This window comes from Bos indicus x Bos taurus, chromosome 10 (genome assembly GCF_003369695.1).
Source record: "Bos indicus x Bos taurus breed Angus x Brahman F1 hybrid chromosome 10, Bos_hybrid_MaternalHap_v2.0, whole genome shotgun sequence".
Classification (NCBI taxonomy): Eukaryota; Metazoa; Chordata; class Mammalia; order Artiodactyla; family Bovidae; genus Bos; species Bos indicus x Bos taurus.
This window is the reverse complement of record NC_040085.1, coordinates 20,007,248-20,078,966: the sequence shown is the minus strand read 5'-3', so window position 1 is coordinate 20,078,966 and position 71,719 is coordinate 20,007,248. Positions and strand designations below refer to the sequence as shown.

The window sequence follows — 71,719 nt, the reverse complement described above, 5'->3', positions numbered from 1 at the left end:
GAGGCTCGATCCCGCCTTTGCATATGCCGAGCCTCCTTCCTCATGACCTTTGTCACGAGTGGAATGCCTCACCGGCTCCCCACAAAGAATGGTTCAAGGACCCTCATGGTCCTTGAACAAACCATTTTGCAGTATCTATTAGGGTCTTACCTTTCAAACCATTTAACTATATGAGGCAGGATTCTCTTTACATAATTTAGCAAACTATCATAGTACAATGGATGAATGCAAAAGCAGATATAGAATCCAATTGTCAACACAGAGTCAGCCAGTAAAGAAAATGTGAAACAACGGTATTCTGCTTATAAACTCTTTTTTTGTTTTAGAAAATAGGCTTTTAAAAAAAATACATGATATATATCAACATTTAATGATTCACTATTGCTATTATTAAATGAATTTTGAGTTAATGGTTAAGCATTCTAAAATTTCTTGGTCCTAATTTATAATAAAGTACATATAGAGAGATATAATCAAATAAACAAAAGCTCTTTGCTGTTCTCAATAACTTTTATTTCTTTTTTTAAATATTTATTTACTTAGGCTGCACTGGGTCTTATTTGCACATGGGATCTTCCCTCTTTAGTTGCAGCAGATCTTTAGTGTAGCATGCAAACTTTTAATCAGAGCATGTGGGATCTAGCTCCCTGACCAGGGATCAAACCCAGGCCCCCTGCAGTGGGAGCACAGAGTCTTGACAACTGAGCCACCAGGGAAGTTCCTTCAATAACTTTTAGTGATACTGAGAGCAAACATTCTGAGTCCTGCTGTTATGGAATACTGGGCAGAGGTTGGGGTGTGTGGTCGAGGTGAGGTTGTCCCATTCTGAAACTTGGGTTCATAGCCACATTGCTGCTCTCCCATAACATTTTGTGAGGCCAGAAATCCAACTGTGGTTTTTCTGGTATCAAGCTATTATTCTAGGCAGTGGGAGGTGGGTATTGGTTGTAGGTGATCTATCAAAACAAACAGTAGTGTTTGGTCAGTCATCATGAATTCCACAGGGTCTTAAAATGGGGACTGTTTTACTGAGAGGTCAAATGAGGTTGAATTCTGTGGGCACTTTCCATGGTCTTTATTAAGATGCCTTAGAAGAAACTATGGCACTGTGGTGATCACCAATACCTAGTCTTTGTGTTCCACTCAGTCACAAAGTGAATCTTGCCTATGCCTTTGTTGCATTTGGAAAACGACAGAATTCAGGAGCTCAGCAGTCAGCACTTCCAAATCTTCCTTCAGGTGATTCCGTCATCACCTGTTCCCACCCTGGCATTTGGGACTCACTTTAGCTGACTCTGACTTCATAAGCCTATGATGGAATTCGATAGTGTCTCGATATTGGGGCTATTCCAAGGTGAGAGGAAGTGGAGGTACCATTTGCCTTGGGAGCCCAAGACAACTCCAGCTACAAGTACTTCTAATCAGGGGTCTGCATCTTAGCATAAGCCTGTGTTCACCTGACCCCATCACCACCTGAGTGCACACGATTAACCTACTGTCATTTTGACATTTTCCCATTGAATAAAGGGAGAAATGATCAAAGGTTTTGGCTGAGACCCACCACGTGAAATAGAAGGCCTCGGTTCATCGTACTTGTGTCTCAAACAGTCAGATGCTTAAGTAAATTTTTTGAATGAAAATAAATATAAATATAATTCATAAATATGAATATAAATATATTCCTATAAATACCTTTTATTAAGGAAACAACATTTTTACCTTGGAAACAAAACCCTGATAAAGCAGGTATTTCAGCCTGGATGATACGCCCTCCTTAGACAAAAGACTCAGAGGCAACCTACACGGATGACACTTACCTTAAACCTACTGTGCATCCTGCCTCCCTCTAAGGAGCAGCCACAATGAAGGAGAACATCAAGCTCTGTTTCTACCTGCTATTATGTCACTCTCAGGGCCTCAGTATAATCTCTAAAATGGGGATAATTATACCTGCCTGATGGAATATTGTGAGGGTTGATTTAAATTTTAAAATTCTTTTACAAATGAGAACAATCAATATGCTCTTAAATATGTTCAGTGTGAATAGAAAATAAGTTATCTATCCTGGTATCTTAGTTTGTGCTTAGTCGCTCAGTCGTGTCCGACTCCTTGGAACCACACGGACTGGGGCCTGCCAGGCTCCTCTGTCCATGGGGATTCTCCAGGCAAGAATACTGGAGTGGGTTGCCATGCCCTCCCTCCAGGGGATCTTCCCAACCAAGAGATTGAACCTAGGTCTCCCACATTGCAGGTGGATTCTTTACCATCTGAGCCACCAGGGAAGCCCAGTATCTTAGCTTATCCTCCATATATAAACATGGTTATTATTTTAACGCTCTCCAGTATTAAACGCACTTTCTAAGTGCAGTGGGCAGCGCGTCAGTCTCATAAAAGACCAAAGTTTGACCCAATTGATACTGACTCCTCAGATTCCTGTTACAAGAAAAACCAACTGAATTGTGCCAAAAATATTCACTTTTCCCAGGCTTCACTAGGTTCAGCAACACCATGTGTATTTGGAAGGGTTTTCTGTTGTCAAGCCACAGCATCTCCCACCCTACACCCACATAGGAGCTTCAGAACATAAGGCCCTAGGAAAACCCATAGTACCAGAGGTAACCCGCCAATAGCAGGGCACTATAAATAAACACATGATGCTTAATACTGCTGCTTTTGTTCCAGTATATTCATTCCAATTTGTTTATACTAGTAAAACTTTGAAAATAAACAGAATATCCTGAACATGGGGCTGTATAAAATACAATAGTATATCCCTACATACCGGGGTCCAGCCCCGGTTGGATCCAGGGATTCCCTCGGGAGGACGGCGTTGGTGAAAAGGATAGCAAAGCAGAGAGATTAGAGGCTCATTATAACTGGTTTACGCGGAAAGTCAATAAAACCCGTGACATCAGGTTTGCTCTGACCACGGAGGCCGCAGGCGCCCTCTCGAATCGCTGAAGGTGCCCCACCTTAGGCACCTTCTCGAGTGGGTCTTAGAAGCCCAGGCAAGTAAGTGGTCCCAGAGGACCCCCACACTCCAATTATATGTCCTGAAGGAAGAACAGAAAAGAAAAGGAGAGAAAAGGAAGCAAGAAAGAACGACACGGGGAGACCAAGCTTTGAGCAAGGCCCGTAGCTTTATTTTCAAAGGGAGCTTATATACCTTAAGTTGTGCATAGAGGATAACAGGGGGTGTAAAGTCATGCAAAGTCAGCAGTCTTTGATCCTTATTGAGAACAGGCTTTCTTTTCTGCAAACTTAACGTATACAAATGGTTTAGGTGATTTACACCATCTTTTGGCCAGAAGACCTGTTAACGTTTTATGATTCTGATAAAGGTTTGTCAGCCATAGACTTATTTTCTCTAAGAGTAATTATTTTAAAGTTTGGCGCCATCCTCCGAAGGTGTTAGATAAAGTTGCATTCCTTTAGGGCAAAGGTGCAGTGGGCTTACAACAAAGGAAAGAATGTATTACCTTAAGGGTCTAAAGTTGTTAACACCAAGGCCACTACTTATTTTTTCTATATACCAACTATATTAATTAATACACTTCCAAGGATACAATACAGGGGATGTGGAAACTTGGCAGCAAGCATTGGCTCAATAATGAAATCTTCTACTATTTCTAGTCTGACAATTTCTAACTCTCCGAGAGGCTCTATACTATTTGAATATCTTAAGCTTCCCGTGCCTCTCGGTTGGGAGACTGTAAACAATCGTATGCTGTAGGACTCTGGGTAAACCTGTCAGGCAAATTAGAGAGCCGTCTGAGGGGTTTAGATTGAAACACTCCTATTATGCACAGGAGGCTAATTAACTAGAGCTCCAAATTTATTTCCTTCAGAGAAAGGTGGTCGGGGATAGCCCCGCATTAATGTCAAAGGAGTTGGTGAAAGTCGTAAAATAGTAAAACAGACAGATTCTGGTTTTGGGGTAGACGCTCAGGCAGGTCCACGGCAGGGGAGCCCCTCGAGTCCTGACTCGCCTTTGCATATCAGGCCTCTCCACATGACTTTGTCATGGGTGGAAACTCCCATGCTGGCTCCCGGCCCTTACAAAGGAATACTATTCAGCCATTAAATAGAAGGGGCTTCCCAGATGGCACTAGTGGTAAGGAACCCACCTGCCAATGCAGGAGACTTAAGAGATGCGGGTTTGATCACTGGGTTGGAAAGATCCCCTGGAAAAGAGCATGGCAAACCATCCCAGTGTTCTTGCCTCGAGAATCCCATGGACAGAGGAGCCTGGGGGGGCTACAGTACATAGGGTCTCAAAGAGTTGGACACAACTGAAGCAACCAGTACATTAAATAGAATGAGGAACACTCTTGCCACTGGCATGGAATATGTCCAAAATATATTGTCAGTGGGAAAGAGATATTCAATGTAGAACACTGAATATAAAATGTTACTACTTATGGGGGGGAGGTGGGGAAGAGGCATCTATCCACATGTCAACAAACTTATAAATGCCTGTAACATGTAGATGATATAAAGACTGTAAAAGTATACCCAAAAAACTGAAAAATTATTGCATCTGGAAAATAAAATTTGGACCAAGAACCAAGAGGACAACATTCTTTTTACTAGGTTTGCTCTCTTAGTATGTTTGAATTTACATCTGTCATTTACACGCATCTGTGTGTTTTTAAAGGAAAAAGTCAAATAGACTACTTCACTATAGTCCCTTCTCAGTCGAGGGACCCAAGGAAGAGTCCCTGGTAATAGAAAACTCAAACAAACTTTTCTATTTGTTTTGAAATCGAAAGCTCAAACAAAGCTATTTGCTTTCAAAGCTCATAACTCATATTTATGACATAAAACATAAACTACCATGGTGATGCAGCACAGAGCTGACCTCGGAAAACCCAGCTGGGAAGCTGCAGATATTCCCTCCTTCCTCCACCTGCCTCCTTCAGCACATCAGCCTCCTTCGTGATGGAGAGTTCCTGGTACACAGTAGGCGCTCATAATCTGAAACCTACTTGCTTACTATCCTGAGATTTTCCTCAGTGATTAAAAGAGCCTTTTGAAAGTTCGAAGCCAGGTCGAAGAACCAGAAAGTCATTAAAAGTTTCCGGTCCTGCTCGGCCCGCGAGTTCCAGGCGGCGCAGCGCCCCCTGCCGACCGAGGAGGCGGCCGTGGGAACCCTCCCCCGAGCGCAAAGGCGCTGAGCCTGTATGTGGGGTCTCCGCAGCTCCAGGCCCCCTCCTCTTCTAGCAGGGCTTCCTCCTCAGGCTGTGCTTGCAAGTCTAGGGTTTGTTTCTAAGAAGGAAGCGGAGGCCCTATGGGTAGAGCATCGAAACCCCTGTCAGGAGTCCTTGATCTGCGCCTCAGTGGCGGAAGCTCTGCGGGTGAAGAGACCCGAAGAAAAACGCTGTGGGTCCGGCCACCCGGGCCTTGGGTCAGCGCCATCGGAGTTCTATTCGAGCTGCCGTGGGCCGATCGATCAGTGAGCCCAGAGAACATCATCCCAGGGAGGGAACATGACTTTCCCGTATAGATGCCCACCATCCTATCAGCACATACGCGCGCACGCAAGAACTTGCTGACTCTCCGGGCCCCTGTGTCCTTCAATCCCGCCCAGGAAGAGGGCGAGGAATTCGAGGAACAGGGGAGAACCAGCCAAGAAAACAGGCCAGACTGGAACGAGGCGCAAGCCCAGCACAGAATTTCGCAGCAGCTCCTGCCCTCTGCTGGCGGAAGGCTGATTTACGTTGTGAGAGAGGCAGCTGCGTGGGGTCAGCGAGGGGTGCGGATTTGGGAGCCAGAAGCATTAGAACGGACTGAGGGTCCCCATAGATAAGAAGGGGCTTGTATCGCAGCACATGTCCTACTAGGAAAGGGGGAGTCTATACCAGACCCCATTTGACCTCGTGGGTAACCGGCATGGAGCTTTAGTTGCACAATAGATGGTAAAGGCTGGCATGGAGCCGCTATCCATCAGTGACCTTGGCATCTTAAGAATGTTGTGTAGTGGCAACTGATTTGAGGAGCCTTATTCGGCAAACATTTCTTGAATACCTATGTGTGAGACGCTGTTAGAGGTATGTGGGAGTCATCAGAGAATACAGCGGACAAAAAGAGAGAGAGAGACAATAAACATAATAAAGTATGCAAGCTGTATAGACGGGATGATGAGCTCTGTGGGGAAAATACAGCAAGAAGGACAATGAGGCGCAGCTACCAGTAGCATTTTAAACTAAGGGGCATGAGAGAGCCAGGAGACAGTGGTGTCCCAGACCCAACATGCCGATTGACAGGTCTGTCTGTCTTGAGGGCACCCGGACTGATCTTAAAGGCTTTTCACGCTTGTTTCTGTCACAAGAAGCCCCACTGCCAGGTCAGAATCATCAAGGAGGAGGGAGTGATTGGCCATACTTGATGCTGCTGAGCCTGGAGAATCAACTCGGCTGGGGTGGGGAGGTCTCATTTCAAGTGCAAGGAGTGCCCCCTAACTTCTACTTATGGAACTGAGGAGACTGACAAAGTTCTTGGCCTAGAAGAAGACTGTCTTATCTAGGTGTGAGTCGGAAAAGGATCTGAGTCGTGTTCTCTGTCCTAGAGGAGGGAATGAAGAGACAGAGAGGAGGGGATCTCTATCTCACTTCCCCCAAATTACCAGTCCTTCTTGCCTCAGACCGCAGATCTTCAGCACTCTCCCCTTCTCTTTCTCCTCCCTTGTCTGAGTACTCACGTGATAGGCTCACTTTGTCTTCTCTTCCTTTGTCTTGAGCATCCAGTTCAAGCTCCTCCCTCTTCTTTTCCCTCCATCCCACTACCCTGGCTCTGCACATTCTTCTAGAGATCTCTACAGGTAGCACACCGATCCACCTCATTTCTAAATAACCACATGGTACTAATGGAATCCTTGTATCAAGGAGCCATGTGTTTGAAAGTCAAAATTAGTCACTCAGTCGTGTCCAACTTTTTGTAACCCCATGGACTGTAGCCCCCCAGGCTCCTCTGTCCATGGAATTCTTCAGGCAAGAATACTGAAGTGGGTTGCCATTTCCTTCTCCAGGGGATCTTTCCGACCCAGGGATCAAACCTGGGTCTCCTGCATTGCAAGCAGATGCTTTACCAACTGAGCCACTAGGGAAGCCATGTGTTTAATTCCCACTTTTATCTCTACTTTTCTGTGTCAGCTAGATAAATCACTCCAGGATTCTAGTTCTCAGATGTTAATTGAAGGATTTGGAACAAAACAAGTTCTCTTGTAATTCTCTGAATTCCTGATAAAGGAGTAAAGGTGTATATGTGGAGAGGAATGTCTACAGAAAGTGCAATCTTCATTTCTGAAGTTTTCTACTATGTAAAGCTTATTTTCTTAAAAGATTATGCCGAAATCCATAGGAAATAGGTCAATTACCTGAAATAAAATAATCGTAATATATATACATACATGTGTGTATATGTGATGGTCAATTTTCTGTCAACTTGACTGGCCCATGGGGGGCCCAGATGTTCAGTCAAACCTTATCCTGTGTATTTCTGTGACAGTGGTTTTGGATGAGATTAATATTTAAACTGGTAGACTAGGGGGACTTCCCTGGTGGTCCAGTGGCTAAGACTTTGTGCTCCCAGTGCAGAGGGCCCAGAATTGATCACTGGTCAGGGAACTAGATCCCACATGCTTCAACTAAGAGTCTACATGCTTCACCTAAAGAGCCATCATGCCATAACAAAGATTGACAATCCCATGTGCCCCAACTATGACCTGGCATGGCCATATAAATAAAAATAAATATTAAAAAAATTAAAAATTGGTAGACTGAGTAAAACAGATTCCTCACCCTAACGTGGGTGGCCCTCATCCAGTCAACTGAAGGCCTGAATAGTTTGCTGTCAGTCAGCATACATTAGCAGAGTAGTTCCATTCTTCGCTGTCTCCAGCGAGGTTCAAGAGTCTCTGGTCGACTAGGAAAGCAAAAGGCCTGGAACTCATTAAACCAAACAGGAAGCTTTGATGGGTGCTATGCAGCGAAGAATTGATGCTTTTGAACTGTGGTGTTGGAGAGTCCCTTGGACTGCAAGGAGATCCAACCAGTCCATCCTAAAGGAGATCAGTCCTGGGTGTTCTTTGGAAGGAATGATGCTAAAGCTGAAACTCCAGTACTTTGGCCACCTCATGCGAAGAGTTGACTCATTGGAAAAGACTCTGATGCTGGGAGGGATTGCGGTCAGGAGGAGAAGGGGACGACAGAGGATGAGATGGCTGGATGGCATCACCAACTCAATGGACATGAGTTTGGGTAAACTCCAGGAGTTGGTGACGGACAGGGAAGCCTGGCGTGCTGCGATTCATGGGGTCGCAAAGAGTCGGACACGACTGAGCAACTGAACTGAACTGAACTGAACTGATGCAGTGTAAAATATCTGTGCATCATTCACAATTTTTATGACTCTTGGTGTGCTGAAAATAAAGGCAAAATATGTTGAAAATAATAAGAAAGCCACCACCTCTTTGATGCACCCATTTCATACATGGCAGTTGGAATTAAGCCTCCCAATAAGGCTGCCCAATAGGTAACACTCCCTACACTTTCTAGTGTTTTCTCACCTGTACTCAAGACCCAGCATGACCCACTAGTAGACCTAGGATGTCTGTGGACAGTATGCAGGAGGAATTTTACTCTTTCTCTGGGATAAGGGAAGGTAAGCTCCTTGGCTGAGGTCTCATGGTTGGTGAGGGGCAGAGCTGTGAGTCAAACTTTGTTCTCTGTTTTTAAAAAGCCATGCACTTTAACAGACAAACAAGCTTGTTCCTCTCACGTTAGACCAAGAGGAATCATGGGATAATACCCCACACAGGAAAATATCCTGGCTTTGGAGGAAGAACATACGTTAACAATTAAGAGCCCCCAAATTCCTCTAAATGGCATCAAAGGGAAAGCCTTACTGCTAGAAATTATCAGCAGTAATGTCTATTATTGAGAAACAAGTGGAATAGCTCAAACTGAGAAGCCAATTAGGGCATAGACCCAGGTAAGCCTGACTTTATCTCAAGCTTTCCCAGACATCAGATATCCTGCATGATAGCTCCATTCCAACTGTATTATTCATTAACATTTCCCTTTTATCAACTCAGTTTTTACACAATTTTGTTCTAAGGCATAATACATATGAAAACACAGATTTGACACACTGATTATTCCTCACATTAAAATAAATCCCTAACAATTAACACCTTAAATATTTATCTGTGTACTCCTTGACATCAGTGAGCTCACTTCTCGCCAATTGTACACATTTCATGTTTTTACAAACAGCTGTACCTACAGAAAAATAAAAAACCCAAAAACCCAAGCACAGTGGGAAAAAATGAACCCAAAAATCAAAGATTTGGTCATATGTAACCAATTCTGTTCAAAAGAAAAGCTACTCCAAGCAGTGTTCATAATTATAAAATGTTATTACCACAGTCCTTCTTTCCTTGCCGGCAAGCAGTGTTCATTGTTGCCCCTGTAACAGCCACTGCATTAGGAAAGCTGTGTCCAGGAACGTATTAACAGTTGGCAACTCCCTATCAGCAGATTAAGGGCACACGTTGCAAGAGCTCCTTAGGGCTGAAGAAATTTCAAGTACCGAACATCAAGATGGCTTTGAGAAACCCTGTGGCCAAAGCCCTCAACAGTTATTTTTCAGTTCAGTTCAGTTCAGTCTCTCAGTCGTGTCCGACTCTTTGCGACCCCATGAATCACAGCACGCCAGGCCTCCTTGTCCATCACCAAGTCCCGGAGTTCACTCAGACTCATGTCCATCGAGTCAGTGATGCCATCCAGCCAATTCATCCTCTGTCGTCCCCTTCTCCTCCTGCCCCCAATCCCTCCCAGCATCAGAGTCTTTTCCAATGAGTCAACTCTTCGCATGAGGTGGCCAAAGTACTGGAGTTTCAACTTTAGCATCATTTTTTACCACAATGCAAAAGACCTTTTTCCCAAGACTATACCTTACAATGTCCCTCAATTACAAATAATAGCATAATGACATTGGCTGCTAATTCAGTGGCTGTTGTAACACAGATGGGGCGATTAAGCTAATGAAATAATAGAATGAGCTCACATTTAGCAGTCTTTTGATACTAAAGAAAAATCATGCTGAGAATTCCAGTTTAATTATGGGTTTGTATTAATCCCTTTTCAAATAAACAAATCCTCAGCCCAAGATCTTTCTTGTCAACTGAATCATTTGGGTTTGATTGGAAGGAAATAGAGGACAGTTAAAAATGTGCAGAGAAAATCTATAGATGAAACTATCAGAAATTATGTTTGGGGATGTTCTCTGAACACAATCTAAAGAAGAATGGTCAAGGATCAGGCAGAGTATCAGCCAGACTCCTCTTGGGACACTTAACAAGTCTGACGGCTCATGAACCCAAATGTGTGCAGGAGTCGGATAGGTATCATCCCTGAGTGAACAGACAGGATGCGAGTCAGGAGGGAGGAATGGAGCAGGGAAGACTTCTTGAGCTTTTTAGAAGTGGCCTATTCTACTTAGCTCTGGCTGATGGTTACATGGCCACACTTTGAGGCTATTTTAAGGCAAGCCAAGGATCATATTTTCTATATGAAAATCCCTCTTTGGAAAGGTTATCATGGACTCCAAAAATTAGTTTAAACATTAAAAAATAACATCATCAACAAAACCCACTGACTAAGCCAATCAGATCGGCTTTTGAACCAGACAGACCCCTATAACTGGAGTATATGGGTTTGCCTCATATTATAGATGCTTGAGTACCCTTGTGGTTCAGCTGGTAAAGGATCTGCCTGCAATGCGGGAGACCTGGGTTCAATCCCTGGGTTAGGAAGATCCCCTGGAGAAGGGAAAGACTACCCATTCCAGTATTCTTGCCTGGAGAATTCCATGGACTTCCATGGAAGAGTCATGACTCTTTGCAACACGACTGAGCGACTTTCACGTTCTACAGCCTTGCTGCCCACTGAGACTCTAAATCATTGCAGAAGGGCTACATTATTCTTAATTCACTTTTATACCCTTTTCATGTATAAAAGCTGGTTTTAGAAAAGGCAGAGGAACCAGAGATCAAATTGCCGACATCCTCTGGATCATCAAAAAAGCAAGACAGTTTCAGAAAAACATCTATTTCTGCTTTATTGACTATGCCAAAGCCTTTGACTGGGTGGATCACAATAAACTGTGGGAAATTCTGAAAGAGATGGGAATACCAGACCACCTGACTGGCCTCTTGAGAAATCTGTATGCAGGTCACGAAGCAACTAGAACTTAGAAAAAGTTAGAACTGGACATGGAACAACAGACTGGTTCCAAATAGGAAAAGGAGTACATCAAGGCTTTATATTGTCACCCTGCTTATTTAACTTATACACAGAGTACATCATGAGAAACACTGGGCTGGAGGAAGCACAAGCCGGAATCAAGATTGCAGGGAGAAATATCAATAACCTCAGATATGCAGATGACATCACCCTTATGGCAGGAAGTGAAGAAGAACTAAAGAGCCTCTTGATGAAAGTGAAAAATGAGAGTGAAAAAGCTAGCTTAAAGCTCAATATTCAGAAACTAAGATCATGGCATCCAATCCCATCACTTCATGGCAAATAGATGGGGAAACAGTGGAAACAGTGGCTGACTTTATTTGGGGGGGGGGCTCCAAAATCACTGCAGATGACGACTGAAGCCATGAAATTAAAAGACATTTACTCCTTAGAAGGAAAGTTATGACCAACCTAGACAGCATATTCAAAAGCAGAGACATTACTTTGTCAACAAAGATCCATCTAGTCAAGGCTATGGTTTTTCCAGTAGTCATGTATGGATGTGAGATTTGGACTATAAAGAAAGCTGAGTGCTGAAGAATTGATGCTTTTGAACTGTAGTGTTGGGGAAGACTCTTGAGAGTCCCTTGGACTGCAAGGAGATCCAACCAGTCCATCCTAAAGGAGATCAGTCCTGGGTGTTCATTGGAGGGACTGGTGCTGAAGCTGAAACTCCAATACTTTGGCTACCTGATTCGAAGAGCTGACTCATTTGAAAAGACCCTGATGCTGGGCAAGATTGAAGGCAGGAGGAGAAGGAGACGACAGAGGATGGGATGGTTGGATGGCATCACCAACTCAATGGACATGAGTTTGGGTAAACTCCAGGAGTTGGTGATGGACAGAGAGGCCTGGCGTGCTGCCTTCCATAGGGTTGCAAAGAGTCAGACACGACTGAGCAACTGAACTGAGCTGAACACCTATAAAAAGGGCTTTCCAGGTGGTGCTAGTGGTAAAGAACCTGCCTTCCAATGGAAGTAGACATAAGAGACACAGGTTCAATCCCTAGGTCGAGAAGATCCCCTGGAGGAGAGCATGGCAATGCACCCCAGTATTCTCACCTGGAGAATCTCAAGGACAGTGGAGACTGCGGGCTATGGTCCATAGGGTCACAAAGAGTCAGACGTGACTGACACAACTCAGCACACATGCACGCACCTATAAAAATATTTCACACCCAGTATATATACAAAAAGCTACTTGATACTCAAAATAATTAAGGAGTTCCACAAAACAAGATGACACAGCACAGTGCTAATAGCTCAGCCTTCAGTCCTATCCAGGTCAACATTTGTGTCCAGATTTTAGAAGGACATCAGTGGTAACATGATCACATTTGCAGATAAGAATACAGAAAGGGAGTGAAAAACTACATGAATTCATTTTGTTGAAAGATGATATTATGCCAATTTAAGAGTCTGATCCCAATTTTTCTCACCTAGAAGCTGGACCAGTGACTTGATGTCTGGCCTTCCCTGCCTTTGTGCACTGTTGCACATCAATTCCTTTGTCCAGAATGCTCATCCTTACCCTAATGCCCAGCAAACTCCTGCTCATCCTCATGACCCAGCACAGAAGAGGCTTCCAGCCTCCTCCTAGAAGCCTTCCTGGACCCATCAAGGAAAGTGACTTCCTCCACCTCCTGAACTCCCATTAAATCATGCTTACACCAGTGATATTATTGTCCTTCTATCACAAATTCAGTTTCTCTACTTCCCATAGGTTACTTGGGAATCTAGACTCCATTTCATGTATCTTGATATACCCTGTGATTAACACGGTTTCAGGAAGAGTGCACTGTCCTTAAATGACTGATTTACAAAAAGAAAATTCCCAATTTACATAATGAAATATAAGCACTGGGCATGTACATGAGAGTTGTGTAGAAAACAGCCTGTGCGTGCATGCTCAGTCACTTCAGTCATGTCTGACTCTTGGCGACCCTATAGACTGTAGCCCACCAGGATCCTCTGTCCATGTGATTCTCCAGGCAAGGATATTAGAGAGGGTAGCCATGCCCTCTTCCAGAGGATCTTCTCAACCCAGGGATCAAACCTGCATCTCTTGCACTGCAGGTGGATTATTTACCGCTGAGCCACTGGGGAAGACCAGAAAACAGCACAAATGTGAATCAATGCAAGATCCTCGAAACCGAGATTGTATTCTTTTACAGAAAGTCTTCTGTGTTTTTTCAGATTGTTGGCTGACATAGAGTAGGAGCAATAATCAGGTTCAGACTGAAAATTAATAAATCCAATACAAATGAAACAGAGGGAAGAGCTCAAGAAGCACTTAACAAACTGTACTAACCTCTGCACAATTTTGAACAGCAAGAAGTTCAAAGGCTTAAGTTTCTAGCATCAGGAAATGATGAGATGGAGAAAGCTTATGTGAATTAAAAACAAGGAACATTACTAAAAATAAAAAGGAACCTGGGTTCCTCCTTTGCAAACAGCCTTCCCTGGCTCTATTTCTCCTGAGTATTAGGTTTTTTATTTTTTATTTTTGGTGGGGGGAACACATTTGTGGGATCTTAACCCACTCCAGTGTTCTTGCCTGGAGAATCCCAGGGACAGGGGAGCCTGGTGGGCTGCCGTCTATGGGGTCGCACAGAGTCGGACATGACTGAAGTGACTTAGCAGCAGCAGCAGTGGGATCTTAGTTCCCTGACCAGGGATTGAACCAGGGGCCTCAGCAGTGGAAGTGCTGAATCCTAACCAGTGGACCAGGGAATTCTCTCTTTTTATATGACATGGCCCCTTTAGTGGGCTGAAGTAGGATTAAAAAGGAGATTTTACTGATATCTGATTCCATAGTACTTTCAGAGCTTGAATTGAGGCACCTCGGTGAGTTCAAAATACAAATTTGGAACAAGATTGTACAAGAAAAAGAAGACAGCACCTCCCATAACATATTCCACTCCTCGCCTGGTTTTCACCCTTAACACAAGGCTTGGCACATTTAATGCAGTCAGTAAAGGATTCCACTAATTCAGAAATGAAAACTAATTCTCATATCATAAATAAATATCTTTTCTCATTATACACCTTTCTCTCTCTATTTTTTCTCTTTTTTATTCCTTTTCTTCACACATTTCTTCTTCATTTTCTGGACAACCTCCTGGGCTATGAGGCTATGGGCTGGATAGCTATGTTTGCCAAGCTGGCTTCTAGTAATTCTCAAAAACACTTATGGGTCCTTCCAGAAAGTTCTCTCTTAAGTTAGTTCCTGTTGCAGGGCAGTATATTAGAGACAATATTTCTAGAAGGCAAGTTTCCTTCCTGGAATTCCTCTCCTGAATCTGGAATGGAAACTGCTAAATAAGTTGTTGAACAAAGGAGGCCCCTGACCCAGATGACTACATTTGGAATAATTTTAAGATTTCCTTCAAAGAGTCATGAACTGATAGAAGGAAGACTTCTACATCCCCTCACTGCCATGGCCACTCTCATGCCCATGTCAAAGTCCCAGGCTCTCAGAAGAGAAATGGGATACTCCGGGTGGGGGTCCAATCCTTTTCACCTCTAGAGAAGCTCCTGTATATATAAGATTCATGTTCTGTGGATGTCAGAGATCCATTCAAGCCATCTATGCAGAGCTGAGTACTGCTCTGTGATGCTACATGGACTGGAGGTCCCTTTGCTCCCTTGTATCACATCTGTAGAGATACTTGGCAATGTCTACCCAGCCAGATTTTTTAAAATATATATTCCTCTGAAACCAGCTTGCTCTCTTTAACAAAAGTTTTTGCCAAAGAAGATACCCTAATATACTGTGCACCCCAGCTCCCTCTAAGAGCCAGCCCGAAATGAATGGAAACACTTGACTTTTGAGGAAGACATTGCTGGTTTTGCCACTGTTAAGTGTGTGAGCTTCTGTTTGATCATCTTTAAAGTGAGAATAATACTATCTATCTTGTGGGTTCTCCTGAGGGTTAAGTGAGTCAATTTAAGTAAAGTGTTTACCCCATAGAAGTTGCTCGAAAATGAGAGCTTGCAATTTGCTCTAAAATTTTCTACATATGAAGTTAAATTAGCTGTTCTTACTTGTATCTAATTTATCTAACACATATAAACAAGCATGTACTTTCTCTAGTATTAAAGGACCAGAACTTTGAAATAATAATGCTGACTTCCATATGCAGATATGTTACTGGGCTCTCAATACAAGGAAACAACCCCTGGGCTTGTTGTTATGCTCTGAAGAATAATAGTCTCCCAGGCTTCCTTGGGGCCAGCGACGCCAGATGCACCTAGACTTGGCATTGCCAACTCACAGCTTCCCCCACCCCCCACCCCACAACATACAGAAGCGTCAGTGCTCGGATCCGGGGAACATTCACCATGTATGGGAGTGAACTTGTCAACAGCTGAATACAAACAGTTTGTTGTGGCACTTTTGTTCCAGGATATACATCCCATCTTACTGATAGCAGTTAAAGACTGGAACAAGCTGTTTGATTGTTTCTATGATTAAATAGCCATAGATCAGAATACCATGCAGCCATTAACTAGAGTGAGGTATATTCTTTGCCAAAACATAGTTAGTAATTAAAAAATAAGGTGCAGAACACTGTATAGGATATTGCTATGTGTGGTGTCAATGAAGGAGAATCACACAAACCTCTATACACACCAGTAAACTTACATACATGTATAAGTGTATGTGTTATGTATAGACTGTGAAAGGATACAAAGAAACTGAATACTTGTTGCTTTTAGAAAGGAAACTAGTGCCTAAAAGACAAATACTAGAGGAAGATATTGTTTTCAGTGGATACACATCAGTAAGTTTGAGTGTGTATATATATATATATATATATATATATAATTTATGTATTTTTTTTTGGCTGTGCCGAGTCTTCATTGCTGCGCAGGCTTTTCTCTAGTTGCAGTGAGTCAGGGCTACTCTCTAGTTGTAGTGTGTGACTTCTTATTGCAGGGGCTTCTCCTGTTGCAGTGCAGGGGCTCTAGAGGACTCAGCTTGAGCGGTTTCCAACTGCTGGATCCTTAGTTGCCATTCTCAGGAACTAGAACACAAACTCAACAGTTGTGACCCAGGGGCTTAAGTTGCTCCACAACATGTAGGATCTTCCTGGATCAGAGATCAATCTGTGTTACCTGCATTGACAGATGAATTCTTTACCACTGAAGCCACCAGAGAAGCCCCTTGAGTTTATATTTTTACCATATGCGCCGCACTGGCAGAGACAGAGACACAAACGATAGAGACAGACCTTCGTAGAGAACCTTTGCTCTCGGAGCAGAAAAGAGAAGCGCTCTCCTGAGCTCTCTCCCCCCTCCCCTGGTCCTCTTCCATCTTCTGTCCACTGCTGGAGGCGCACGGTAACAAGGGATGCTCAATAGTTGTGTCTGTTGCTGCCTTCCTCTGTTTTGAAAAACTTTGACTATGCCACAGCAGGAGGTAGGTAGAATGAGACAGAGCTTGGAGCCAGGTCGCTGCGGAAGGGTGAAAATCTTGTACTTTGGCAGCTGATCTGTTTTAAGATATTTAAATCCTATGGGTCTATTTCTCTGTTGTTCCCCTTTGGACTCAAAAAGGCTTTTAAAAGATAAAGCCGGTCTCAGCCTTGCTGCTGCTGCCGCTGCTGCTAAGTCGCTTCAGTCGTGTCCGACTCTGTGCGACCCCATAGACGGTAGCCCACCAGGCTCCCCCGTCCCTGGGATTCTCCAGGCAAGAACACTGGAGTGGGTTGCCATTTCCTTCTCCAATGCATGAAAGTGGGAAGTGAAAATGAAGTCGCTCAGTCGTGTCCGACTCTTAGAGACCCCATGGGCTGCAGCCCACCAGGCCCCTCCGTCCATGGGATTTTCCAGGCAAGGGTACTGGAGTTGGGTGCCATCGCCTTCTCCGTCAGCCTTGCAGAGCCAAAGGGTAAATTTGCTCTATTGCGCTGACTCGCGGGGAGCAAGCAACATAGCACCCCCTGCCGGCTTGTGCAGTGAGAGGCGCCTCAGCGGGAAAAGAGGGTGGAGCCGCCGGAAGAAAGGCTGCCAGCCAGGATCACAGATTTATAAGACCCGTTCGTAAACAAAAGAGCTCCATCACTCAGCATCACCCTGGGGCTTCCAGAAGTAGATGCTGCCCCACTCCCACCCCCATGCTCTGCGAACCTGCGAAGATTCCCTAGGTGAAAGGGGTACCAAGGAAAAGCTGGGAAAGTAGCAAGTGTCTGCCTACGATGTCGCGGGGCCTCTGCGCTCATCTGGCAGGAAGGGCAGTCACGCCTGCAGGAGGCAGCATAACCCTTCTCCCGTCGTGCACCCACGTCTCCTCACCCCACTCCCTGTCACACGAGGCGCCCTGAGAGTGAGAGAGACGGCGGGCCGGGTCAGTGAGGGGTGCAGATTCGGGGAAGGAGTCTAACCAGAGGGAGCACCACCGAAGGCACCCCAATTAAGGCGCTGGTGTGCTGAGATCATCAGGGCGTCCGTGAGGACACGGTGACCTGGGAGGCCAGCTGATGACTGATGACTCTACTGGTTCAGCACACAGGCCATTCGGATATACCAGGACCAGATTCTAGACCTTTAAGGAGAGTGAGAGGGCCAGGACCCCAGAGAGACCATGTACTGGGTGAAGAGTTTTAAGAGGTGGACCTACCAGTTATTCTTTCAGGCACCTGGTAGTCTTGGCGCTGCATGTCATTTATCCCTTGCAAGCTCTGGTGAAAGAAGGTATTGAGGGACTTGCAGACCCTAGAGACCATCCCCCTGTGCTGCATCCTCACGTGGTGGTACTAACTGGACCCACATGGGATCCTGGAGTTGGGGCGGTCCTGTGGATGCTGGGGAATCTGGGGACTGGGAGAAAACAGTCTGATGTAGCAGCAGAAACCTGGAGAAGGGCCCGTGTGTTTTCCGAGAAGGACACACTGTGAGGGTTAGTCTCTTTCCAGAGACAAGGTGTCTGCCCTTCTCCTAGTTAAGAAATGTAGTGCTGCAAGTTCTCACAACTCTCAAAGGGAATTTTCTGACACTCCCTCTTCTGCATCAGCTCACTCGCTTGGCCACACCCTCTTCTACTTGATCCATCTCCTTTCTTTTCTTCTCTGGGGCTTCCCCTTCCTGAATTGCCATCTGGCCCAGCTTTTTTTCCCCTAACTTTTTGGCCACATGGGATCTTAGTTCCTCTACCAGGGATCCAACCAGCAACCCCTGCAGTAGAATCGCAGGAGTCTTAACCACTGCACTACCAGGGAAGTCCGTGACCCAGCACATTCCTGATCATAGTGCTGGAGTCTAGATTTCTTCAAGGAACTGAGGTGGGGGGAGCTGTCACACACGTAAAGAGCCAAGTTCCCCCCTCCCTCTAGACCTGGTGCAGAGGTCCCATCTTATCCCAAAGGATCTATGATCCTCACCTAACCCCTCTTCAGTAATTGCCATAATTTACATTGTGAAGTGCTGCAGGGATTACAAAGCATTTTCCCCCCATCTGATCCTTACCACCACCTTATGAGTTAAAGCAAGCATTTTTACAACCCCATTTTATAAAGAGATAAATGACTCTCTGAAGTTTGTGACCTGCCCAAAGTCAGCTAAATAGTGAGAGACAGCCTAGAATAATGATGAACCCTTGAGGGTCCCCACCAATAGAAACCTGCCTCATGCTGCAAACTAAGAGAGCCTGACCAGTCTCCTCTTCCTCTCATGCTCACTTAGACTTATTTCTAACTACCTCACTCACCCCCTTACCCACTCTTCTCCCCAGGACCACAGAAGGGTTACAGCTGTTACCACCCCTTGAGCGAGAGTCTTCCCCTCCACAGTCTTGATCTCATGTGTGCAGCCCCCTCTACTTGGCCCCGGGCTGAGGTTCTCGTAGTTAAAGTTGAGGAGTCTGTGGCTGGAGAGGTGTTGAAGGGCTCTCCTTCCAAGGTGTATTGTTATATCACCGGGGGCAGGGAGGAACTGGGTGCATTGGAGTTGAGGAAAGAGTACTGTCCCATTATCTTCCAGGGGTGAAAGTTGAGACTTTCAGTCTTGACACTCAAATAGGACCTCAAGCAATATATGCGGAGACTATAGTAGGAAGCCAGGGGTCTTTGGGGAAATCAGACCCAGGCATGGACTGGAGGGTGAAAAGAATGGAAGGCAGCCCCAGTTTCTGGGCTCCCCAGGTAAGTGTTCTCCTCTCCCTGAGCCTCTTTGTTGCCACAGGTTATATGGGAAAGGAGTCTGATTGTTCATGTCATCTGGAAGGGCAGTGGTAAAGAGGAAGAGAGCCTAACTAGAAAGCATAACTCCTTTTGGCCAAATGCAACCCAGTCTGAGCAACAAGTCAGCCACCAGACTGACTTTCCTCTCCCCTAAATAGCCCTGGGGCTCTCTAATTTGAAGCCAGGAAATCAATGAGTGTAGAGAAAAGAATATTCATAGATTCCCAGTGAGGAAGAGGCTCTCAGAGATAGCTGGAAGGAAGGGAAGAGGGCCTGAGGATGGAAAGTATCAAGAGGTGGAGCTGAGATCTGAGGAAAAGAACTGATGTTGACTATATGGGCTATCCTGCTCCCTCAAAGCCCTCCCAGGCTCCATGAAGAAAAGCCCTAGTACTCTTGTCCTTTCACCATGAGAGCCAGAGCTTTGGTTTTGAGACTTTTTTCACAGTCCACACTCTGGGTCAGCTCTCCAAATGCCTCATCAGCCTTAACGCACTGCAGCCTGGTTGCTGGGTCATCCCTTCACTCAGCCAAGTCTTTGCTTTTCTATTAGTTGGTTATTTCAACCTGACCACTCAGCCCTGATTGGCCTCATTCTTAGACTCAGGGCTTCTCCTGTGGTTCAGACCCCATTCTGATCTGCCACAGGCCTATAGACAAGAATCCTTATCCCTCATCTGGAAAATTGAATTAAAGATACACTTTCACTTATGATACATGTTGCATAGCTCTTGCTAAGTAAATCTTTACCAAATGAAATGGAGCCACCAGCTAAGTGAAAGGGAAGTGCTCGAGTCCCTAAAACAGGCATCTCAGCCATCTAGCCATTTACCACGTGATGGGGTGATGACAGGGCCTCTCCTATTTGTAGAGCTCTTTCTTGGTCTCCCAGATTTCTGCTCTGGCATCTACACAGTCACTGCTTGAGAGCGCTTTCTCATAGGTCTGCATGCCTTTGGGACCAATGTACTGCAATTATGACCCTATTCAGCTTGTTCTTGTTTTGGAGGAAGTGGAACATAAAAACAAACTATATGTTGACTCTTTCTGGTGTTGCAAAACTTTACCCTCTCCAAGCCTTTAACTTTTCCTTTAGGTTATAATTCTCAGACTTTCAGTCATGTCTGCTGACCTCTGGCTCTTCTAAAAGGTCTCCCATCTCACCCTTGTCCCCTTCCCTGGTGGCTTAGACAGTAAAGAATCTGCCTGCAATGCAGGAGACCAGGGTTCAGTCCCTTGATTGGGAAGATCTCCTGGAGAAGGGAACGACAACCCACTCCAGCATTCTTGCCTAGAGAATTCCATGGGCAGAGAATCCTGGCGGGCTACAATCCATAGAGTTGGCAAAGAGTTGGACACAACTGAGCAACTAACACACACATCTCACTCTTGGCAATGCTGGTGAGCAGAAATAAGTCCGCCCTTCCCCAGAGACAATTAGCCTATATTCCCATCACATCCTCCTATACTGTGGCCTGACTCTGCTCTACCAAGGCATCAGGAGCCTCGTGCCAGATGAAACTGCCATGGGAAGGGAAAGGATCATGTGAGTCTTGCCTGTCTTGTGCACTGTGGCTCCAGCTTTCCTACTTAAGAAGTTGTCTCTGCTTCCCTCTGCTTCCTATTAGGGACTTAGGGATCACTGAAGTCCTGCATTATGCTGAAGGGACCCAGGGAATGCAGTTCATGCTTGCCAGCCAAGGTGCCCTATTTGCCTCTGTCTATCCCAGAGAACTGAAGGGTTGAATATGTACCTCTAGGTAGAAAATAAAAACCAGAGTCAAGGGAAAGAAACGCAACGTGTAAAAATTTTTTTCTAATGTCAGCCTTGAGAATGGTTACATAACTTCCTGAAATCCTTTCTAGGCCTACCCTCTAGTCATGTTGAATCAGGGACAGCCAACTCCAGGTCTTAGTCTGCCTCTGCCTGGAATACATGATTTTCTGGGGTAATTATTTATCCTCCCAGATTCAGTGTGGTGACATCTTCAGCAGGAAAACTTTCCTGTCCCCTGCCATACACTTCCCAGACCTGTGGTTGGGCTCATATCTTCCCCCATTCACGCTTATATTATGATGATTGGATTATTGGTTTGTTTTTTTTCTAGCAGACTGACAATTCCTGAAGGGCACAATGTGAAGTGAAAGTCGTTCAGTCATGTCTGACTATTTGCAACCCCATGGATAGTCCATGGAATTCTCCAGGCCAGAATATTGGAGTAGGTAGCCTTTCCCTTCTCCAGGAGATCTTCCCAAGCCAGGGATCGAACCCAGGTCTCCCACATTGCAGACGGAGAAGAGCACAATATGCAACACCAATCTCTGATGTTTCTGTCTTGAATGTTATCATACAAGGACTCTATAAATGTTTATAGAAAAACAACACTGGGATCAATGGATCAAAGGACCCAAAACACTCCTTTTGACTCCTGGTATATTGCCAACTGCCCTCCAAAAAATTAACACCTATTTATAATGCCATCTGCTATGGAATATAAGTTTCACTGCAACTTTGCTGGTTTATAAGGAAAAAATCATCCTAATTTTGAGGGGGTTTTTTGTTTGTTTTTGTTTTTGCTTTTTGGATGCACTGTCAGGCATGAGAGGATCTTAGTTTCCCTACCAGAGATGGAACCCATCCCCACTGCAGTGGAAGTACGGAGTCTTAACCACTGAACTGCCAGGGAAGTCCCTATTCTATTGTTTTAACATGCTTTTCTTTACTAGTGAGGTTAGTTTCCCCAGTGTTTATCTGACTAGCCATGACCCTCTTTTGTGAACTGTCTCTTTATATCTTAGTAATCACTTTCTCTGACAACTTACCAAAGCTACAGCCAAATTTCTTTCTCCCCTTAAGCAAGGAGTCACAGGCCCAATCTTGTAGCTGAATAAAGGATTTGTTTCCTAACCTCCATATATCCATATCAATGGGCCTCAGAGGGTTTACAACTTAGGTTGTAAACTAGGCCCAGGGCAGTTAAGATTCTCCACATTACAGACTTTATTTTCTTGGTAGGAGTTGCATCATCAAAAAAGCAAGACAATACCAGAAAAACACCTACTTCTGCTTTATTAGGGCTTCCCTGGTGGCTCAGACGGTAAAGCATCTGCCTGCAATGCAGGAGACCATGATTCGAGTCCTGGGTCGGGAAGATCCCCTGGAGAAGGAAATGGCAATCCACTCCAGCACTCTTGCCTTGAAAATCCCATGGACGGAGGAGCCTGATAGGCTACAGTCCATGGGTCGCAAAGAGTCGGACACAACTGAGCAACTTCACTTCTGCTTTATTGACTACATCAACGCCTTTGACTGTGTGGATCACAACAAACTGGAAAATACTTAAAGAGATGGGAATACCAGACCACCTGACCTACCTCCTGAGAAATCTGTATGCAGGTCAAGAAGCAACAGTTAGAACTGGACATGGAACAACAGACTGATTCCAAATAGGGAAAGGAGTACGTCAAGGCTGTATATTGTCACCCTGCTTATTTAATTTCTATGCAGAGTAAATCATGCAAAATGCCAGGCTGGATGAAGCACAAGCTGGAATCAAGATTGCCAGGAGGAATATCAATAGTCTCAGATATGCGGATGACACCACCCTTATGGCAGAAAGCAAAGAAGAACTAAAGAGCCTCTTGATGAAAGTGAAAGAGGAGACTGAAAAAATTGGTTTAAAACTAAACATTCAGAAAACTAAGATCATGGCATCTGGTCCCATCAGTTCATGGCAAATAGATGCGGAGACAATGGAAACAGTGACAGACTATTTTGGGGGGCTCCCAAATCACTACAGATGGTGACTGCAGCCATGAAATTAAAAGACGCTTGATCCTTGGAAGAAAAGCTATGACCAACCTAGAAAGCATATTAAAAAGCAGAGACATCGTTTTGCCAACAAAGGTCTGTCTAGTCAAAGCTATGGTTGTTATTCCAGTAGTCATGTATGGATGCAAGAGTTGGGCTATAAAGAAAGCTAAACACAGAAGAATTGATGCTTTTGAACTGTGGTGTTGGAGAAGACTCTTGCGAGTCCCTTGGACTGCAAGGAGATCCAACCAGTCCATCCTAAAGGAAATCAGTCCTGAATATTCATTGGAAGGACTGGTGCTGAAGCTGAAACTCCAACACTTTGGCCACCTGATGTGAAGAACTGACTCACTGGAAAAGACCCTGATGCTGGGAAAGATAGAAGGTGGGAGAAGGGGACGACAGAGGATGAGATGTTTGGATGGCATCACCGACTCTATGGACATGAGTTTGAGTAAACTCCGGGAGTTGGTAATGGACAGGGAAGCCTAGAGTGCTGCAGTCCATGGGGTTGCAAAGAGTCAGACATGACTGAGCGACTCATCTGAACTGAACTGAGAAACTACAGATAAGAAATACAGTCTGGGACTTCCCTGATGATACAGTCAGTAAGAATCCACTTGCCAATGCACAGGACATGGGTTCAATCCCTGGTCCAGGAAGATTTCACGTGCCTCGGAGCAACCAAGCTCACATGCTGCAACCACTGAAGCTGGTGAGCTGAGAACCTGTGCTCTGCGATTAGAGAAGCCACCGCAAGAAGCCCTCACGCAGCAATGAAGACCCAGCAAACGAGATGCCAGTCCAGGTTCGATGCACGATACTGGATGCTTGGGGCTAGTGCACTGGGACGACCCAGAGGGATGGTATGGGGAGGGAGGAGGGAGGAGGGTTCAGGATGGGGAACACATGTATACCTGTGGTGGATTCATTTTGATATTTGGCAAAACTAATACAATTATGTAAAGTTTAAAAATAAAATAAAATTTATAAATAAATAAATAAACAAATTATATTTTTAAGTGTTAAAAAAAAAGAAAGAAATACAGTCTGACAGTTTTCAGCAGATGCCTAAAATTTCTGGAAAAGCACAAGAAAAAGATCCATCCTGTCTGTCCCTTGAAATTTGCCAAGTCCGTTCTCTAGAACGTCTTCCCTTAAACCTCTAGATGGAGAGGGAAAGCAAGAGTAGAAACAGATAGTACTGCCAGAGCACAGGTCAAGGGCATATCCACCCTGAAAACTTCTTAGCCAGATTTACAATCAGCTGTTTAAGTTATTGTCATGTAAATTTCAAGGACAGTCTTTTTCTCCAAAAAATGTGGTCTGAGATTCTACTCCCTCCCTCTACCTCCCTGAAGGTGGCCTCTCCCATTTCCTCTGATAGATGGTTAGGGAAAGAATGTTTCTGCCATGGTTTTTCACAATGATTTTTCACAGTACATGACAGCAAGCATTAAGGAATTTGGCATGGAACAGTGCCACCCACCATTCAGACTTTGAAGCCTGCTCCAGTTCATTTCAAAGTTCACACATAACTGCCAGTCTCCATTTTGCTTTTGTTTAGTCACCAAGTCATATCTGACTCTTTTGTCACTCCATGGACTGTAGCCCACCAGGCTCCTCTGTCCATGGGATTTCCCAGGCAAGAATACTGGAGTGGGTTGCCATTTCCTTCTCCAGGGGATCTTCCTGACCAAGGGATCAAACCCATGTCTTCTGCATTGCAGGTGGATTCTTTACTATATGAGCCACCTGTTTGTTGTTGTTGTTCAGTCACTTAGTCCTGTCCAACTCTTTGTGATCCCATGAACTGCAGTATGCCAAGCTTCCCCATCCTTCACCATCTCCTGGAGCTTGCTCAAACTCATGTTCATTGAGTTGGTGATGCTATCCAACCATCTCATCCTCTGTCATCCCCTTCTCCTCCTGCCTTCGATCTTTCCCAGCATCAGGGTCTTTTCTGAGTGCCCTTCGCATCATATGGCCAAAGTATTGGAGCTTCAACTTCAGCATCAGTCCTTCCAATGAATATTCAGGACTGATCTCCTTTAGAATGGACTTGTTGGATCTCCTTGCAGTCCAAGGGATTCTCAAGAGTCTTTTCCAACACCACAGTTCAAAAGCATCAGTTCTTCAACATTCAGCTTTCTTTATAGTCCAACTCTTGCATCCATACATGACTACTGGAAAAACCATAGCTTTGACTATATGGACCTTTCTTGGCAAAGTAATGTCTCTGCATTTTAATATGCTGTCTAGGTTCGTCATAGCTTTTATTCCAAGAAGCGAGCATCTTTTGATTTTGTGGCTACAGTCACCATCTGAGCCACCAGTTTAGGCCAGAACTGTTTATCCCTTGATCTCTAAAGAAGCAGCATTCTTTCACTCTGAACTCTGGGCCCTGCCTTCATGGCTCAAGTAGAAACTACCCTCCTTATGCCCATACAAAGTCAACTAAGAGTTCATCTGTATTTTGTTTAGAGAACATTTCTAAACTAGTCTCTTCTTGGCTGACAATTCTAAACTTTTCCTACCCAGAAAATATTCTCCCTCTGATCTGTCCTCATTGTCCTCCTCCTCACTCTAAAGAAATGCTTCTTTAAAAAAAAAAAAAAATTACCAACTGTAGAAGATCCAGAGAGTCAGCAACACATCTCCTTCAGGAACTCATCCAATTCACTCAAAAATTTTTTGATCAGATACTTATTGGGAATTTGCTATGACTATATACCTGACTTTGCCTAAGTGCTGAAGGTACAGCCAGAACTACCCATTGGCCCAAGAAAGAGGAGTCCCTTTCCTGGGTCTCACATTCAAGAAAATCCCATATGTAACTAATGTAGACAAATAAATAAAAAGTTTACTATAGAATACAGAGGTGCCTCTGTCACTTGGGATCCTCTGCAACCTAAAATCATTCTGAACTTCTGCTTCCAGGACTGACATGGCTCTAAGTCAGGGGGAAACACCTCCCACATCTCTTGCCCAAACTCTTAAAGGTGACTGTGTCTAAGTGACAAGACTGCTTGTAGATTGGGCTTCCGCCAGACATTGCTTCCAAGTACAAGGGAGGACTAGACAGCAGGAACATATAGGTTAAAAAAAAAAAAAAGACAAATTTGTCAAATTCTTCCTCTCAGAGAGCATGAATGGAATACATTTTAAAAGAAGGTTTTATTTATTTATTTTTGGCTGTGTTGGGTCTTCGTTGCTGCACAGGCTGCTGTTCTCTAGCTGCAGAGAGTGGGGGCCACTCTCTAGTTGCAGGGTGCAGGCTTCTCGTGGCGGCAGCTTCTCTTGTTGCAGAGCAAGGCCTGTAGGACGCACAGGCTTCAGTACGTGGGGCGTGTGGGCGCAGTAGTTGTGGCTCCCCGGCTCTGGGGCACAGGTTCAGTACTTGTGGCGCACGGACTTATTTGCTCCACAGCATGTGGAATCTTCCCAGATCAGGGATTGAACCCACATCTCCCTCATCAGCAGGCAGATTCTTTACCACTGAGCCACAAGGGTAACCCTCGAAATACATTTTTATACTATGACATATCATAGTACCAAGCACCTATTTTCTTTTTTCCCTTCATGTTTCAATGCATAGTTCTGAAGGTACTCAAAAATTAACACAATATTCCTAACAGTTGTACATTGCAGCTGAGGCACAGTTTGCAATAGCCAACAATGTCGTTACTCTTAAATTTATATATATGTAAGTTAGGACAACATGTGTGAACTTGATACTAATTCTTTATAATTCTCTGTGTATCTAGATACCGGTTTAAGACATAGTAACAAAGTTGCAATATAAGGTATATAGTACTTTATATAATAAAATAATCCTTAATACAATACAATAATGTTAATTTAACATATGCAACCCCATTATAGTGTGAGAACACGATATGTAAAACCAACAATTCATTTCCAAATCTAACTATTGCTTTAAGAACTGTATTGATAATACCAGTTGCTATGGACTTAACAAAGCAAAATATTTTCAAATTAAATTCATTTTTAAAAATCAATAACTATAATTCAAGAAAGTCTGGCTAATTTGACATCTATTGCTGTCCAGAGGACATAAATTATGTAAAAATCTGGACAGAGATTTTGCTGAAATGAAGGCAAAAAAATTTTTTCAATTTTTTTCAAGGTCAATCTGTGTGCCCTGCTTCCTTTAAACAGAAGACATTCCACATTCCATTGATTCTCTGATGTTTTCAACTCCAGTATTCTTGCCAGGACTTTGGAAGGAACATGATTATATGAAAGTTAAAGAGCTATTTCTGGTATGAAGGATTCGTATGCCTATAGTAAGAAAGTTTGAGGAGGAGTACATTAGACTCTGGGGCTCTCCATATGTTTCTGGGTCACTGATGCTATCAGCATTTGATGACAATGAACAGAGGCTGGAGAGTTCATGCATGGGTGGATCATGCATTTTTATGCTTCCTCCCATCCCAGGGGCCTTTAGATTACCCTTTTCCTCTGCTTTCAGCCATCCTTCCAAAGATTATTTCCTTTTCCTTTCCCAAGATTCTTATCAACCAGGACCGGAATCACCTTTCAGTTCAGTTTAGTTGCTCAGTCTTGTCGGAGTCTTTTCAGCCCCATGGACTGGAGCACACCAGGCTTGTATACAACCATATTGTATCAAGAGCTAGAACAGAGCCAGAGAATGCTGCATATAGAGAATATTGGGGTCAAGAAAAGGAGCAATCTTGATCATTTACAAAAGCTATGAATCCCCAGAAAGAAGCCAGAGAGGGCCTCTAAGAGAGCAGATGAATGTGATTTCCAAATGAGCTAGAAATGAGGAAGAACAGAATAAGAACCATAGGTCAGGAGGGACAGCTGAGTTAGCTGGGGCATGGTGACGAGAAGTCAGATTCAGGATTGACTTAGGAAGGGAACTGGAAAGGAAAATTAGGAAGAGCCATGCCAAACACAGGGGCCACTGTATCCCCATGGCATACCCTGGGTGTGCAGGACCAAGAAAGCAGAGAGGTGAGTCAAGGACAGCAAAGCCCCTCTCCCTTGCTCCTAGCAATGATCATCTCTCCCTCTACCTAACTCTTGGGTTTCTTATAGATGCAGAGACATCTGTAGGAGAGAGACACACGTAGTCACCATCCATTCACACTCCACCTCCATGACAGATACACATTCACACTCCACCTCCACGACAGATACATACACATGCTCTAGAGACAGGAAGACAAAAGTACAGCCATTTTGGAAAAGGACTAGTGAATGGTCTTGGGAAAAACAGGACTTGGAAGCTAAAAAACAAAGGCTCTAGGGGCCTTAGTTCCAGAGACAAAAATCAGGCTCACAGCAGTAAAAGCTTACCTCTTTCTCTGTTACACTAATGAGTATACTTAGTTGCCACAAGACAAGAAACTCAACTATAAATTTTAACCTTATCTGTTCTGGTGCTTTCTTACAGAAATTTTTTATGTACTTCTATTCCCTCACAGAAGAACTCCTATTCCTGATAGCTATCTTGGAGCCACCTGCTGAAGATCAAACAAGTTTCATGATTTCTGGAGATTATTGGTGATCACGAGACAAACCCTCCTTTTGTTACAAAAACAACTTGCCCCTTCTACTCAGGGAACTGACACTTTTCCCCTCATCTTCTCCCTTATGCACAAGATATCTCTTTCAATAAAAATTTTTGCTTACCTAAGAGTCTTTTTTTTTGTTCATTACATCTTTATAACTCGCTTATTTTTTTAATGGAAGTATAGTTGATTTGTAATATCATGTTAGTTTCAGATGCACAGCACAGTGATTCGGTTATACAAATATCTATATATCTATATATATTTCTTTTCAGATTCTTTTCCCTTAAAGTTATTACAAGATATTGAGTAGAGTTCCGTGAGCTATATAGTAAGTCCTTGTTAGTTGTCTTGTGGAAACAATTACTCATTTCTGTGGTATTGCTGTCCAAAAAGGTGGAAAGGGCCCTATAATACCCTCACATATGTACACATAGCTGTATGTACTCCCTTTTCCAAAGATTACCCTGATAACAGCGTTATCTTTGTAGGTAAATGTACTGAGAAGACCTACCTTCAAAATGAACAACAACTATTACCAGTCAAGGCTGATGCTGGTTGGAGTGCTTTGCCTGTTTTGCTACAGCTTAAAAATACCAGGGCTTCTTATGGATTTTTATGGTATTCCCGTGGTTAAGAATCTGCCTTGCAATGTAGGGGACACAGGTTTGATCCTTGGTTGGGGAAATAGACCCCACATGCCACCTGGCATGGACAAAAAAAAATAAGGAATATTTAATTATAAACAAACAAACATAAAGGTTTCCTTTAGGTTGATGACCAGGAAAGGAACTCAGTTCCCTTGAAGCAACCTGCCCAGCCCAGGATGTGGTCCTCAGTTGATGAAAAGATTGAGTAACAGTAGGAGACTGCTTATAACTCTAAAGCACATGGGACAAATCAGATGGATGCCAGCCAACTAATATTGGACACATATGGTGATTTGTGAGACTTGTTTGTGCTCAGTCGCTCAATCACGTCTGATTTTTACAACCCTGTGGATTGTAGTCCACCAGACTTCTCTGTAGGGGATTTCCCAGGCAAGAATACTGGAGTGGATTGCCATTCCCTCCTCCAGGGGATCTTCTCAAGGGCTCGAATCCGTGTCTTCTGCATTGGTAGGCAGATTCTTTACAACTGAGCCATCTGGGAAGCTATTTGTTTAGGTATTTTTAAAAGGATGCCTCACCTCCTACTGAAGTGAATTGTTTTGACCAAGAGCTTTTACTTCACCTTGTCAAATTATAAACATATTGTTATTTTTAAATCTCATAAATATGTGTATGTAAATCTTATTTTTAAATCTGTCTTTGAGAGAAAATTTTAAAAGTAGAACTTGTGTTTATATCTGAAATAAGTAATGCAAACATCCAGTTTTTGTGGAAGAACTGATGAGAATCTAGGGTCAGGTTCCCAGCAGTCTGCACTAACCCTCAAACCCTGGTATGAGTTTTAGCATATAAGTCTGGGAAACCACACCGTCTCTGAATATTGAGCAATTGAGCTCCAATATCCCTTTACTTCCAATGGAGAGAGCTGAGTCGGATTTCCTGCAGACCATGACCATTAGTCTCTGAAGGGACTCAGCCTTCTTGTGCAAAAGTGAGGAAGAAAATCTTGCAGGTGGAGGTCACCAATATGCAGCAGTTACTAGGCAGCAGTGAAATGCATGAAAACACTGGCATGATGAAGACATTGTTTCTAGGTTGGTGTCTCTGTTCCTGTTTTCCTATACTACACATTCACTTACTCCCCATTTAGCTAATTGACAGAAATAAATGTAAATGCTGCATTAGTCAAGTGAATGTGGTGTGTCATAAATATGTTCTCTCAGGATTGCCTGTACTTTGAAATCCTGAAGCCTATGGGCTTTATACTCAATCTTATTACTCAGAATAAAACACATATACTTTCTTGTAGTTCTTGGCCTGCTGAATCCTTCAAAGTCATAAGAAAGATGTAAATAAATCTATTCTAACTCAATTTGGTCAATCCAGTGAATCTTTATCACTGTTAGAGAATTTTCTTGATCTTGCCTTCCCTCCCTGGGGCAAGAATCACTCTGAGCCCAGAGTCACATTTAAATTACATTCCAACAACACAAAAGTCGAACCAGTAGAAATGCACCCTGTCTACTTGTTGAATATCTAACTTGGCCCCCTAATCTATTAATAGGACCTATTAACCTGAAAGGGCCCCAAATCTCTACTTTAGAATACATATTTTTTTAAATAACTCCCCCTTTCCATTCTGTAGAAAGTACAGTTTTCAAAGCACAGTCAAATGCCAAAAACCTAAATATCTAAACATTGGAACAGGTGTTAATTCAGTTGGTAATGATACAGTCCTTAACCACAGCAGGGAAGAAAAGGATGATGCCAGAGATTCCTAGAGAATTAACTTAAAACATACTGAGATTCCAAAAATGAATATAAAGCACAAGACACAGAATCAATAATCAAAGATAGAAGAAATATTTCTTTGGCAGGAGGTAGGGAACTGGTTTTAGAAATAGGTAGACCTCACAGATTCTCACCATGGGCAATTCCCACCATTGCTTTTAAAAAGAATGTCTAAAACATAACAAAAGAACAGCATTCTGAAAATTCCTAAGTAGGAAAAGTAGACCACTAATAGAAGGACATATTTTGTTGCTGTAAGTCACTAAGTCCTGTCCAACTCTTTTGCGACCGCATGGACTGTAGCCTGCCAGGCTCCTCTGCCCATAGGCAAGAACACTGGAGTGGGCTGCCATGTCCATTTCCCAGGCAAAAACACTGGAGTGGGTTGCACTGCCCTACTGCAGGAGATCTTCCCAACCCAGGGATTGAACCTGCATCTCCTGCATTGGCCAGTGTATTCTTTACCACTGGGCCAGCAGGGAAGCCCAAAAGAGGAGTACAGACAATAATAATCCATGTCATTCCATTGAAAAAATAAAAATTACCATGTGGACACCAAGAGAATGATACTTTAGTTAACTTTTTATTCTTATATGAAGACAACAGAGTCATTCTTAGAATACTAATACTTATTTAACTGACATTTCTTTCTGAGTGCCTTTGATGTAACAAGCACTATCCTAAGTGCTATGCATATAGCGGTGAGCAAATCAGACAGTCACCTGCATTTTAGAAATTCTGTCCTCATGATGCTGAAAACTCAGCCTCTCTGTACACCAGTGCCAAATCAAATCTCAAAGTTCTAAAGTGGAAAAGAATAGCTTTATTGCTCTGCCAGGCAAAGGGAGACACAGTGGGCTCCTGCCCTCAAAAACTGTGTGTCCCAACCAAGAAGGATTTGATAAGAAGTTTTATAGCAATGGTTCAAGGCTTGGGTCCCTGACAAGATTAGAGTGTGTGCAGGGCCTGGTTCAAAATTGGGAAAGGAGTATGTCAAGGCTTTATATTGTCATCCTGATAATTTAATTTATATGCAGAGTACATCATGCAAAATGCCAGGCTGGATGAAGCACAAGCTGGGTTTTCTATTTTTTGCTGTGCTTGTGGGAACTTAGTTCCCCAACCAGGGATCAAACCTGGGCCCTCAGCAATGAGAGAATAGAGTCCTAACCACTGGACCACCAGGGAATTCCCTGAAGAACAAGCTGGAATCAAGATTGCCAGGAGAAATATCAGCAACCTCAGATATGCAGATGATACCACTATAAGCGCAGAAAGTGAAGAGGAACTAAACAGTCTCTTGATGAGGGTGAAAGAGGGGAGTGAAAAAGCTGACTTAAAACTCAACATTCAAAAAACTAAGATCATGGCATCTGGTCTCATCATTTCATGGCAAGTAGAAGGGGAAAAAGTGGAAACAGTGACAGATTTTAATTTCTTGGGCTCCAAAATCACTGTGGATGGTGACTGCAGCTATGAAATTAAAAGACACTTGCTCCTTGGAAAGCTATGACAAACTTAAACAGTGTATTAAGAAGCAGAGACATCACTTTGCCAACAAAGGTCCATATGTTGCAGAAAGGGGGATCCCTCCAGGGTCCGAGAGTTGGCTCTTGTCTAACACTCAGAAATGAATTGTCTGAGGAGACACATGCGCTGACAAAGCAAGAGATTTTATTGGGAAGGGGTGCCCAAGTGGAGAGCAGTAGGGTAACGGAACCTCTGCTCTGCCACATGGCTCAAAGTTTCGCATTTTATGGTACTGGGATTAGTTACTGGGTTGTCTTTGACCAATCATTCTGACTCAGAGTCCTTCCTGGTGGCACATGCATCGCTCAACCAAGATGGATGCCAGCCAGAAGGATTCTGGGAGGTGATCTGACATGTGGTGTCTCCTTTTGACCTTTCCCAAACTCTTCTGGTTAGCGGTGGCTTATTTGTTCCATATTCCTTACCAGGACCTCCTGTCAGAAAACAACTCACGCAAATGGTTACCATGGTGCCTGGCTAGGATGGGCAGTTTCAGTCAGTGTGCTTCCCCTAGTAAAAACTATGGTTTTTCCAGGAATCATGTACGAATGTGAGAGTTGGACCATAAAGAAGACTGAGTGCCGAAGAATTGATGCTTTCAAACTATGGTGCTGGAGAAGACTCTTGAGACTTCCTTGGACAGCAAGAAGATCAAACCAGTCAATCCTAAAGTAAATCAACCCTGAATATTCATTGGAAGGACCGATGCTAAAGCTGAAGCCCAATACTTTAGCCACCTGATGCAAAGAGCCAGCTCATTGGCAAAGACCCTGAGGCTGTGAAAGATTGAAGGCAGGAGGAGAAAGGGGCAACAGAGTATGAGATTTTGGGGCTGGATGGCATCACTGACTCAATGGACATGAGTTTGAGCAAGCTCTGGGAGATGGTGAAGGACAGGGAAGCTTGGAGCACTGCGGCCCATGGTGTCACAAAGAGACGGACACAACTTGGCGACTGAACAACAGCAACAACAAGGCCCTGCACTCCCTTAATCTTGTCTCAAACGGTCAGTCTCCTAATCTTGAGACTAGCATCTCTGGTCCTGTTAATATTGCTTCAGGGGGTTTCTTGACTGTTCCTCCTTTGGTTAGCAATTGTTTGAATCTGCCATTTGGAACTCAAGGAAGACATGGGGCTGGAATCTTGCCTATAAGGAATGGGAGACAGAAAATGCTTCCATGCCTAGGAGCCCCATACGGTTTCACTCAGTTTACCCACACATCTTGGATATTTCTCAAACTAATTCAGCAGGGCATATTTTAACTAAGAAAAGAAAATCCTTCTATTGAGGCAATTAAATACCGCAGTGAGATCCCACTTTCATTACCATGATAACCAGGGACAGTGCAGGAGGAAGAACGACACGGCCTTTGGCATCAAGACTATGGCTTGAGACCTCCTATGTAGCCTGCATCAGTGAGTTGTGTGAGGATAAATTATTTATCAAATCTGGGCAAGACAGAAGTCATATATCATAAGATGAAAAGTTAGTGCAGTCATCATCAGGTGGCTCTACTGGCTTGATAAGTAAAATCAAAGATACGGGGGATTATATCCAAGGAGAAGTAGCTAAACTACCACATTCTATTTTTAACCATAGTTCATAAGATCTCCCCTAATTTCTTTTGAAGTTATTACAACAGTATCACTTACTTCTAAAGGAAAACAAAGGACTAATGCAAAGCATTAATTGGTACTGATGCCAAAATCTTGGCTCTCCATGCACAGATGTCCAATAGAAATATAGAGATAGAGTTATAAAGAAAAAAAGATACAGTGGCTTTATTTCCCTGCCAGGCAAAGAAGGAACACAGTAGGTTAGCACTTCAAATACTGTGCTCTCCTCCCTGGGGAATAGGGAGAAGTATTATAGTCAAGTAAGTGATAAGGATCAAGGCAGTGACCGGTTTGCATTCTTCTAATGGGTTGGTAGTGAGGTAAGGATGAGTCAACATCATCAGCCTTCCAGTTTCAACTGGTCTGAGGTCTACGTGCTTCTTATCTGGGCAGCATACCATTGTTGATAGTTAACTTCTTCCTCTGGGAGGGGGTTTCAGTATCTGCAAAACAACTCAAAGATATTATTGTGTGTATCCTCTGATGGGGAACCAGGACCCTGCCCCAAGGCTGCACTATTGTTTCTCTTGACTATTTCTCCCTTGTCTTGCATCTTCTCCCTTCCCTAATTAGTAACTGCTGGATCTGGCCATTGAAACTCAGGGAAGTTCATGGAGGCTGAATGAAGGCTATTTCCTATAATCAAAGAAATTGGGGACACAGAAAGGCTTTCTACCCAGGAGTCCCATAGGGCCCTGCTCAGCATCAGTATTTGTTATTGCTTAGTGGCTAAGTTGCAAGCTGAAATCAAGATTGCCAGGAGAAATATCAATAACCTCAGATATGCAGATGACACCACCCTTATGGCAGAGAGTGAAGCAAAACTAAAAAGCCTCTTGATGAAAGTGAAAGAGGAGAGTGAAAAAGTTGACTTAAAGCTCAACATTCTTGCCTGGAGAATCCCATGGACAGAGGAGCCTGGTGGGCTGCCGTCTATGGGGTCGCACAGAGTCGGACACGACTGAAGCGACTTAGCAGCAGCAGCAGCAGCAGCAGCAGCAGCAGCAGCATTCAGAAAACTAAGATCATGGCATCTGGTCCCATCACTTCATGGGAAATAGATGGGGAAACAGTGGCAGACTTTACTTTTTTGGGCTCCAAAATCACTGCAGATGGTGATTTCAGCCATGAAATTAAAAGACGCTTACTCTTTGGAAGGAAAGTTATGACCAACCTAGATAGCGTATTGAAAAGCAGAGATATTACTTTGCCAACAAATGTCCATCTAGTCAAGGCTATGGTTTTCCCAGTGGTCATGTATGCATGTGAGAGTTGGACTGTGAAGAAAGCTGAGCGCTGAAGAATTGATGCTTTTGAGCTGTGGTGCCGGAGAAGACTCTTGAGAGTCCCTTGGACTGCAAGGAGATCCAACCAGTCCATCCTAAAGGAGACCAGTCCAGGGTATTCATTGGAAGGACTGATGCTGAGGCTGAAACTCCAATACTTTGGCCACCTCACGCGAAGAGTTGACTCATTTGAAAAAACCCTGATGCTGGGAGGAATTGGGGGCAGGAGAAGAAGGGGATGACAGAGGATGAGATGGCTGGATGGCATCACCGGATGCACATGAGTTTGGGTGAACTCCGGGAGTTGGTGATGGACAGGGAGGCCTGGCATACTGCGATTCATTGGATTGCAAAGAGTCAGACATGACTGAGTGACTGAACTGAACTGAGTGGCTAAGTTTTGTCCGACTCTGCTGACAAGGGAAGGAAAGAAAAAGGAAGGGAAGGGAAGAGGAAGGGAGGGTAGGAGAGGGGAAAGCTACAGGCTGGCTCTCTAAGGGCACAGCTGAAACAACAGCTTGGAGGGAACATTCTGAAAAGATGGGGTACCATCCTTCAGGATGCAGTGTACATATTGAATCAGAAAACTCTAAATAATACCCCAATATGATGATTACATAGGTCTGATAACCAAGGAGTAGAAGCAGGAATGGTTTCCTTTACCATCACTCCTTCTGACCCATGGAAATTTCATGCTTTCATCTCTGTAATGCTGGGCTCTGTCAAGTCAAAGGTTCAGGTCCCCAAAGAGGATGCATTCTTGTCAAGGGATATATCGAGGGTCTCACTGAACTACAATCTACAGCTGCTGCCATAACACTTTGGATTTCTTAGGTCTAGGGAGCAGAAGATGAGGAGTTACCGAACTGTCAGGGCTGCTCCTGCTGCTGCTGCTAAGTCGCTTCAGTCGTGTCCGACTCTGTGCGACCCCATACACAGTAGCCCACCAGGCTCCCCCGTCCCTGGGATTCTCCAGGCAAGAACACTGGAGTGGGTTGCCATTTCCTTCTCCAATGCATGAAAGTGAAAAGTGAAAGTGAAGTTGCTCAGTCATGTCCGACTCTTAGCAACCCCATGGACTGCAGCCCACCAGGTTCCTCCGTCCATGCGATTTTCCAGGCAAGAGTACTGGAGTGGGGTGCCATTGCTTTCTCCACTGTCAGAGCTAAGTAACACTAATTAGAAGGAAGAGGTAGGACTCTTTTTTACACAATGAGAGCAGAGAAGAATTCATGCAGTGCTGGGAGCCAACACGGGAGTTCACACCCATGACAAGGCCGTACGGGAGAGCCCTGATGGGCAAGGCGAGTCAGGGCTCAAGGGCGCCCCCTCCTGGACCTGCCCAAGCATCTACCCCAAAACCAGAATCTGTCTGTTTTACTATTTTATGACTTTTACCAACTCCCCTGACATTAAGGGGGAGCTATTCCTGACCACCTTTCTCTAAAGAAAATCAATTTAGACCTCTAGTTAATAATTCTCCTGGGCATAATAGGAGTGTTTCAATTCAAACCCCTCTGATGACTTTCTAGCTTGCCTGACAGGTTTGTTCAGATTCACAGCCTCCCAACCACAAGAGGCATGGGAAGCTTAAGATATTCTAACAATGCAGAGCTTCTCAGAGAGTTAAAATTGTTAGAATAGAACTAGTAGAGGATTTCTTTGTTGAGCTAATGCTTGCTGCCAAGTTTTCATATCCCTTACCTACTATGTCCCTGGGAGTGTATTGATTAATATAGTTGGTGTATAGAAATGTAAGTAGTAGCTTTAATATTTGTAACCTTGGACCCTTGAATTAATTCTTTTCTTGTTATAGCCCACCACACTTTTGCCCTATAGGAATGCAACTTTATCTAATGCTTTTGGAGGGTGGCGCCTGACTTTAGAATAATCACCTTTAGAGAAAAATAAGTTTTCTGAAGAAAGGTTCATAAAATGTTAACAAGCCTCCTGGCCAGAAGATGATGTAAGTCACCTAAAGCTTTTGCATATGATAAGTTTGCAGAAAGAAAGCCTGGCTTCGGTAAGGATCAAGGACTGCTGACCTTGCATGACTCTACGCCCCCCCAACTCCCATTATCCTCTATGCACAACTTAAGGTATAAAAACTACTTTGGAAAATACAGTGTGGGCCTTGATCATCAGGCTTGGTCTCCCCATGTCATTCTTTCTCTTTCCTTTTCCTTTTCAGGCTGATTCCCTGGAGCCCAGAGGCCCTCTGCGTTCACTTTCTTGCCTGGGCTTCTAAGACCCACTCGAGAAGGTGCCTAAGGTGGGGCATCTTCCACGATTCGAGAGGGCGCCTGCAGCCTACGTGAACAGAGCAAGTCCCGTGCTGAGGCTTTATTGGCTTTCTGCATAAACCAAGGAATATCAGCCTCTTTTCTCTCCTCTATTTTCTTAACTGCAAAATTCTTTCCTTATCTCTTTCTCTATTTCTCTTAATTGCCAACGCCATCCTCCCAAGGGAATCCCTGGATCCAACCAAGGCTGGACCCCAGCAATGCAAAACCAAAGTGATCTACTTGGGTGCTTCCCAGAATTCCCATGTAACTGTGAGGCTATATGTACTACAATGTCAGCTGGGGAAAGATATGACTATCAAGGGTTTGGACCATTCAGGATAGAGGGTTTGGGTTCTAATACCAGACATGCCACTGTCACAGCTGAGGGCAAGGGGGAATGAGAATTAATGTAAAGGAAGGAGAGGATAACTTCAGCCCTGAAATCAACCACAGTAACAGTGACTTTATTTTCCCTCTCTTTCTTCCAAATTTCTCTTCAAAAACGGAGTCCCATATAAGGCTTGAAGGAATCGTCTCTTGAACCTATCAAAGCAGATCTGTGTGGTTCTAGGGCAAGTGTGAAAATGCACTACTCAGATCTCCTGCTGTAGTAATCATAATTAACTGATGACCCCAACTGCTAGCCTGTGAATCTGATATGCTTCTTATGGGCTGCTCTCAGACAGTGACTGAGTGTAGCTCGGATACTAAGTCAGGCCTATTTCTCAGGAAGCACAACTTCTCTGATAGCCACCTTGAGCTCAAAGACTCTCCATTAGCCTGGCTGAACCTTTTTAGAACTGTGCCTATCCAACCTGTTTTCTTTCCCTCCGTCTTTCACAGAGGTCAGACCTGCATCGCAGACTGTGATGAGTTGTGAATTAACTTTTATTTGGGGGCAAAATGAGAACTTAGAGGCCAGGAGACAGCATTTCAGATAGCTCTGAGAAACTGTTCTGAAGAGGCACGAGGCAAGGTCCGTATATATGTGATTTTGGTGAAGGAGGGGGAATACAAGCAATCAAGCACAAATTTTTGCAAAAGGTTGTTGCTAGTCATGTGAAGGTTACTGCTAGTCATGGGGAGCAGACATCACCATGAACGATGTTGGTGCTTTTCTAAATACGAGAAGATGCAAAAATTGGGCTCATGAAAATCATCTCCTGAAAACATATGGACTTTCTGCCAGTTTTTCCCAGAGCACAAAATGCCTCATTCTTGATCTCCATCCTGAAATCCTTTCAGAGGATGCTACAGGTCAGCAGCTACAGCAGGTCATAATTTAATCCTCATAGATGTAGATGGTGGTGGTGGTTTAGTTGCTAAGTCATGTCTGACTCTTGCAACCCCATGGACAGTAGCCTCCCAAGCTCCTCTGTCCATGGGACTCTCCAGGCAAGAATACTGGAGTGGGTTGCCATTCCCTTCTCCAGGGTATCTTCCCAACCCAGGAATCGAGCCCAGGTCTCCTATATTGCAGGCAGATTCTTTACCAACTGAGCTACCAGAGAAGCCCCCAGATAGAAAGTACCAATTTGTCATCAGCACTTGACAAATTGACACTTGCTAACTTGCCTTTTAAGTACCAATACTACCAGCAGAGCATATGTCTAAAGGTGAAGATCAGACTTAGATTGCCAAGGTTTAGAACTTGTTCTCACCTAACAAGCTCTTGGATCTCAAGCAGAATATTTAGCCACCTGAACTTTCACTTTCCTTGGGTGCAAAATCTATCCTTTAGAAGTATGGGGACTAAATAAGGTAGTACCATACCTTATTTATACCTGCCACACTACCTGTCACATAAGGTTCTCATGGTAGCTATTTACCTGGTTTAAAAGTACTGGTTTAATATTAAGAGAAACTAACAAGTAAGAAACATTATTATCTATTATTCCATCAATTTCGTCTCCTAAATCTGGCTTTCCTTGTTCATCTTCCCATTACTGCAGTCTCTCCATTCCACACGGGAGGTAAAAACTCCAAGAATTCAGTGTTCTCCAGAAGGTTAAACAAAGAACACTGGTAGTTAATACAAACACAAATTCTTTGCCTTCCTGTGACGCGTTTCTGGGGAATCCAGCATAGGGCCAGCCCATACCTATCTAACCCCGCCCCTCCGATTTCTGGAGGCGGAGACAAATCACAACGCAGCGTGGAAGTCACCTAGCTTCCGGCTGGCTACGCTGGAATTGAGGTGCACAAACGGCCTCCAAGGCGATATACAGATCGATTGTTTATTGGCTACTAGCAAGCACTCGTTCTCCGCATTGGCTGTTGCTGCGCGGCGCCAATGTTCGCGCAGGATGTTCGCTGCAGCTAGTGAGAGTGACAGACTCCGCACCTAAATTTCCGGTTCCGGTTCACCGCTGGCTCCATGGCGACCGGGAGAGGGTCGCGGTATCTGCTGACAATAGGCAGATGGCGCCGCAGTTTTGGAATAGCTCCCCAGTTCCGAGTGAGTACCTATTTTCCCTGCTTTCAAAAGAGGCTGTGGATCTCAAGAACAGCTCCTCTCCGAGGAGGTGCGCTTTCGGCAGTTCCTCCTTTAGCCAGTGCCCGCAGCCATCCTCTGTGCCCCGCCATTAGCTTTTCTTTTTCTGCAGGCGCTTGCTGCCCTCGTGCCCGGCGTATCCCACGTGGATAACAAGTCCGATTTCCTGGGGAAGAGGCCCCATCGCCGGCACCCTGGAATCCTGCAGCTGTCATGCGTGCGGCTGCCGCAAGCATTGGCCGAAGCCGCGCAGTTACTGCTGCTAGGTGAGTAAAGGTGGGAAATGGAAGCTCAAGAAGCGGAGATTGGGCCCTGCGTACAAGTGATTCCTCTTTGCATCTTTGGTCCATAGGGAGCGCGATGCCCAATATGGAGAAGCAGGTGCAAGCCCTAACCAATTATCTCTGGAGCCGGCATTTACCTGTAGAGCCAGAGGAGCTACAAAGACGGGCAGTTCTTCTTGAGAAAAAAATCCTGGAAAACGCAGGTGGGTCTTAAAAATAAAGAGTAAGCCAAATAGAAAGAGCAGAGAGAAATGAAGAGCGAGTAATAATTCTGCAGCCTCTTAAATAAATACTGCAGTTTCTTATTTGACTTTCTAACCAGAGTAGTTATTCATAATGTTGCCTTTCTAAAAGAAGATAGGTAATTTCAGAGATTGCCTACTAAATTCAGGGCTTTAGTAAAGGTCAATGAGTGCTTCAGTCTACTGTTGAAATTTAGATCTTTTTTTTTTCCTCAAGTCCACTGGATTAAGACCGTCTAAGTTTTTGTTCAGGTAAAATAAAGTCCCTCTCCAGTACTACAGGGAAAGGAGAATTCGTTTGTCAAGTTATTTTCATGATTGTGAATTCCTTCCTATTAAGAGGCCTGCCTTTTGTTCATCTTGTATTCCCTGAACTTCTTGTAGTACCTGGTTCATAGTAGGCACTCCGTAGGTAAAACAGTACTGAACTGAACACAATTGTAAGACAAGTTTTTCAAGCCCCTTTCCTTCCTATAGGAACTTTGGAGACATCACATTATTAAATTTGGGGGAATTGAAGAAATCTACAAAGTACTGTCTTTATCCTATCCTTTAACTTTTTATTACACTTGCTTTTAATACAGAACAAAACCTGTGAGATAGAGTTGGTTGAATTGAAAGAACTGCTGTTAGAGGCAATATATTATCTGATATACTATGGTGGTGGTGGTGGTCATTATTATTCTTACCTGAAACTCTTCTCTAGTTTCGCTTCTCTCTTAAGCATTTTCCATGTGGGAACTGGTGGGGAATGGCAGGCAGTAAATTCAGATATTGTATCTGAGCCCTGTTCTTCCTAGGTCCTTACTTCCAGTCCTTGTTCTTACCCCAGACTCATGTCAGACAGAGAAACATCATGAAGAAATCCTGCATGCCTTGCGCAGAACTACCTATCATTGGCAAGAACTGAGGTAAGGGAGACTAAAAGGGCTGCAGGAGAAGGAAAAGTTTGGCTTTTGAGAAGGAGAGTTGGGGAAATACAATTACACCCTTTAGTGTTTGAAAAAGTAATCTGGTTTGTAAGCCTCCCTAAGACGTTTCTGTGTTGATCAGTGAAAGGGTTGAGCTGGACTCTTCCTTTGCAAAGATTTCATTTCCTAAAAGTCTGGAGGGTAGCTGCAGGATAGAGGTTAATTCCCAGTGGTATGTCTGATTTTTCTGGCAGCTACAGTGAGGGACTGAGCCTGGTGTATATGGCAGCAAGATTGGATGGTGGCTTTGCAGCAGTCTCCAGAGCTTTCCATGAGGTGAAATTCCCTCAACTTCCAACCAGAAACTTTTTACTATCAGTTCCCTTCTTCATAAAGTAATCTTCTGGGACAAGATTCTTGGGACATTACATGTGCATTTTTTTCGAGAGGTTGTCTTTATCGTCTGAAAGGAATTTTTGACCCAAAAAAGGTTTAGAATCACTGTTCTTAAGAGCTACACTGAATCTTAAAAGACATTCATGTCTCATTTCCTCTGTTGCGGTCCCCTAATTCATGTTTACCAAGACCCTAAATGTATGTCTGTCTTCCCCACTGTGGGGTATTGAATATTTCTTCAGATCCAAGCTCGCCTTCCAGAGTTCCAGCCACAAACCTTGATGGACTTTGGCTCAGGTACTGGCTCTGTCACCTGGTGAGTATCTTTCTCTGTCTCTGTCAGTTCCAACTCTATAGAGAGCTAGAGCTAGCTTATACCACGTCAATATCAAGAGATTGGAGAACCAAAGGAAAAAGAGGAAAATTGGGAACTGATGTGTTTCTTCCCTCAGATTAGACAAGGCATGAGAAGGTATATAAATTAGGGTCAGAACTTAAATGTCAAGTGAAAAAACCCACATTAAGAAGGATAAAAAAGGAAAGGAATTTGATCTCGGACAGGGATTTACGTATCATCAAGATTTTTGTGTGTGTGTTCATGTAGTTTTTGAGTCTTCTAAAGAGTTGTAGATGAAACAAGAAAATAAGATTGCTAGTTTTTCTAACTATTTTAACATAGCACTCTGTTTCCCCAAGGTTGGGTTAGGGACAGAGGGGTCTCTTGTAGGGATAACTTTGTCATGAGAACGTGATGATTTATTTTTTGCCACTTTAGGGCTGCTCATAGTACTTGGGGCCAGAGCCTACGGGAGTATATGTGTGTGGACAGCTCAGCTGCCATGTTGGAATTGGCAGAAAAGCTGCTGAAAGGTGAGGACAAAATGTAAGGAAGGGCTTTTCCAAAGTTGAAGGCGTTTGCAAAGCAAAGGAGTACCAGAAAGGGTATTTTATTGGGGAGTAGAGGAGAGGCCTGAAAGTTAAAGATGTGTCTGATGCAATGACCCTGTTAAAGATGCTGGGGGCCTCTGTTGGACTGTGGATGGGTAGGGTAAGAATAACAGGACAAATGACCCAATATTCCCCCTGCCCTTTTTTTTCATAGTTGTCTACTCTGTTGCATCTCCTCCTCAGCTAGCATTTTGTCCCTTCAGTTTCTACCCACACTCACAGTTGCCACATCTCTACTTTCCTCCACAGGTGGTTCAGGATCTGGGATGCCTTGTGTTCCGGGTGTCTTTTTCAGACAGTTTCTACCTGTATCACCCAAGGCAAGTGGCGGTGTTTAAAGTATGCCAGATGTGGAGTATGCAGATGGAAAACTGGCCCTGGCTTTACAACCTAGCATTCTGTTAGAAAGTAAAAGAAAGCAGAAGAAATTTAGTGGGATAGACCTTTGTTGTACTCTTTAAAAGAGGGAGATGTCAGGTCGGTCGTTTTCCTCGTCTTGTGCACCAGGTACAATTCGATGTGGTGGTAGCAGCCTTTTCTCTCAGTGAGCTGCCCAGCAAGGCCGACCGCACTGACGTAGTCCAGACCTTGTGGCGCAAGACAGGTCATTTTCTGGTAAGTGGAAGCCCCTTTATCCCTTCAAGTTTTTAAGCAGCTTCATGGGTTTGTTTCATGCCTTTCCTTGTCCCCATTGGAGCTTGTCTTCATTTTTAAGCATTTTCATCCTACATAGATCCCTTTGTCCTTCTTTTCAGGTCTCCACCTACATCATATACGTAATACCCGTTTCATTTAGAATCCCTATTCTATTTGGGAATGCTCTTCCAGAGCTACTGACATTTATGTTTTCATGTAATTCAAGGCTTCTTACTTCCCCTTTTATAATCAGGTATTGATAGAGAATGGAACAAAAGCTGGGCACTCCCTTCTCATGGACGCCAGGGACCTGGTCCTTAATGTAAGGTTCTTTCTCCTTCTTTCACCTTACCCTCCTTTCCCTACTTATTCTCACCAGTTCTTGGCACTCCCTTGAAAACTGAAGGGACTCGCATATAGTAATAAGGATGACTCTGGAGATAGTAGGCACATGAAGTCATGATATAGGGTAGTAGTTGGCAAACTCCAGCCTATGGATCAGATCCAGCCTGCCACCTGTTTTTATATGAGCAGTGCTTATTTGTGCATCTATAACCATGTGTCTGTGGCTATACGTCTGTTGCCTGTGGCTATTTTCACCATACAGATAGCAGTAGGAAACAGATTTTGCCTAGTCTCTGGACCTTAAATTTTTTTTTTTTTGCCAGCCTCTGATCCAGGGCACTTCTGAGCCAAGAACCTTATCTGTTTAGGACCATATGAACCAGTGTATAATCGCAAATTTCATTGTCTTGAAATGGGATTTTTTTTTTTGAGAGTGAAGGTTACTGACAAGGGAGAGCACCATACTATGTGCCAAGTTTCTGCCTTTCTCTTGCTGCAAAGAGAAAGTTCTTTGTTTGGAGTATTAGAGAAAACAGCCAGCTTAATTCAAAGAACATAGTTAATAATTACCATAATTGAATGTTAGAGGAGTGCCCAATTTATTGAGTGCAGAGATTGAGTTAGAACAGACCCCTCAGCCCAGCCTAAAATTTTTTTTCATTTCCTTTGATTTCAGGGAAAAGAAAAGTCACCTTTGGATCCTCGACCTGGTTTTGTCTTTGCCCCAGTGAGTATTACTTCTGCCTTTCCCAGCAAGCAAAGATCTGAACTCAGGAAAAGAGAGCTAACCACCATCCTCTACTCTTGATTCCTCCTTAGTGATTCCCCTGGCTTGCCCTTTCGTCTGCTCTGTGCTCCCTTATCCCTAGCCCTTCTTAACTCTATTACTCATAGTTTCTAGGTTTCATGATTGTGGTTCTTTTGTCTTACCTCATGTCTTTGTGTTCACAGTGTCCCCATGAACTTCCGTGTCCCCAGTTGACAGCCTCTAAGCCCCTGGCCTGTAGCTTTTCCCAGGCCTACTATCCCATCCCCTTCAGCTGGGTATGTACTCTGAGAATACTGTGGTAGGGAGAAAATAGCCTGGGAAAGCATAGTGAAAAAGATTCAGAGATGGGAGGATTTGGGAAATTCCAGAGAATGCTTAGAGATTTTAGGGTCTGAATGTATATGACTTATAGAAAATGAGAAGAGTCACAGGAATGAGGTTGGAAGAAATTTTTTTCCCTCATCTTTTCCCGCAAGCCATCTCTGTATCTTTGTCTTAGAACAAGAAGCCGAAGGAAGAAAAGTTCTCCTTGGTAATCCTTGCCCGAGGATCTCCAGAGAAGGCTAATCGCTGGCCCCGAATCACTCAGCCTGTTCTTAAACGGCCACGCCATGTGCATTGCCACCTGTGCTGTCCAGATGGGCATATGCAGCATGCTGTGATCACAGCCCGCAGACATGGCAGGTGTGGAGGTGTGACCAGAGTTGGTGGGAGGTAGGGAGAACCTGCAGCCCACATTGACCCTCTCTTTTCTGTAGGGATTTGTATCGCTGTGCCCGGGTCAGTTCCTGGGGAGATCTTTTACCTGTGATCACACCATTGGAACTTCCTCCATCTGCTCAAGATGCCCAAGATGCCCCTGAGAGTTGACACAGATGTGTGACAAGTGTTTTTTTCTATCTTGATGGCCGAGGCGGAAGCTACCTGGTGTCCAGGATGGGAGTGCTATTACTGTTACGGCAAAAAAAAACTAGTTCAAATATCCTCCATTGTAGTAGACTGTATTCTTTGAGCTTACTCGGCCATCCTCTCGTGTCAGGGGACATTCAACTTTAAGGGATCCAGTATGTTGCATTTTCTTTCTTTGTGTGCCATTTGTCAAGGACTCTGTTCCTTATCAGTTCCTGGGATACAGGAACGAGTAGAGCTGTACGCAATTCTCAGGACTGCTGGCTGCGGCTGCGGCTGCTGCTGCTGCTGCTGCTGCTGCTGTTGAGTCACTTCAGTCGTGTCCGACTCTCTGTGACCCCATAGACGGCAGCCCACGAGGCTCCCCCATCCCTGGGGTTCTCCAGGCAAGAACACAGGAGTGGGTTGCCATTTCCTTCTCCAATGCATGAAAGTGAAAAGTGAAAGTGAAGTCGTGTCCGACTCTTACCAACCCCAGAGACCGCAGCCTACCAGGCTCCACCATCCATGGGATTTTCCAGGCATGAGTACTGGAGTTGGATGCCATCGCCTTCTCTGTCTCAGGACTGAGATCATGGGAAAGAGCACCTGCTTGGATTCCCTTCAGTGACTCTGTTCAGTGACTCTGTTCAGTGACCTTGTACTTATTAGACTATCCATTTTGTTGCAACTGGTGGAATTTCATTCTTTTTAACAGCTGAGTAATCATTTTACTGAAGATATATAAGCATGCATTTCTTACAAGCATGCTAATAAAATACCCTTGTTCCACTAGAGACTTGGGTCCCCCGCGTCCTTCTTTCTGTCTCCAGCTACTTCAGAGCGTGGAAACCTAACGAACTCACTTTCTCGCCCGGGCTTTCAAGACCTCCTTGAGAGGACACCCTGTGCCTTCGTGAGTGGTACAAGTCCTGTGTATGGGCTTTATTGGTTTTCCACGTAGCCTGAGGGATATTGCTCTTTCTCTTTCTTTTCGTCGACTCCAGTCCCCAGGTCCCAGTCTGTAAAAGACCGCAACAAATGGCACCCGAAACGGACATGGTATTCACCCTTGGCAAACAGGACGGAGTGACTGGGACCTACAGAGGTTGGTAAGTGCGGGGTTATGGGACAAACAGCTGGAAAGCCTCACCATTTTTCTACTTTACTTCATCATTTAAAGTTCAAGGACTTCTGGGTTTGTGTCAACTTATAATTTGGCACCGGGTCAAAGAGAATGTTGGAACGAGCCACTAAATGGGGGAAAAATATTCCAATAGATTTCTGGCCCCTATGGACTCTCATTAAAGCTGTGATTCTGCCATTTCAAGATAATTCTAGCCCTCCTGATATTCGACAATAAGCAGAACGCTTGTTACATGAATATGAATTAGATGATGAAACTTTTCAAAAGGCCCAATTAGAACATAAAATATTTCAGAATTTTCCTACTAGCCCTGTTCCGGCGGCCCCAAGTGCTCCTCCTCTCACAATAGACACAAAACCGAAAGTCCCTTCAATTCAAGGACAAAATGACTCTGACAATGACTCTTCTGAGGCTCTCTTTGACACTAAAGCTGATAATGGTTTTTTGGATAACAACGATAAGCCTTTAGCACGCACTCGTATTTATGAGAAAAAACTATCTACTCATTCTCCTTCACGACGGAGGCTCTCTGAGTTGCTGGCTTTGCGATCTTGAATCTCTGAGGCCAATACAGGCTTCTCCTATATTAAGAAATGTTAATGCCCAGGGGCAAATAATACCTCAATATGAAGGCTTTGATTTTTCTCACAGGCAACAAATGAAAAAGGCTGTAATTATGTATGGCCCTCATTCACCTTTTACTAAAGAACTTTTAAACACTATGGCATCTTCTATTGGAAATTTTGTTCCTTATGATTGGCAACTTTTGATAAGGGCTCTTCTTAAACCAGGAGAATATTTTCAATGGACAATGTGGTTTCAGGATATGGCCCAAGATGGTGCCAATTCTAATGCTCAAGCTGGCACTCTTCCAAAACCAAATTACTCTTGAAATGTTAACCAATACAAGGCAATATGATTCTATAGAAGCTCAAATACAAAGCCCTCCTTGGTGGAAAACTATCTTGACTATAATAATTGTAGTCATCTTATTCTTGCTGTTTGCTTTTTATATCAGTAACTGTATAATGAACTTTGTATCTAAGTGGCTTAGGCATTTAAGTTACAAATGATTGTTCATGCTCCTGCAGTTTCCACTGCCTCAGGGCCCCTGGATCAGAGACCCTCAATATGAGGATAAGGAGACTGTAGTCTACACCCCTTCCCAGCAGGAAGAAGTTACAGAACAATTTCTTCACCCCTTTCCCTGGCAATCATATTCTCCTAAAAGCAGGACGAAATGAAAGAATTAAAGCTTAGGCAAGCAATCCAGGGCCTTTTAAGGAAGAGACAAGCATTCTCACTCATGTTTTCCTTAAGCCTTGTGCAACAATGTATGTTGCCAGAGAACTGACCTTTCTTTAGGTCCAGAGCTAATGATTACACAGCACAATGTCTTACTCATGGAAATGCTTTTCCTAGGCCCTATGTTAATGATTTGAATTATAACAAATCTTTGCTGGGAACCTATATCTCAAGACTTGTACCCCTGATTACACAGCAACAATATATCTTGCCCAGAGACTTTGTCTGGAATCTGTTCTCCCTGGCTAATCTTGTGCCAAAGTTATCTCAGGATATATGTCTTGCTGCTGCTGCTGCTGCTGCTAAGTCGCTTCAGTCGTGTCCGACTCTGTGCGACCCCAGAGACAGGAGCCCACCAGGCTCCTCCGTCCCTGGGATTCTCCAGGCAAGAACACTGGAGTGGGTTGCCATTTCCTTCTCCAGTGCATGAAAGTGAAAAGAGTGAAGTCGCTCAGTCGTGTCCGACTCTTAGCGACCCCATGGACTGCAGCCTACCAGGCTCCTCCGTCCTTGGGATTTTCCAGGCAAGAGTACTGGAGTGGGGTGCCACTGGGAAAGAGCCTAATAGAACTCTTACAATGTTGAGGTATTCTTTTCATCTATTATCAGCAGCTAGTTGAGAAATATACAAGGTCCCACTTAAACTAATGAGGCAGATACCCTTTCTACCCCCACAAACCTTCGACCTTTTACTTGGCCAATCTAGTTTGACTTCTAAAAGAATTACTGTTCACCCTAGAATAATTGATTTAGATTATAAGGGAGAAATTCAAATTATGATGTCATCTCAGATACTATGGCAATTCAAAAAGGGGGACAAAATTGCCCAGCTGCTTCTTTTACCTTGACAGATGGACTTGGCAATACAGATCAAAAATAATCCTTATGGACATCAATAATATCTGAATATGCACAACCAAATATAAAAATCAAAATTAATGGCAAAAGATTTTCTGGTCTTGATACTAGATCCAATATTACTGTTATTTTCAAATATTTATGGCCAAAATCTTGGCCGATGCAGAGAATTTCTTGCCAAATTACAGGAATTTCTCAAACCAAAATAACAAGAACTCTATCAAAATACTCAAATTTATCCTTGTGAGGGACTAGAAGGCCAACCGGCAACATTACAACCTTATGTGATAGATGCAACCCTTAATTTAATACAGATTTACTTATACAATGGCAAGCACAAATATATATTCCACATTTTTCCTAGGGGCCACTGCTCATTTAACAAACAATGCAATTATTAAAATAATTTGGAAGAATGATGACCCTATATGGACAGATTGAAATTAAAACATATTGAGGAATCTTATTCCCCTTGGAACTCTCTCACTTTTGTTATAAGAAAGAAATCTAACAAATGGCATATCTTAACAGACCTTAGAAAAGTTAATGCAATATGAAACCTATGGATGCATTACAACCAGGAATTGTATCACCTACCACTATTCCTCAAAACAGGCATATTATTATTACAGATTTATCAGATCAGATCAGTCGCTCAGTCGTGTCTGACTCTTTGCGACCCCATGAATCGCAGCACGCCAGGCCTCCCTGTCCATCACCAACTCCCGGAGTTCACTCAGACTCATTTCCATCAAGTCAGTGATGCCATCCAGCCATCTCATCCTCTGTCGTCCCCTTCTCCTCTTGCCCCCAATCCCTCCCAGCATCAGAGTCTTTTCCAATGAGTCAACTCTTCGCATGAGGTAGCCAAAGTACTGGAGTTTCAGCTTTAGCATCATTCCTTCCAAAGAAATCCCAGGGCTGATCTCCTTCAGAATGGACTGGTTGGATCTCCTTTGCAGTCCAAGTGACTCTCAAGAGTCTCCTCCAACACCACAGTTCAAAAGCATCAATTCTATGGCACTCAGCCTTCACAGTCCAACTCACATCCATACATGACCACAGGAAAAACCATAGCCTTGACTAGATGAACCTTTGTTGTCAAAGTAATGTCTCTGCTTTTGAATATGCTATCTAGGTTGGTCATAACTTTCCTTCCAAGGAGTAAGCGTCTTTTAATATCATGGCTGCAGTCACCATCTGCAGTGATTTTGGAGCCCAGAAAAATAAAGTCTGACACTGTTTCCACTGTTTCCCCATCTATTTCCCATGAAGTGATGGGACCGGATGCCATGATCTTCGTTTTCTGAATGTTGAGCTTTAAGCCACTTTTTCACTCTCCACTTTCACCTTCATCAAGAGGCTTTTGAGTTCCTCTTCACTTTCTGCCATAAGGGTGGTGTCATCTGCATATCTGAGGTTATTGATATTTCTCCCGGCAATCTTGATTCCAGCTTGTGTTCCTTCCAGTCCAGTTCAGCGTTTCTCATGATGTACTCTGCATATAAGTTAAATAAACAGGGTGACAATATACAGCCTTGACGTCCTCCTTTTCCTATTTGGAACCAGTCTGTTGTTCCATGTCCAGTTCTAACGGTTGCTTCCTGACCTGCATACAAATTTCTCAAGAGGCAGATCAGGTGGTCTGGTATTCCCATCTCTTGAAGAATTTTCCACAGTTTATTGTGATCCACACAGTCAAAGGCTTTGGCATAGTCAATAAAGCAGAAATAGATGTTTTTCTGGAACTCTCTTGCTTTTTCCATGATCCAGCGGATGTTGGCAATTTGACCTCTGGTTCCTCTGCCTTTTCTAAAACCAGCTTGAACATCAGGAAGTTCACAGTTCACATATTGCTGAAGCCTGGCTTGGAGAATTTGGAGCATTACTTTACTAGCGTGTGAGATGAGTGCAATCGTGTGGTAGTTTGAGCATTCTTTGGCATTGCCTTTCTTTGGGATTGGAATGAAAACTGACCTTTTCCAGTCCTGTGGCCACTGCTGAGTTTTCCTAATTTGCTGGCATATTGAGTGCAGCACTTTGACAGCATCATCTTTCAGGATTTGAAATAGCTCAACTGGAATTCCATCACCTCCACTAGCTTTGTTCATAGTGATGCTTTCTAAGGCCCACTTGACTTCACATTCCAGGATGTCTGGCTCTAGGTCAGTGATCACACCATCGTGATTTTCTGGGTCGTGAAGCTCTTTTTGGTACAGTTCTTCTGTGTATTCTTGCCATCTCTTCTTAATATCTTCTGCTTCTGTTCAGTCCATACCATTTCTGTCCTTTATCGAGCCCATCTTTGCATGAAATGTTCCTTTGGTATCTCTGATTTTCTTGAGGAGATCTCTAGTCTTTCCCATTCTGTTGTTTTCCTCTATTTCTTTGCATTGATCACTGAAGAAGGCTTTCTTATCTCTTCTTGCTATTCTTTGGAACTCTGCATTCGGATTGCTTTTTTACTATACCTTTACACCCTCTAGACCGAGAGAGATGTACTTTCTCTCTTCCTTATCCTAATCACACCAGGCCTCATAAACGATACCAATGGACTGTATTGCCTTAGGAATGATGAATTCTCCCACCATGTGCCAATACTATGTAGCCAAAGCCCTTGAACCTACAAGAAAACAATTTCCTAACTTTCTTGTTATTCATTATATGGATGATGTATTGTTTTCAGCTCCATCTGTTTTAGAAACTCAACACATGTTCTATACAGCTCAACAATGCTTGAAAGACTGGATTAATCATTGCCCCTGAAAAAACAAACCTCTACACATTACCATTACTTAAGATTTGATATTAATACACAACATATTAGTCCCCAACTAAAACAGATTCGTACTGATAAATTATCAACCTTGAGATTTTCAAAAACTTTTAGGTGATATAAATTGGATTAGACCCTCTTTCAGTTCAGTTCAGTTCAGTTCAATCACTCAGTCGTCTCCAACTCTTTGTGACCCCATGAATCGCAGCACGCCAGGCCTTCCTGTCCATCACCAACTCCTGGAGTTCACTCAGACTCATTTCCATCGAGTCAGTGATGCCATCCAGCCATCTCATCCTCTGTCGTCCCCTTCTCCTCTTGCCCCCAATCCCTCCCAGCATCAGAGTCTTTTCCAATGAGTCAACTCTTCGCATGAGGTGGCCAAAGTACTGGAGTTTCAGCTTTAGCATCATTCCTTCCAAAGAAATCCCAGGGCTGATCTCCTTCAGAATGGACTGGTTGGATTTCCTTGCAGTCCAAGGGACTCTCTAGAGTCTTCTCCAACACCACAGTTCATAAGCATCAATTCTTCGGTGCTCAGCCTTCTTCACAGTCCAACTCTCACATCCATACATGATCACAGGAAAAACCATAGCCTTGACTAGATGGACCTTTGTTGTCAAAGTAATGTCTCTGCTTTTGAATATGCTATTTAGGTTGGTCATAACTTTCCTTCCAAAGAGTAAGCGTCTTTTAATTTCATGGCTGCAGTCACCATCTGCAGTGATTTTGGAGCCCAGAAAAATAAAGTCTGACACTGTTTCCACTGTTTCCCCATCTATTTCCCATGAAGTGATGGGACCGGATGCCATGATCTTCGTTTTCTGAATGTTGAGCTTTAAGCCACTTTTTCACTCTCCACTTTCACCTTCATCAAGAGGCTTTTGAGTTCCTCTTCACTTTCTGCCATAAGGGTGGTGTCATCTGCATATCTGAGGTTATTGATATTTCTCCTGGCAATCTTGATTCCAGCTTGTGTTCCTTCCAGTCCAGTTCAGCGTTTCTCATGAGGTACTCTGCATATAAGTTAAATAAACAGGGTGACAATATACAGCCTTGACGTCCTCCTTTTCCTATCTGGAACCAGTCTGTTGTTCCATGTCCAGTTCTAACGGTTGCTTCCTGACCTGCATACAAATTTCTCAAGAGGCAGATCAGGTGGTCTGGTATTCCCATCTCTTTCAGAATTTTCCACAGTTTATTGTGATCCACACAGCCAAACGCTTTGGCATAGTCAATAAAGCAGAAATAGATGTTTTCCTGGAACTCTCTTGCTTTTTCCATGATCCAGCGGATGTTGGCAATTTGACCTCTGGTTCCTCTGCCTTTTCTAAAACCAGCTTGAACATCAGGAAGTTCACAGTTCACATATTGCTGAAGCCTGGCTTGGAGAATTTGGAGCATTACTTTACTAGCGTGTGAGATGAGTGCAATTGTGTGGTAGTTTGAGCATTCTTTGGCATTGCCTTTCTTTGGGATTGGAATGAAAACTGACCTTTTCCAGTCCTGTGGCCACTGCTGAGTTTTCCTAATTTGCTGGCGTATTGAGTGCAGCACTTTCACAGCATCATCTTTCAGGATTTGAAATAGCTCAACTGGAATTCTATCACCTCCACTAGCTTTGTTCGTAGTGATGCTTTCTAAGGCCCACTTGACTTCCCATTCCAGGGTGTCTGGCTCTAGGTCAGTGATCACACCATCATGATTATCTGGGTCGTGAAGCTCTTTTTGGTACAGTTCTTCTGTGTATTCTTGCCATCTCTTCTTAATATCTTCTGCTTCTGTTCAGTCCATACCATTTCTGTCCTTTATCGAGCCCATCTTTGCATGAAATGTTCCTTTGGTATCTCTGATTTTCTTGAAGAGATCTCTAGTCTTTCCCATTCTGTTGTTTTCCTCTATTTCTTTGCATTGATCGCTGAAGAAGGCTTTCTTATCTCTTCTTGCTATTTTTTGGAACTTTGCATTCAGATGTTTATATCTTTCCTTTTCTCCTTTGCTTTTCACTTCTCTTCTTTTCACAGCTATTTGTAAGCCCTCCCCAGACAGCCATTTTGCTTTTTTGCATTTCTTTTCCATGGGGATGGTCTTGATCCCTGTCTCCTGTACAATGTCACAAACCTCATTCCATAGCTCAGTAATGCTGAGGAAGCTGAACGGTTCTATGAAGACCTACAAGACCTTTTAGAACTAACACCCAAAAAATATGTCCTTTTCGTTATAGGGGACTGGAATGCAAAAGTAGGAAGTCTAGAAACACCTGGAGTAACAGGCAAATTTGGCCTTGGAATACAGAATGAAGCAGGGCAAAGACTAACAGAGTTTTACCAAGAAAATGCACTGATCATAGCAAACACCCTCTTCCAACAACACAAGAGAAGACTCTATACATGGACATCACCAGATGGTCAACACCGAAATCAGATTGATTATATTCTTTGCAGCCAAAGATGGAGAAGCTCTATACAGTCAGCAAAAACAAGACCAGGAGCTGACTGTGGCTCAGACCATGAACTCCTTATTGCCAAATTCAGACTGAAATTGAAGAAGGTAGGGAAAACCACTAGACCATTCAGGTATGACCTAAATCAAATCCCTTATGATTATACAGTGGAAGTGAGAAATAGATTTAAGGGCCTAGATCTGATAGATAGAGTGCCTGATGAACTATGGAATGAGAATTATTTATACTCCCCTCTTTTCATCCTCCCATGGGACTTCTTGCCCAACAAGAACACCCAATAGAATGAATCTATACCCATTTTAGAGGAATAAAGTCACTTACACCCTACCTTGATTTAATTGCTCTAATTATCAATGGAAGAAATAGACCTAAAACTCTAATTGGCTCTGATCCTCATAAAATTATAATACCTATTAATAAATCTCAGTTTGAGAATGCATTACAAACCTACTGATTTCCAAATAGCTTTTCTGCAATATTTTGGAGAATTTTCATTTCATTATCCTTCTAACAAGCTCTGGAATTTCTTCAAAAATACTGAATTTATTATCTCTCACATTATCAGCTTGCAGCCTATACCTCAAGCTGATATTTTCTATATAGATGGGACTAAAAACTCCAAAGCTTCATTCTGGTCTCTCAAAGAACATAAAATTTTTTATACTAAATTTCATTCTGCTCAACAAAATGAATTATATGCTCTTATTCAAGTTATTCACCTTATCCCATTAATATAGTCTCTGACTCCTTATATTCAGCTTTTTTATTAAAAAATATAGAAACCTCCACTATAAACTCCAGTCAACCTATTATTCAACAACTTTTTTTCGAACTACAATCTATTATTAGAAACTGCACTTCTCCTATTTATATTTCCCATATTCAAACACATTCCTACCTTCCTGGCCCTATGACTCATGGTAATGAACAAGGTGATAAACTTATTTGTTTTGCTACTCCCGAGGAACAACGTGCTCTATTACACAATAATGCTGGCTCCTGGCACCAAATTTGGAAAATTCCATACCGACAAGCTAAAGAAATCATTAGTAATTGCTCTACTTGTAAACCCTTACATCTTCGACCCATTACACAGGGTGATAATCCTCGAGGATTACAACCCAAAGAATTATGGCAAATGGATGTAACTCATTGCCCTGAACTTTCTCCATCTTCTTTCCTATATATCTGTATCAACACAAATTCTTCTTTTATATAGGCCATACCTCTTCAAGGTCAGGCTACACAGCACGTTGTAACTCACCTTTTTTAGCTTGTTTTGCAGTAACGGGAACTCCTATGAAAACAGACAATGGCCCTGCCTATATTTCTAGGCAATTCAAACAATTTTTTACAATCATTTTCTATTAAGCACTTTACAGGTATTCCTTATAATCCACAAGCACAAGGCATAGTTGAACGAGCACATCACACACTGAAACTACAAATAAAAAAGTTTAAAAAGGGGGAATACACAAGAACACTTCTATCTTCCTTATCCAAAGCAGACTTTACTAGATTTCAATGTAAGATGTTATTTAAACCTATAACTATTGTTAATACAGCTTTATTTGTTTTAAATTTTTTATTTTTTTAATTTAAATTTATTTATTTTAATTGGAGGCTAACAACTTTACAATATTGTATTGGTTTTGCCATACATCAACAGGCACGGGTGTACACATGTTCCCCATCCTGAAGCCCCTTCCCACCTCCCTCCCCGTACCATCCCTCTGGGTCATCCCAGTGCACCAGCCCCAAGTATCCTGTATCCTGCATCAAACCTGGACTGGAGATTCATTTCTTATATGATATTATACATGTTTCAATGCCATTCTCCCAAATCACTCCACCCTTTCCCTCTCCCACAGAGTCCAAAAGACTGTTCTATACATCTGTATCTCTTTTGCTGTCTCACATACAGGGTTATTGTTACCATCTTTCTAAATTCCATATATATGCATTAGTATACTGTATTGGTGTTTTTCTTTCTAGCTTACTTCACTCCGTATAATAGGCTCCAGTTTCATCCACCTCATTAGAACTGATTCAAATGTATTCTTTTTAATGGCTGAGTAATACTCCATTGTGTATATGTACCACAGCTTTCTTATCCATTATCCATTCATCTGCTGATGGACATCTAGGTTGCTTCCATGTCCTGGCTATTATAAACAGTGCTGTGATGAACGTTGGGGTACACGTGTCCCTTTCCCTTCTGGTTTCCTCAGTGTGTATGCCCAGCAGTGGGATTGCTGGGTCATAAGGCAGTTCTATTTCCAGTTTTTAAGGAATCTCCACACTGTTCTCCATAGTGGCTGTACTAGTCTGCATTCCCACCAACAGTGTAAGAGGGTTCCCTTTTCTCCACATCCTCTCCAGCATTTATTGCTTGTAGACTTTTGGATTGTAGCCATTCTTCACGCCATGTGAGACTGGCATGAAATGGTACCTCACTGTGGTTTTGATTTGCATTTCTCTGATAATGAGTGATGTTGAGCATCTTTTCATGTGTTTGTTAGCCATCTGTATGTCTTCTTTGGAGAAATGTCTGTTTAGTTCTTTGACCCATTTTTTGATTGGGTCATTTATTTTTCTGGAATTGAGCTGCAGGAGTTCCTTGTATATTATTGAGATTAGTTCTTTGCCAGTTGCTTCATTTGCTATTATTTTCTCCCATTCTGAAGGCTGTCTTTTCACCTTGCTTATAGTTTCCCTTGTTGTGCAGAAGCTTTTAATTTTAATTAGGTCCCATTTGTTTATTTTTGCTTTTATTTCCAATATTCTGGGAGATGGGTCATAGAGGATCCTGCTATGATTTATGTCGGAGAGTGTTTTGCCTATGTTCTCCTCTAAGAGTTTTATAGTTTCTGGTCTTAAATTTAGATCTTTAATCCATTTTGAGTTTATTTTTGTGTATGGTGTTAGAAAGTGTTCTAGTTTCATTCTTTTACAAGTGGTTGACCAGTTTTCCCAGCACCACTTGTTAAAGAGATTGTCTTTTCTCCATTGTATATTCTTGCTTCCTAGTCAAAGATAAGGTGTCCATAGGTGCATGGATTTATCTCTGGGCTTTCTATTTTGTTCCATTGATCTATATTTCTGTTGTTGTGCCAGTACCATACTGTCTTCATGACTGTGGCTTTGTAGTAGAGCCTGAAGTCAGGCAGGTTGATTCCTCCAGTTCCATTCTTCTTTCTCAAGATTGCTTTGGCTATTCGAGGTTTTTTGTATTTCCATACAAATTGTGAAATTATTTGTTTTAGCTCTGTGAAAAATACCGTTGGTAGCTTGCTAGGGATTGCATTGAATCTATAGATGCTTTGAGTAGTATACACATTTTCACTATATTGATTCTTCCAATCCATGAACATGGTATATTTCTCCATCTATTAGTGTCCTCTTTGATTTCTTTCACCAGTGTTTTATAGTTTTATATATATAGGTCTTTAGTTTCTTTAGGTAAATATATTCCTAAGTAAGATGTCCTTTTCATTATAGGGGACTGGAATGCAAAAGTAGGAAGTCAAGAAACACCTGGAGTAACAGGCAAATTTGGCCTTGGAATACGGAATGAAGCAGGGCAAAGACTAACAGAGTTTTGCCAAGAAAATGCACTGGTCATAGCAAACACCCTCTTCCAACAACACAAGAGAAGACTGTACACATGGACATCACCAGATGGTCAACACCAAAATCAGATTGATTATACTCTTTGCAACCAAAGATGGAGAAGCTCTATACAGTCAGCAGAAACAAGACCAGGAGCTGACTGTGGCTCAGACCATGAACTCCTTATTGCCAAATTCAGACTGAAATTGAAGAAAGTAGGGAAAACCACTAGACCATTCAGGTATGACCTAAATCAAATCCCTTATGATTATACAGTGGAAGTGAGAAATAGATTTAAGGGACTAGATCTGATAGAATGCCTGATGAGCTATGGACGGAGGTTCATGACATTGCACAGGAGACAGGGATCAAGACCATCCCCATGGAAAAGAAATGCAAAAAAGCAAAATGGCTGTCTGGGGAGGCCTTACAAATAGCTGTGAAAAGAAGAGAAGCGAAAAGCAAAGGAGAAAAGGAAAGATATAAACATCTGAATGCAGAGTTCCAAAGAATAGCAAGAAGAGATAAGAAAGCCTTCCTCAGCGATCAATGCAAAGAAATAGAGGAAAACAACAGAATGGGAAAGACTAGAGACCTCTTCAAGAAAATCAGAGATACCAAAGGAACATTTCATGCAAAGATGGGCTCAATAAAGGACAGAAATAGTATGGACTGAACAGAAGCAGAAGATATTAAGAAGAGATGGCGAGAATACACAGAAGAACTGTACAAAAAAGAGCTTCACGACCCAGATAATCACGATGGTGTGATCACTGACCTAGAGCCAGACATCCTGGAATGGAAAGTCAAGTGGGCCTTAGAAAGCATCACTACAAACAAAGCTAGTGGAGGTGATGGAATTCCAGTTGAGCTATTCCAAATCCTGAAAGATGATGCTGTGAAAGTGCTGCACTCAATATGCCAGCAAATTAGGAAAACTCAGCAGTGGCCACAGGACTGGAAAAGGTCAGTTTTCATTCCAATCCCAAAGAAAGGCAATGCCAAAGAATGCTCAAACTACCGCACAATTGCACTCATCTCACACGCTAGTAAAGTAATGCTCCAAATTCTCCAAGCCAGGCTTCAGCAATATGTGAACTGTGAACTTCCTGATGTTCAAGCTGGTTTTAGAAAAGGCAGAGGAACCAGAGGTCAAATTGCCAACATCCGCTGGATCATGGAAAAAGCAAGAGAGTTCCAGAAAAACATCTATTTCTGCTTTATTGACTATGCCAAAGCCTTTGACTGTGTGGATCACAATAAACTGTGGAAAATTCTTCAAGAGATGGGAATACCAGACCACCTGATCTGCCTCTTGAGAAATTTGTATGCAGGTCAGGAAGCAACCGTTAGAACTGGACATGGAACAACAGACTGGTTCCAAATAGGAAAAGGAGGACTTCAAGGTTGTATATTGTCACCCTGTTTATTTAACTTACATGCAGAGTACATCATGAGAAACGCTGGACTGGACTGGAAGGAACACAAGCTGGAATCAGGATTGCTGGGAGAAATATCAATAACCTCAGATATGCAGATGACACCACCCTTATGGCAGAAAGTGAAGAGGAACTCAAAAGCCTCTTGATGAAGGTGAAAGTGGAGAGTGAAAAAATTGGCTTAAAGCTCAACATTCAGAAAATGAAGATTATGGCATCCGGTCCCATCACTTCATGGGAAATAGATGGGGAAACAGTGGAAACAGTGTCAGACTTTATTTTTCTGGGCTCCAAAATCACTGCAGATGATGACTGCAGCCATGAAATTAAAAGACGCTTACTCCTTGGAAGGAAAGTTATGACCAACCTAGATAGCATATTCAAAAGCAGAGACATTACTTTGACAACAAAGGTTCGTCTAGTCAAGGCTATGGTTTTTCCTGTGGTCATGTATGGATGTGAGAGTTGGACTGTGAAGAAGGCTGAGCGCCGAAGAATTGATGCTTTTGAACTGTGGTGTTGGAGAAGACTCTTGAGAGTCCCTTGGACTGCAAGGAGATCCAACCAGTCCATTCTAAAGGACATCAGCCCTGGGATTTCTTTGGAAGGAATGGTGCTAAAGCTGAAACTCCAGTACTTTGGCCACCTCATGCGAAGAGTTGACTCATTGGAAAAGACTCTGATGCTGGGAGGGATTGGGGGCAAGAGGAGAAGGGGACGACAGAGGATGAGACGGCTGGATGGCATCACTGACTCGATGGACATGAGTCTGAGTGAACTCCGGGAGTTGGTGATGGACAGGGAGGCCTGGCTTGCTGTGATTCATGCGGTGGCAAAGAGTCGGACATGACTGAGTGACTGATCTGATCTGATCTGATCTGATTCCTAAGTATTTTATTCTTTTCATTGCATTGGTGAATGGAATTGTTTCTTTAATTTCTCTTTCTATTTTCTCATTATTAGTGTATAGGAATGCAAGGGATTTCTGTGTATTGATTTTATATCCTGCAACTTTACTATATTCATTGATTAGCTCTAGTAAATTTTTTAAACTTACCACAGGGAGATATCTTAACAAGAGCAGAAAAACATTTTGAAGGATTACAGGATACCTCTCCTCCTCTGCCCATTTGGTATCAAGACGGGCTGACTAAACAATGGAAATCTGGGAAATCTTACAGGGAAAGGGATATGCTTGTATTTCTCCAGATGGATCCAACAAACTCAATTGGCTTCCTCTTCGGAAAATCCGCCCCAGGGGAGCCTCCAGTATTCAAAATAAAGACAAAAAGACAAAACCCCCAGGAGGAAGAAATTCCAATACAGGCCATGGCTGCTCTAAAACTCTCCAAGAAGCACCGCCCTCGATGTCATCAACCTCATGATCTCCTGTCACTGCTCCTGCTAAGTCACTTCAGTCGTTTCCGACTCTGTGCTACCCCAGAAACAGCAGCCCACCAGGCTCCCCCGTCCCTGGGATTCTCCAGGCAAGAACACTGGAGTGGGTTGCCATTTCCTTCTCCAATGCATGAAAGTGAAAAGTGAAAGTGAAGTTGTTCATTCGTGTCCAACTCTTAGTGATCCCATGGACTACGGCCCACCAGGCTCCTCCATCCATGGGATTTTCCAGGCATGATCTCCCTACTTGGGGACAAATAAAAACCCTTACTAATCAAGCTGAAAATCTGGTTTCTCAACAGGAAATGCCTCAGAATCCAGAAAATATTTTTATTGCTATGCTTGCTTTGCTTGCTTTTGCTTCCCCTGCTCACGCTGAATTAATTAATCATACTTACTGGGCCTATATACCCAACCCCCCTTTACTGCAGGTTATAAAATGTACAGATAAAGGACCAATCATATCCACTGATGACTCAGTACATATGCCTCCTCCTTGGAGCTTGGAGGGGCCTTCTCATCCTGAGAAAAAAGGAAGACTAATTAATATTTCTCTAGGGTATGAAGTCCTTCGTCTATGCATGGGTCCAAAAGAATTATGCATTAACTTTAGCCGACAAACATGGGCTTTCATTCTGCCTCCAAAGAAGAACTTTTGGACATTGCTTGGACAGTTTACTGCCCTTTCTTTCTATGAGAACCATGTCAACACTACTGAAACTCTAGGGAAAAAACAAAAATCATTATGTAAAGGATTTACATATAAAAACTTTAAATATACTCCTATTCATTGGGACAGATGTCAGGCTAAATCAGGAAAATTAATGTTTGTGGCCAATTACACCATTGATTGGATGCAATCTCAAAAATGACAGAATGATCTCTGTTCGTTTCCAAGGCAAACCATTCAATATCACAGTAATCCAAGTCTATGCCCCAACCAGTAACGCTGAAGAAGATGAAGTTGAACTGTCCTATGAAGACCTACAAGACCTTCTAGAACTAACACCCAAAAAAGATATCCTTTTCATTATAGGGGACTGGAATGCAAAAGTAGGAAGTCAAGAAACACCTGAAGTAACAGGCAAATTTGGCCTTGGAATACGGAATGAAGCAGGGCAAACACTAATAGAGTTTTGCCAAGAAAATTCACTGGTCATAGCAAACACCCTCTTCCAACAACACAAGAGAAGACTGTACACATGGACATCACCAGATGGTCAACACCAAAATCAGATTGATTATATTCTTTGCAGCCAAAAATGGAGAAGCTCTATACAGTCAGCAAAAACAAGACCAGGAGCTGACTGTGGCTCAGACCATGAACTCCTTATTGCCAAATTCAGACTGAAATTGAAGAAAGTAGGGAAAACCACTAGACCATTCAGGTATGACCTAAATCAAATCCCTTATGATTATACAGTGGAAGTGAGAAATAGATTTAAGGGACTAGATATGATAGAGTGCCTGATGAACTATGGACAGAGGTTCGTGACATTGTACAGGAGACAGGGATCAAGACCATCCCCATGGAAAAGAAATGCAAAAAAGCAAAATGGCTGTCTGGGGAGGCCTTACAAATAGCTGTGAAAAGAAGAGAAGTGAAAAGCAAAGGAGAAAAGGAAAGATATAAGCATCTGAATGCAGAGTTCCAAAGAATAGCAAGAAGAGATAAGAAAGCCTTCCTCAGCGATCAATGCAAAGAAATAGAGGAAAACAACAGAATGGGAAAGACTAGAGATCTCTTCAAGAAAATTAGATATACCAAGGGACATTTCATGCAAAGATGGGCTCAATAAAGGACAGAAATGGTATGGACCTAACAGAAGCAGAAGATATTAAAAAGAGGTGGCAGGAATACACAGAAGAACTATACAAAAAAGATCTTCATGACCCAGATAATCACGATGGTGTGATCACTCACCTAGGGCCAGACATCCTGGAATGGGAAGTCAAGTGGGCCTTAGAAAGCATCACTACAAACAAAGCTAGTGGAGATGATGGAATTCCAGTTGAGCTATTTCAAATCCTGAAAGATGATTCTGTGAAAGTGCTGCACTCAATATACCAGCAAATTAGGAAAACTCAGCAGTGGCCACAGGACTGGAAAAGGTCAGTTTTCATTCCAATCCCAAAGAAAGGCAATGCCAAAGAATGCTCAAACTACCGCACAATTGCACTCATCTCACACGCTAGTAAAGTAATGCTCCAAATTCTCCAAGCCAGGCTTCAGCAATACGTGAACCGTGAACTTCCTGATGTTCAAGCTGGTTTTAGAAAAGGCAGAGGAACCAGAGGTCAAATTGCCAACATCCGCTGGATCATGGAAAAAGCAAGAAAGTTCCAGAAAACATCTATTTCTGCCTTATTGACTATGCCAAAGCCTTTGACTGTGTGGATCACAATAAACTGTGGAAAATTCTGAAAGAGATGGGAATACCAGACCACCTGATCTGCCTCTTGAGAAATTTGTATGCAGGTCAGGAAGCAACCGTTAGAACTGGACATGGAACAACAGACTAGTTCCAAATAGGAAAAGGAGTACATCAAGGCTGTACATTGTCACCCTGCCTATTTAAATTATATGCAGAGTACATCATGAGAAACACTGGTCTGGAAGAAGCACAAGCTGGAATCAAGATTGCCAGGAGAATATCAATAACCTCAGATATGCAGATGACACCACCCTTATGGCAGAAAGTGAAGAGGAACTCAAAAGCCTCTTGATGAAAGTGAAAGAGGAGAGTGAAAAAGTTGGCTTAAAGCTCAACATTCAGAAAATGATCATGGCATCTGGTCCCATCACTTCATGGGAAATAGATGGGATAACAGTGAAAACAGTGTCAGACTTTATTTTTTGGGCTCCAAAATCACTACAGATGGTGACTGCAGCCATGAAATTAAAAGACGCTTACTGCTTGGAAGGAAAGTTATGACCAACTAGATAGCATATTCAAAAGCAGAGACATTACTTTGCTAACAAAGGTCCGTCTAGTCAAGGCTATGGTTTTTCCAGTGGTCATGTATGGATGTGAGAGTTGGATTGTGAAGAAAGCTGAGCACCGAAGAATTGATGCTTTTGAACTGTGGTGTTGGAGAAGACTCTTGAGAGTCCCTTGGACTGCAAGGAGATCCAACCAGTCCATTCTAAAGGACATCAGCCCTGGGTGTTCTTTGGAAGGAATGATGCTAAAGCTGAAACTCCAGTACTTTGGCCACCTCATGCGAAGAGTTGACTCATTGGAAAAGACTCTGATGCTGGGAGGGACAGGGGGCAGGAGGAGAAGGGGATGACAGAGGATGAGACGGCTGGATGGCATCACTGACTCGATGGACGTGAGTCTGAGTGAACTCCGGGAGTTGGTGATGGACAGGGAGGCCTGGCATGCTGTGATTCATAGGGTTGCAAAGAGTCAGACACGACTGAGTGACTAAACTGAACTGAACAGAACACCATTGATTATTGGGGACCCCATGGTATGTAGTTGTCTAACTGCTCAGATGATATTAACACCACTGTATATGATTATACTACTCAAGTAGCATAAAAGGTTACTAATACTACAATGGACTTCATTGTATTAACAAAGGACCCTTGGGTGGCTTGACGGTGGAATGGCACCCCCTCGACCTCGAATCATCCTCAATAAACGGATTGGGCCTGAACAATGGGACATCTGGAAACTTGCCACAAGCACCAAAGAACTTGGAACTTGGACTGGATATTTTATGGGGACCAGTCATAGTCATAGTAACTATTCCTTTCATTATAATCATTCATATTTCATACAAGCTTGTGTTCCCCTTCCTTTTGTTATAGCTATAGGGAACTTGCAGTTTAATAAGACTTTATGTTTTGTGCCTTGTATAGATTGCAAATTATATGCTTGTTTTAATTCCTCTGTCTCTTTGAAAAATGAATCCCTTTTGATTCTTCATTTGTGACGTAATCTATGGTTGCCAATAGATCTCCAATGACCCTGGGAAGAGGGTCCCATGGCAGGATTTGCCTCCCAGCTACTTACTAAATCACTTCGATGATCTAAACAATTCATTGGATGGTTAATTCTTGGCATTTGGGGATTAATGGCCATTTGCACTACTGCCGCTGTTGCAGGCATTGCTTTACAAACCTCAATTCAAACACACAACTTTATTCAAAATTGGACCAAAGATGCTCATACTATGTGGACCATTCAGACTCAGGTAAATGAGGAAATTCAAGATGAAATACAAGAAATAAAAATAGCCATCCAATAGGTTGAAGATCAATTAATAGATTTGCAAAAACAAGCTATACTAAAATATAACTGAAATTCTACTCAATTTTGTATGACCCCTGTTCGGTTCAACTATAGTGCCTACAATTGGGAACAAATCAAATTTCATTTGCAAGACTTACATGATAATGCTTCCTTAAATGTACAATTATTACCAAAAGAAATCTTTGAAACTTTCTCTAACAGTCTACCCGCTTTCAAAAATCTGGAAACCTTAGCTGAACAGCTAGCTGATTAATTATCTGGGCTAGACCCTCGAGGATGATTTCAAAGCATTATACATAGTATTGGATCTGGAGCTATGACACTGATAATTATCCTGATGGTTATATTTGTAGTATACCAATGCCTTTCAACTAAAATTGTTCAAACTAAACAAACTCATTTCGTCAGGGTCTTTTTCACAAAAGTATCTACAGTCACCCCGAATTATGAAAAAATTAAAAAAGGAATTGTCAGGGGACGGTCAACTTTAAGGGATCCAATATGTTGCATTTTCTTCCTTTGTGTGCCGTTTCTCAAGGACTGTCTGTTCCTTATCAGTTCCTGGGATACAGGAACGAGTAGAGCTGCATGCAGTTCTCAGGACTGAGATCATGGGAAAGAGCACCTGCTTGGATTCCCTTCAAGTGACTCCCTTCAGTGACTCTCTTCAGCGACCTTGTACTTATTAGACTATCCTTCCAACTGGTGGAATTTCATTCTTTTTAATGGCTGAGTAATCATTTTACTGAAGATATATAAGCATGCATTTCTTATAAGCATGCTAATAAAATACCCTTGTTTCACTAGAGACTTGGGTCCCCTGCGTCCTTCTTTCTATCTCCGGCTACTTCTTCAGAGCATGGAAACCTACTGAGCTCACTTTCTCACCCGGGCTTTCTGACCTCCTTGAGAGGACGCCCTGTGCCTTCGTGAGTGGTACAAGTCCTGTGTATGGGCTTTATTGGTTTTCCACGTAACCCAAGGGATATTGCTTTTTCTCTCTTTTTCTCTCTTTCTTTTCGTCGACTCCAGTCCCCAGGTCCCGGTCTGTAAAAGACTGCAACACTCTCACAGCTGCTTTTCTTTCTTAATTGCACTTCTCAAATGATTGCCTTCTAGCCAGAATTGTGCTGTGCACCTGGTGTTTACTTCTCCAAGAAAACACTCCCTAAAACTCCCTTCCCTTGTGAGCATCATTCATTCCAGAAAGAAAGGTCATGCGTGGTGTGATCATCTCAAGGACCACCAGAATCAGTCCCAGGAGCACCTAACACCAACTGTGACAATTTTGAAAATTTCTGAAGTGAAGAATGCAAGCTTGATCTACCCTGATCCTTATCTATGGTCCTGGTTTCCACCCTCAAACTATAAGACCCCTTGCTGTTCTCTTTCGAGGGAAGGCACAGTCTGTAGGACATTAACCTGCAGTGGCCTCCTTTGCCTGGCACAATAAAAAAAACTACTCTTTTATACTTCACCCAAAACTGTCTTTATGTTTCTGTTCACTCTGGTGAACAGAGATGAGTTTCAGCAACAGTACCCCTATATACCTGTGTTCACTTGAAGCTTTAATAATAATAAAAAGTTTTCAAAGAATGGAAAGGAATCTTGCGATTTCTTAAAAGGTAGAGAGGTCTGTTGTCATAGCCTATCCTATAATGAAGAGAATCCTCAGATTTTCAGTGGTCCCCACATAAGTCTCCAGCTCATCCTGTCCTGGAAGAATCCTGCTGCTTCCACCAGATAATGGGGGGAGGGGGGATGGGGAAAGTCACCCCCAGCTTCCTGAGAACTGGCTTAACAGGTCTCAGGATTGTTAGGCAGTCCACCTGAACAGGGTAATCAACAGCTGCTTGGCTTCTATTTTTTTCTGCCTTCTCCCCTTTCAACTTTCTCAACTCACTCATAGTTAACCCCATACACATTTGCCTCAAGAGTCGGTTCCCCTCAGGCCTCAATGTTCCATCTCCATCTTTACATGTCCAGGCAGGAGCCTTCAGTATACCTGGTTCGTTTCTGTTTTCCTCTAAGCCTTGCTGTTTCAGAACTAGAGCAACTTTCTTCATCTTAAAACTCTCGTTCCCTTTTCTATAATTTATATCAGGAAAAAGGCATAGTCAAAAGTTGTAACAGTATCACTGTTGTAATACTAGAAATCTCAACTTCCTTCTAGACATTTCCATGCCTGGAGCTATTTCTCTAGAGTGACAGGATAGGGAAGTCCCCTCCTCTACTAGTTCTCACAGAGTGGTGGCAGCTCTACTTGCCAGCCCCACCTCTTTATTCCTGCTGCTGCTGCTGCTGCTAAGTCACTTCAGTCGTGTCCAACTCTGTGTGACCCCATAGACGGCAGCCCACCAGGCTCCTCCGTCCCTGGGATTCTCCAAGCAAGAACACTGGAGTGGGTTGCCATTTCCTTCTCCAATGCATGAAAGTAAAAAGAGAAAGTGAAGTCGCTCAGTCGTGTCTGACTCTCAGCGACCCCATGGACTGTAGCCCACCAGGTTTCTCTCTCCATGGGATTTTCCAGGCAAGAGTACTGGAGTGGAGTGCCGTTTCCTTCTCTCCTTCTTATCCCAAGTGGCCCCAAATCCCCTTTGAAAGGATGCAGTTCAGGTATCAACAGAGCAACCTAAAGGACTTGAGGCGGAGTAGACAGGGTATGAAAGGCTTAGATCAAATGTCCTGAGTGAGGCAAGATCAGATTGTCCCCAGGACAAAACAGCTGGGGAGAGCTACTATACACACTCTGGATTAGAACAGCCCCAAGCCAGAACTAAGACTCGACAGCCCCTGGATTAGTCACAGCATTGAAGAGGAGGAGAAGACACTGCACCAGGCCATGCCTGGCAGAGAGTCTGGAGTTTCTGGTTTCTAAATTCAGGAAGGCGTCAGCCAGGGGAGGGGCCTGCATGTAGGGGAAGAGCGAGAAACCGGGGTTGGGCAAGCTTCCTATGTAAGGCTACACAAGAAGAGGCAACATAGACCAGAAAGAGGATTCCTGATAGCCTCCTGAAACTCAGGAGGGTGAACACTCCAGCTCTGACCACCTGAGACACCCCTCCTGCTCCAAAGACTATAACTCCACTTGTCTTTCTGAGCCTCTACTAACGCTGTACCACAAGGATGGAACCACTACTAGGAACAAAAATTGGCTGCCTATTTGCCCTGCTGGTGCTCACTCTGGTCTGTGGCCTTATTCCCATCTGCTTCAAGTGGTTCCAGACTACTACAGCCACAGGTACAGCCCTATCACATCTTTGTCCCCACAACCTAAGTCTGACTTCAGCCTTGTCACCCTGTCCTGATATCTTGCTCCGATTCTCTCATCATCCCCAGTCTTCGGACACTGAGTGCTGCCTGTGGCTCCTTAGTCACCTTCTTCTTATCTCCTCTTTGCCAACTGGATTGTAACTCCTGCTTTTAATTAGGTTGTCACCGCCGGGTTCTCAGTTTCCTGGGCTGCACGTCTGCTGGTGTTTTCCTGGGAGCAGGGTTCATGCACATGACTGCTGAAGCCTTGGAGGGGATTAAATCAGAGATCCAGAACTTGGTGATACAGGTGAGTGGCAGACCTCCAAGGCTGCGAGGCCAGAATGATGAACAGAACGAGGGGAAGAAAGAGGGGGAAGTGACAAGGTCAAGGACAGAAGGAACCACGAGGAAGATGATGGCTATTGTGTGGAGTGATGGAAACAGGTCAGATTGGCCTTGAAGGAAAGTGGTAGAGCCAACGGCATAGAACAGGAAGCTGAGCTGCTTTCCCTCATCTAATTTGTGCTTTTTTCTCCCTAGAACAGGACAAAGAGTGAGGGGCATTCTGATGATGATGCTGATTCAGCTTATGTGAGTGTCTCCCACCAGCCCTTACCTGGACAGTAAGGAGAACCAGAGATTGCTTTCATGCCCAGACCTTTTTGAGAGGATTTGTGTGTGGAATTCTAAGAATTCCTCCTGCCCCTCAGCTCTAACATTGTTGTTGGCAAGGAAAGGTGGAGCCACTCAATCCTTCTGGGCTTATGAAACCCAGAGAGAACTCTTGTTTAACCTTCCATTCTTTCTCTGGACCCTTTGATACATGCTTCTTATCATTTCCCTGTATTTCTAACCCTATTGATATTCTTTCCCTTATTTCCTCAGGTTTTCTTGTGGTCAAACGTCCATGTCTCCTCTTGGCTTCATTCCCCTTTTTATGTTCTGTTACCACACTTCCCATTCTCTTCAGCCCAGTCCCTGCTGCTGCTGCTGCTGCTAAGTCGCTTCAGTCGTGTCCGACTCTGTGCGACCCCATAGACGGCAGCCCACCAGGCTCCCCCATCCCTGGGATTCTCCAGGCAAGAACACTGGAGTGGGTTGCCATTTCCTTCTCCAATGCATGAAAGTGAAAAGTGAAAGTGAAGTCGCTCAGTCATGTCTGACTCTTCGTGACCCCATGGACTGCAGCCTACCAGGCTCCTCCATCCATGGGATTTTCCAGGCAAGAGTGCTGGAGTGGGTTGCCATTGCCTTCTCTGTCAGCCCAGTCCCAATCCTGTGCAATTTCTTCCCTTCCTTACTTCCCCCAGGGCTTAGCAGTAAAGAAACCACCATCAACGCAGGAGACTCGAATTCGATCCCTGGGTGGGGAAGAACCCCTGGAAAAGGAAATGGCAACCCACTCCAGTATCTTTGCCTGGAAAATCCCATGGAACCTGGCGGGCTACAGTCCAGAGGATCACAAACAGTTGGATATGACTGAGCACAAGCACAGCACACTTTGCCATCTCACAACACCTCTTTCTGTTCCCACCAGATGGAGTATCCCTACGGAGAGCTCATCATCTCCCTGGGCTTCTTCCTTGTCTTCCTTTTGGAGTCACTGGCATTGCAGTGCTGTCCTGGGACTGCTGAAACACCCAAAGTGCAGGAGCAGGAATTGGGTACAGCTCATGAGCTTGCACCTCACAGCCATGGACCTCTACCCTCACCCTCAGGGGGTCCCTTTCGAGCCCTCATCCTTTTGCTCTCGCTCTCCTTTCACTCCGTGTTTGAAGGTCTGGCTGTGGGGCTGCAGCTCACAGTCGCATCTACTGTGCAGCTCTGTCTTGCTGTCCTGGCTCACAAGGGGATCGTGGTGTTTGGTGTAGGACTGCGGCTGGTGCAGGTAGGCACTAAATCACGTTGGGCCGTGCTCTCCATCCTGTCTTTAGCTCTCATGTCCCCCCTGGGCCTAGCCATAGGGCTGGCCGTGCCTCAAGGAGACTCTAAAGCTGGGCAAGGTTTGGCGCAGTCTGTGTTAGAAGGCATGGCAGCTGGTACATTCCTGTATGTCACCTTCCTGGAAATTCTGCCCCGGGAACTTGCAAGTCCTGAAGCCCCTCTGGCCAAGTGGAGCTGTGTAGCTGCTGGTTTTGCTTTTATGGCTGTCATTGCCTTGTGGGCATGAGAGATTCCTGACGTTTCTGGTGGACCCAAGATGACCTCCCTACCCCCAGGAAAAGCTGCTCAAATGACTTCGCCCTCTGACATTTCTTCCCTGAGACACAGTGACATTTACTAGGCATTGTGCCGTAACCTGGACCCCAACTTTTCACCACGTGAGATGCCATTTCTCATACAGGACTGAGAAAAAGTTGTTTTGGTTGAGTGCTTATAAATGAGAGTATTTGACTCTTGTCCCATTTGTGCTGTTATGTGTAATAAAATGTCATTTTGTCCTTCCTCTTCAGCTGTGCTGTGCTTCATTTCTCTGGGTTGCCTAGGAGGGTCAGGAGGTGGTGGAGTGGCGAGCGGGAAGGGTGAGTGTGGGATACAGTCTTGCTTTCTGGAATTGGGCCCCCAGTCATTCATTCTGTCAGTTGCAGGCCCAGCCCCTCCAATTACAGGAGCATTGCTGAAATTCCAACAACTCACTACCACCTTATGCACGTATGTGTGTCTGTGTGTAAGTCGCTTCAGTCATGTCCGACTCTTTGCAATGCTATGGACCATAGCCCACAAGGCTCCTCTGTCCATGGAGTTTCTCCAGGCAAGAATACAGGAGTAGTTAACCATGCCCTCCTCCAGGGGATCTTCCCAACCCAAGGATTGAACCTGCATCTCTTACATCTCCTGCATTGGCAGGAGTGTGGTTTACCACTGGCGCCACCTAGGAATCCTCCTTACGCACAAATTTGAGAAACTGAGCCAGAGCTCCCACATTCAGAGGGAAGAGGTTTAGGGATCTAGATTTTTCTCCTATGCTATCCACACCCACCCTACTCCCTGTGCCTGTTATCAGCCTCCCACAAAGTATCCAACAGACTCTTGAGATAAAGCTAAATGGAAGCTATTTCCATATGCTTCCTCTGTTTCATGCTGAGCCCCATGTGGCTTCAGGGACATTCTTGCTCTTCTTGGAGTCTCTGTCTCCTCCCAGCAGCCTCGTGCTGAGGGATTAAGAAACAGTGTTTGGAGAGAGAGAGAGAGAGAGAGAGAGATGCCAGATAGATGTCCTGGGTGATTACTGGGCTCACCCCATGACTTAATGACTTTCTTTCTGCCTGTCTTACCTGCCACTATGGCTGCAGCCCCCCCC

General features: G+C 43.6%; 2 protein-coding genes across 7 annotated transcripts; both read left to right on the top strand.

Moving 5' to 3' along the window:
* The first annotated feature begins 40,245 nt into the window (after window positions 1-40,245).
* Window positions 40,246-46,696, top strand: METTL17 (methyltransferase like 17). The gene is made up of 14 exons (XM_027553401.1): window positions 40,246-40,444; window positions 40,593-40,746; window positions 40,833-40,967; window positions 41,839-41,917; window positions 42,172-42,253; window positions 42,556-42,629; window positions 43,089-43,183; window positions 43,511-43,581; window positions 43,769-43,876; window positions 44,151-44,219; window positions 44,919-44,969; window positions 45,194-45,286; window positions 45,511-45,695; window positions 45,770-46,696. The coding sequence occupies exons 1-14, from the start codon at window positions 40,364-40,366 to the stop codon at window positions 45,879-45,881; spliced, it is 1,389 nt and encodes a 462-aa protein (XP_027409202.1). The 5' UTR covers window positions 40,246-40,363; the 3' UTR covers window positions 45,882-46,696.
* Window positions 46,697-46,899: 203 nt separating this feature from the next.
* SLC39A2 (solute carrier family 39 member 2) lies at window positions 46,900-70,870 on the top strand. 6 transcript variants are annotated; one of them, XM_027553403.1, is made up of 4 exons: window positions 46,900-47,011; window positions 68,595-68,725; window positions 68,959-69,009; window positions 69,956-70,870. In XM_027553403.1, exons 2-4 carry the CDS (start codon window positions 68,663-68,665, stop codon window positions 70,586-70,588), a joined length of 747 nt encoding a protein of 248 aa, XP_027409204.1. In that variant the 5' UTR covers window positions 46,900-47,011; window positions 68,595-68,662; the 3' UTR covers window positions 70,589-70,870. The 6 variants fall into 6 exon arrangements, with proteins under 6 accessions (XP_027409204.1, XP_027409205.1, XP_027409208.1 ...); XM_027553404.1 differs by lacking the exons at window positions 46,900-47,011; window positions 69,956-70,870 and adding exons at window positions 67,690-68,404; window positions 69,304-69,467; XM_027553407.1 differs by lacking the exons at window positions 46,900-47,011; window positions 69,956-70,870 and adding exons at window positions 67,699-68,404; window positions 69,304-69,393 and having other exon boundaries at window positions 68,964-69,009.
* Window positions 70,871-71,719: the final 849 nt, after the last annotated feature.

Bases quoted from the DNA above. Each gene is read 5' to 3' on its own strand.
- SLC39A2 (XM_027553402.1), top strand. From the start codon at position 68,290: ATGGAACCACTACTAGGAACAAAAATTGGCTGCCTATTTGCCCTGCTG. The intron at 68,726-68,958 runs GTGAGTGGCAGA...TTTTCTCCCTAG, and splicing joins TCCAGAACTTGGTGATACAG to AACAGGACAAAGAGTGAGGG. The intron at 69,010-69,955 runs GTGAGTGTCTCC...TGTTCCCACCAG, and splicing joins ATGATGCTGATTCAGCTTAT to ATGGAGTATCCCTACGGAGA.
- METTL17 (XM_027553401.1), top strand. From the start codon at position 40,364: ATGGCGACCGGGAGAGGGTCGCGGTATCTGCTGACAATAGGCAGATGG. The intron at 40,968-41,838 runs GTGGGTCTTAAA...TTCTTACCCCAG, and splicing joins AAAAATCCTGGAAAACGCAG to ACTCATGTCAGACAGAGAAA. The intron at 41,918-42,171 runs GTAAGGGAGACT...TTTTTCTGGCAG, and splicing joins TATCATTGGCAAGAACTGAG to CTACAGTGAGGGACTGAGCC.